Source organism: Rattus norvegicus, chromosome 1, assembly GCF_036323735.1.
Source record: "Rattus norvegicus strain BN/NHsdMcwi chromosome 1, GRCr8, whole genome shotgun sequence".
NCBI lineage: Eukaryota > Metazoa > Chordata > Mammalia > Rodentia > Muridae > Rattus > Rattus norvegicus.
In genome coordinates, this window is record NC_086019.1 from 217,524,320 (window position 1) to 217,596,408 (window position 72,089).

Genomic DNA, 72,089 nt, shown 5'->3' on the forward strand with positions numbered 1-72,089 from the left:
TTTCCATTCTTCTGTCATGGGACATCTGTGTTGTTTCCAACTTCTGGCTATCACAAATAAGGCTGCTTTGAACATGGTGGAACATGTGTCCCTGTGGCATGGTGGGGCATCTTTTGGGTATATTCCCAAGAATGGTATTGCTGGTTCTCTAGGTAGATCTATTTCCAATTTTCTGAGGAACCTCCAAATTGATTTCCAGAGTGGTTGTACCAGTTTGTAATCCCACCAGCAATGGAGGAGTGTTCCTCTTTCTCCACATCCTTGTCAACATGTGTTGTCACCTGAGGTTTTGATCTTAACCATTCTGACTGGTGTAAGGTGGAATCTCAGGGTCGTTTTGATTTGCATTTCTCTGATCACTAAGGACTTTGAACATTTCTTTAGGTGCTTATCAGCCATTCGAGATTCCTCTGTTGTGAATTTTCAGGTTAATTCTGTACCCCCTTTTTTGATTGGGTTGTTTGGTATTTTAGTGGCTAGCTTCTTGAGTTCGTTATATTAGCCCTCTACCGGATGTGGGGTTAGTGAAGATATTTTTTTCCCCAATCTATAGCTTTGTCTTAAGGACTTTACCTTTACCTTACAGAAACTTTTCTTTCCATGAGGTCCCATTTATCAATTCTTGATATTAGAACATGAGCTATTGGAGTTTCGTTTAGGAAATTTGGACCTGTACTATTGAGTTCAAGGCTCTTTTCCACTCTGTCTTCTATTAGATTGAATGTATCTAGTTTTATGTTGAGGTCTTTGATCCGCGTGACTTGAGGTTTGTGCAAGGTGACAAATATAGGTCTATTTTCATTTTCTTGTCAAGTGAGTGTAAGTGTACAGTTTTATTTTTGAGCCTTCAGTTCTATTACACTAATCTTTGTACAAATACCATGCAGTTTTTATCACTATTGTTCTGTAGTAGAGTTTGAGGTCCAGGATGGTGATTTACTCAGTGGTTCTTTTATTGTTAAGAATTGTTTTTTTGAGTCCAGAGTGCTCACCATTATACCACAGGAGCCTGATATAGCTGTCTCCTGAGAGGCTCTGCCAGAATATGACAAATACAGAGGTGGATGCTGTCAGTCAACCATTGAACCAAGAGCAGGGTCTCCATTGGAGAAATTAGAGAAAGAATTGAAGTAGCTGAAGCGGTTTTCAAACTCATAAGAAAAACAATACAATCTAATCAGAACTCCTAGGTACTAAACTACCATCCAAAGAGTACACATGGACAGAATCATGGCTCCAGCTACATATGTAGCTGAGGGTGGCCTTGTTGGGCACCAGTGGGAGGGGAAGCCCTTGGTCCTGCCAAGGCTGGACCTCCCTGTATAAGGGAATGTCAGGGTAGGGAGGTGGGAAGGGGTGGGTGGATGGGTTGGAGAACACCCTCATAGAAGAAGGGGAAGAAGGGATAGGATAGGGTGTTTATGGATAGGAAACAGGGAAAGGGGATAACATTTAAAATGTAAATAAAAAATAGCCAATTATAAAAAATAATTGTTTTTGCTATTTTTTTTTTTTTTGCCTTTCCAGATGAATTGGAGAATTGTTCTTTCCATATCTTTGAATTGTGTCGTGATTTTGGTGGGGATTTGTTTTTGTCACTGAGGCACATTTCTTGTATGCAGCAAAATACTGAATACTGTTTCCATATCTAATCTGTTAGTCTATGTCTCTTTATTGGGGAATTGAGTTTATTGATGTTGAGAAATATTGAGGAACAGTGATTGTTGCTTCCTGTTATTTTTGTTCTTAAAGGTGGAATTATGTTTGTGTGACTATCTTCTTTTGGGTTTGTTGAAATAAGATTAATTTCTTGTTTTTTGAAGGGTTTAGTTTCCTTCCTTGTGTTGGAGATTTCCATCTATTATCCTATGTAGGGTTGAACTTATGGAAAGATATTGTTTAAATTTGGTTTTGTCATGAGTGGTGTCTACCATAATTGAGAGTTTTGCTGGGTATAGTAGCCTGGGCTGTGTGTTCTCTTAGAGTCTGTATGACATCTGCTAAGGAACTTCTGGCTTTTAGAGTCTCTGTTGAGAAGTCTGGTGTAATTCTTATCAGTCTGCCTTCATATGCTATTTGACCTTTTTCCCTTACTGTTTTTAATATTCTTTGATTTGTTCATTTGGTGTTTTGATTAATATGTGATGGGAAGAATTTCTTTTCTGGTTCAAGCTATTTGGGGTTCTGTAGGCTTCTTGTATGTTTATGGGCATCTCTTTCTTTAGGTTAGGGAAGTTTTCTTCTATAATTTTGTTGAAGATATTTATTGGCCCTTTGAGTAGGGAATCTTTATTCCCTCTATGCCTTTACCCTTAGGTTTTGTCTTTTCATTGTGTACTAGATTTTCTGGATGTTTTGGGTTAGAAACTTTTTTGCATTTTGCATTCTCTTTTACTGCTGTGTCAATGTTTTCTATGGTATCTTCTACTACTGAGATTTTCTCTTCTGTCCCTTTTATTCTGTTGGTGATGCTTGCATGTATGACTCCTGATCTCTTTCCTAGGTTTTCTATCTCCAGGGTTGTCTTCCTTTGTGATTTCTTTGTTGTTTCTATCTCAATTTTTAGATCCTATCATTTTGTTCAAATATTTCACCTGTTTGGTTGTTTTTTTTTCCTATATTTCTTTAAGGGATTTATGTATTTCTTCTTTAAGGGCTTCAACCTGTTTTCCTTGTTCTCCTGTATTTCTTTCTTTTTTTTTTTTTTTTATTAACTTGAGTATTTCTTTTTTTTTTTTTTTTTTTTTATTAACTTGAGTATTTCTTATATACATTTCGAGTGTTATTCCCTTTCCCGGTTTCCGGGCAAACATCCCCCTCCCCCCTCCCCTTCCTTATGGGTGTTCCCCTCCCAACCCTCCCACCATTGCCGCCCTCCCCCCATAGACTAGTTCACTGGGGGTTCAGTCTTAGCAGGACCCAGGGCTTCCCCTTCCACTGGTGCTCTTACTAGTATATTCATTGCTACCTATGGGGTCAGAGTCCAGGGTCAGTCCATGTATAGTCTTTAGGTAGTGGCTTAGTCCCTGGAAGCTCTGGTTGCTTGGCATTGTTGTACTTTAGGGGTCTCGAGCCCCTTCAAGCTCTTCCAGTTCTTTCTCTGATTCCTTCAATAGGGGACCTATTCTCAGTTCAGTGGTTTGCTGCGGGCATTCGCCTCTGTATTTGCTGTATTCTGGCTGTGTCTCTCAGGAGCGATCTACATCCGGCTCCTGTCGGTCTGCACTTCTTTGCTTCATCCATCTAGTCCAATTGGGTGGCTGTATATGTATGGGCCAAATGTGGGACAGGCTCTGAATGGGTGTTCCTTCAGTCTCTGTTTTAATCTTTGCCTCTCCCTTCCCTGCCAAGGGTATTCTTTTTCCTCATTTAAAGAAGGAGTGAAGCATTCACATTTTGATCATCCGTCTTGAGTTTCGTTTGTTCTAGCGATCTAGGGTAATTCAAGCATTTGGGCTAATAGCCACTTATCAATGAGTGCATACCATGTATGTCTTTCTGTGATTGGGTTAGTTCACTCAGGATTATATTTTCCAGTTCCAACCATTTGCCTACGAATTTCATAAACTCATTGTTTTTGATAGCTGAGTAATATTCCATTGTGTAGATGTACCACATTTTCTGTGTCCATTCCTCTGTTGAAGGGCATCTGGGTTCTTTCCATTTTCTGGCTATTATAAATAAGGCTGCGATGAACATAGTGGAGCACGTGTCTCTTTTATATGTTGAGGCATCTTTTGGGTATATGCCCAAGAGAGGTATAGCTGGATCCTCAGGCAGTTCAATGTCCAATTTTCTGAGGAACCTCCAGACTGATTTCCAGAATGGTTTTACCAGTTTGCAATCCCACCAACAATGGAGGAGTGTTCCTCTTTCTCCACATCCTCGCCAGCATCTGCTGTCACCTGAGTTTTTGATCTTAGCCAATCGCACTGGTGTGAGGTGAAATCTCAGGGTTGTTTTGATTTGCATTTCCCTTATGACTAAAGATGTTGAACATTTCTTTAGGTGTTTCTCAGCCATTCGGCATTCCTCAGCTGTGAATTCTTTGTTTAGCTCTGAACCCCATTTTTTAATAGGGTTGTTTGTTTCCCTGCGGTCTAACTTCTTGAGTTCTTTGTATATTTTGGATATAAGGCCTCTATCTGTTGTAGGGTTGGTAAAGATCTTTTCCCAATCTGTTGGTTGCCGTTTTGTCCTAACCACAGTGTCCTTTGCCTTACAGAAGCTTTGCAGTTTTATGAGATCCCATTTGTCAATTCTTGATCTTAGAGCATAAGCCATTGGTGTTTTGTTCAGGAAATTTTTTCCAGTGCCCATGTGTTCCAGATGTTTCCCTAGTTTTTCTTCTATTAGTTTGAGTGTGTCTGGTTTGATGTGGAGGTCCTTGATCCACTTGGACTTAAGCTTTGTACAGGGTGATAAGCATGGATCGATCTGCATTCTTCTACATGTTGCCCTCCAGTTGAACCAGCACCATTTGCTGAAAATGCTATCTTTTTTCCAATGGATGGTTTTGGCTCCTTTGTCAAAAATCAAGTGACCATAGGTGTGTGGGTTCATTTCTGGGTCTTCAATTCTATTCCATTGGTCTATCTGTCTGTCTCTGTACCAATACCATGCAGTTTTTATCACTATTGCTCTGTAATACTGCTTGAGTTCAGGGATAGTGATTCCCCCTGAAGTCCTTTTATTGTTGAGGATAGCTTTAGCTATCCTGGGTTTTTTGTTATTCCAGATGAATTTGCAAATTGTTCTGTCTAACTCTTTGAAGAATTGGATTGGTATTTTGATGGGGATTGCATTGAATCTGTAGATTGCTTTTGGTAAAATGGCCATTTTTACTATATTAATCCTGCCAATCCATGAGCATGGGAGATCTTTCCATCTTCTGAGGTCTTCTTCAATTTCTTTCTTCAGTGTCTTGAAGTTCTTATTGTACAGATCTTTTACTTGCTTGGTTAAAGTCACACCGAGGTACTTTATATTATTTGGGTCTATTATGAAGGGTGTCGTTTCCCTAATTTCTTTCTCGGCTTGTTTCTCTTTTGTATAGAGGAAGGCAACTGATTTATTTGAGTTAATTTTATACCCAGCCACTTTGCTGAAGTTGTTTATCAGCTTTAGTAGTTCTCTGGTGGAACTTTTGGGATCACTTAAATATACTATCATATCATCTGCAAATAGTGATATTTTGACCTCTTCTTTTCCGATCTGTATCCCTTTGATCTCCTTTTGTTGTCTGATTGCTCTGGCTAGAACTTCAAGAACTATATTGAATAAGTAGGGAGAGAGTGGGCAGCCTTGTCTAGTCCCTGATTTTAGTGGGATTGCTTCAAGTTTCTCTCCATTTAGTTTAATGTTAGCAACTGGTTTGCTGTATATGGCTTTTACTATGTTTAGGTATGGGCCTTGAATTCCTATTCTTTCCAGGACTTTTATCATGAAGGGGTGTTGAATTTTGTCAAATGTTTCTCAGCATCTAATGAAATGATCATGTGGTTCTGTTCTTTCAGTTTGTTTATATAATGGATCACGTTGATGGTTTTCCGTATATTAAACCATCCCTGCATGCCTGGGATGAAGCCTACTTGATCATGGTGGATGATTGTTTTGATGTGCTCTTGAATTCGGTTTGCCAGAATTTTATTGAGTATTTTTGCGTCGATATTCATAAGGGAAATTGGTCTGAAGTTCTCTTTCTTTGTTGTGTCTTTGTGTGGTTTAGGTATAAGAGTAATTGTAGCTTCGTAGAAGGAATTCGGTAGGGCTCCATCTGTTTCAATTTTGTGGAATAGTTTGGATAATATTGGTATGAGGTCTTCTATGAAGGTTTGATAGAATTCTGCACTAAACCCGTCTGGACCTGGGCTCTTTTTGGTTGGGAGACCTTTAATGACTGCTTCTATTTCCTTAGGAGTTATGGGATTGTTTAACTGGTTTATCTGTTCCTGATTTAACTTTGATACCTGGTATCTGTCTAGGAAATTGTCCATTTCCTGAAGATTTTCAAATTTTGTTGAATATAGGTTTTTATAGTAAGATCTGATGATTTTTTGAATTTCCTCTGAATCTGTAGGTATGTCTCCCTTTTCAGTTCTGATTTTGTTAATTTGGACGCAGTCTCTGTGTCCTCTCGTTAGTCTGGCTAAGGGTTTATCTATCTTGTTGATTTTCTCAAAGAACCAACTTTTGGTCCTGTTGATTCTTTCTATGGTCCTTTTTGTTTCTACTTGGTTGATTTCAGCTCTGAGTTTGATTATTTCCTGCCTTCTACTCCTCCTGGGTGTATTTGCTTCTTTTTGTTCTAGAGCTTTTAGGTGTGCTGTCAAGCTGCTGACATATGCTCTTTCCTGTTTCTTTCTGCAGGCACTCAGCGCTATGAGTTTTCCTCTTAGCACAGCTTTCATTGTGTCCCATAAGTTTGAGTATGTTGTATCTTCATTTTCATTAAATTCTAAAAAGTTTTTAATTTCTTTCTTTATTTCTTCCTTGACCAGGTTATCATTGAGTAGAGCATTGTTCAATTTCCAAGTATATGTGGGCATTCTTCCTTGATTGTTATTGAAGACCAGTTTTAGGCCGTGGTGGTCCGATAGCACGCATGGGATTATTTCTATCTTTTTGTACCTGTTGAGGCCCGTTTTTTGACCAATTATATGGTCAATTTTGGAGAAAGTACCATGAGGAGCTGAGAAGAAGGTATATCCTTTTGCTTTAGGATAGAATGTTCTATAAATATCCGTTAAGTCCATTTGGCTCATGACTTCTCTTAGTCTGTCGACATCACTGTTTAATTTCTGTTTCCATGATCTGTCCATTGATGAGAGTGGGGTGTTAAAATCTCCCACTATTATTGTGTGAGGTGCAATGTGTGTTTTGAGCTTTAGTAAGGTTTCTTTTACGTATGTAGGTGCCCTTGTATTTGGGGCATAGATATTTAGGATTGAGAGTTCATCTTGGTGGATTTTTCCTTTGATGAATATGAAGTGTCCTTCCTTATCTTTTTTGATGACTTTTAGTTGGAAATTGATTTTATTTGATATTAGAATGGCTACTCCAGCTTGCTTCTTCTGACCATTTGCTTGGAAAGTTGTTTTCCAGCCTTTCACTCTGAGGTAGTGTCTGTCTTTGTCTCTGAGGTGTGTTTCCTGTAGGCAGCAGAATGCAGGGTCCTCGTTGCGTATCCAGTTTGTTAATCTATGTCTTTTTATTGGGGAGTTGAGGCCATTGATATTGAGAGATATTAAGGAATAGTGATTATTGTTTCCCTTTATATTCATATTTGGATGTGAGGTTATGTTTGTGTGCTTTCATTCTCTTTGTTTTGTTGCCAAGACGATTAGTTTCTTGCTTCTTCTAGGGTATAGCTTGCCTCCTTATGTTGGGCTTTACCATTTATTATCCTTTGTAGTGCTGGATTTGTAGAAAGATATTGTGTAAATTTGGTTTTGTCATGGAATATCTTGGTTTCTCCATCAATGTTAATTGAGAGTTTTGCTGGATACAGTAACCTGGGCTGGCATTTGTGTTCTCTTAGGGTCTGTATGACATCAGTCCAGGATCTTCTGGCCTTCATAGTTTCTGGCGAGAAGTCTGGTGTGATTCTGATAGGTCTCCCTTTATATGTTACTTGACCTTTTTCCCTTACTGCTTTTAATATTCTTTCTTTATTTTGTGCGTTTGGTGTTTTGACAATTATGTGACGGGAGGTGTTTCTTTTCTGGTCCAATCTATTTGGAGTTCTGTAGGCTTCTTGTATGCCTATGGGTATCTCTTTTTTTAGGTTAGGGAAGTTTTCTTCTATGATTTTGTTGAAAATATTTACTGGTCCTTTGAGCTGGGAGTCTTCACTCTCTTCTATACCTATTATCCTTAGGTTTGATCTTCTCATTGAGTCCTGGATTTCCTGTATGTTTTGGACCAGTAGCTTTTTCCGCTTTACATTATCTTTGACAGTTGAGTCAATGATTTCTATGGAATCTTCTGCTCCTGAGATTCTCTCTTCCATCTCTTGTATTCTGTTGGTGAAGCTTGTATCTACAGCTCCTTGTCTCTTCTTTTGGTTTTCTATATCCAGGGTTGTTTCCATGTGTTCTTTCTTGATTGCTTCTATTTCCATTTTTAATTCCTTCATCTGTTTGATTGTGTTTTCCTGGAATTCTTTCAGGGATTTTTGCCATTCCTCTCTGTAGGCTTCAACTTGTTTATTAATGATTTCCTGTGTTTCCCTAAGTGTGTTCATGTCTTTCTTGAAGTCCTCCAGCATCATGATCAAATATGATTTTGAAACTAGATCTTGCTTTTCTGGTGTGTTTGGATATTCCATGTTTGTTTTGGTGGGAGAATTGGGCTCCGATGATGGCATGCAGTCTTGGTTTCTGTTGCTTGGGTTCCTGCGCTTGCCTCTCGCCATCAGATTATCTCTAGTGTTACTTTGTTCTGCTATTTCTGACAGTGGGTAGACTGACCTATAAGCCTGTGTGTCAGGAGTGCTGTAGACCTGTTTTCCTCTCTTTCAGTCAGTTATGGGGACAGTGTGTTCTGCTTTCGGGCGTGTAGTTTTTCCTCTCTACAGGTCTTCAGCTGTTCCTGTGGGCCTGTGTCTTGAGTTCACCAGGCAGCTTTCTTGCAGCAGAAAATTTGGTCTTACCTGTGGTCCCGAGGCTCAGGTTCGCTCGTGGGGTGCTGCCCAGGGGCTCTCTGCAGCGGCAGCAACCAGGAAGACCTGTGCCGCCCCTTCCGGGAGCTTCAGTGCACCAGGGTTCCAGATGGTCTTTGGCTTTTTCCTCTGGCGTCCGAGATGTGTGTGCAGGGAGCAGTCTCTTCTGGTTTCCCAGGCTTGTCTGCCTCTCTGAAGGTTTAGCTCTCCCTCCCACGGGATTTGGGTGCAGAGAACTGTTTATCCGGTCTGTTTCTTTCAGGATCCGGCGGTGTCTCAGGCGCAGAAGTCCTGCCGCTCCTGGGCCCTCCCCCACGGGAGCCCAGAGGCCTTATACAGTTTCCTCTTGGGCCAGGGATGTGGGCAGGGGTGAGCAGTGTTGGTGGTCTCTTCCGCTCTGCAGCCTCAGGAGTGCCCACCTGACCAGGCGGTTGGGTCTCTCTCTCACCGGGTCTGGGAGCAGAGAGCTGCTGCAACTTGAGTATTTCTTATATACATTTCGAGTGTTATTCCCTTTCCCGGTTTCCGGGCAAACATCCCCCTCCCCCCTCCCCTTCCTTATGGGTGTTCCCCTCCCAACCCTCCCCCCATTGCCGCCCTCCCCCCAACAGTCTAGTTCACTGGGGGTTCAGTCTTAGCAGGACCCAGGGCTTCCCCTTCCACTGGTGCTCTTACTAGGATATTCATTGCTACCTATGAGGTTAGAGTCCAGGGTCAGTCCATGTATAGTCTTTAGGTAGTGGCTTAGTCCCTGGAAGCTCTGGTTGCTTGGCATTGTTGTACATATGGGGTCTCGAGCCCCTTCAAGCTCTTCCAGTTCTTTCTCTGATTCCTTCAACGGGGGTTCTATTCTCAGTTCAGTGGTTTGCTGCTGGCATTCGCCTCTGTATTTGCTGTATTCTGGCTGTGTCTCTCAGGAGCGATCTACATCCGGCTCCTGTCGGTCTGCACTTCTTTGCTTCATCCATCTTGTCTAATTGGGTGGCTGTATATGTATGGGCCACATGTGGGGCAGGCTCTGAATGGGTGTTCCTTCAGTCTCTGTTTTAATCTTTGCCTCTCTCTTCCCTGCCAAGGGTATTCTTGTTCCCCTTTTAAAGAAGGAGTGAAGCATTCACGTTTTGATCATCCCTCTTGAGTTTCATTTGTTCTAGGCATCTAGGGTAATAGAAGCATTTGGGCTAATAGCCACTTATCAATGAGTGCATACCATGTATGTCTTTCTGTGATTGGGTTAGCTCACTCAGGATGATGTTTTCCAGTTCCAACCATTTGCCTACGAATTTCATAAAGCCGTTGTTTTTGATAGCTGAGTAATATTCCATTGTGTAGATGTACCACATTTTCTGTATCCATTCCTCTGTTGAAGGGCATCTGGGTTCTTTCCAGCTTCTGGCTATTATAAATAAGGCTGCAATGAACATAGTGGAGCACGTGTCTTTTTTATATGTTGGGGCATCTTTTGGGTATATGCCCAAGAGAGGTATAGCTGGATCTTCAGGCAGTTCAATGTCCAATTTTCTGAGGATCCTCCAGACTGATTTCCAGAATGGTTGTACCAGTTTGCAATCCCACCAACAATGGAGGAGTGTTCCTCTTTCTCCACATCCTCGCCAGCATCTGCTGTCCCCTGAGTTTTTGATCTTAGCCATTCTCACTGGTGTGAGGTGAAATCTCAGGGTTGTTTTGATTTGCATTTCCCTTATGACTAAAGATGTTGAACATTTCTTTAGGTGTTTCTGAGCCATTCGGCATTCCTCAGCTGTGAATTCTTTGTTTAGCTCTGAACCCCATTTTTTAATAGGGTTATTTGTTTCCCTGTGGTCTAACTTCTTGAGTTCTTTGTATATTTTGGATATAAGGCCTCTATCTGTTGTAGGATTGGTAAAGATCTTTTCCCAATCTGTTGGTTGCCGTTTTGTCCTAACCACAGTGTCCTTTGCCTTACAGAAGCTTTGTAATTTTATGAGATCCCATTTGTCGATTCTTGATCTTAGAGCGTAAGCCATTAGTGTTTTGTTCAGGAAATTTTTTCCAGTGCCCATGTGTTCCAGATGCTTCCCTAGTTTTTCTTCTATTAGTTTGAGTGTATCTGGTTTGATGTGGAGGTCCTTGATCCACTTGGACTTAAGCTTTGTACAGGGTGATAAGCATGGATCAATCTGCATTCTTCTACATGTTGCCCTCCAGTTGAACCAGCACCATTTGCTGAAAATGCTATCTTTTTTCCATTGGATGGTTTTGGCTCCTTTGTCAAAAATCAAGTGACCATAGGTGTGTGGGTTCATTTCTGGGTCTTCAATTCTATTCCATTGGTCTATCTGTCTGTCTCTGTACCAATACCATGCAGTTTTTATCACTATTGCTCTGTAATACTGCTTGAGTTCAGGGATAGTGATTCCCCCTGAAGTCCTTTTATTGTTGAGGATAGCTTTAGCTATCCTGGGTTTTTTGTTATTCCAGATGAATTTGCAAATTGTTCTGTCTAACTCTTTGAAGAATTGGATTGGTATTTTGATGGGGATTGCATTGAATCTGTAGATCGCTTTTGGTAAAATGGCCATTTTTACTATATTAATCCTGCCAATCCATGAGCATGGGAGATCTTTCCATCTTCTGAGGTCTTCTTCAATTTCCTTCTTCAGTGTCTTGAAGTTCTTATTGTACAGATCTTTTACTTGCTTGGTTATAGTCACACCGAGGTACTTTATATTATTTGGGTCTATTATGAAGGGTGTCGTTTCCCTAATTTCTTTCTCGGCTTGTTTCTCTTTTGTATAGAGGAAGGCAACTGATTTATTTGAGTTAATTTTATACCCAGCCACTTTGCTGAAGTTGTTTATCAGCTTTAGTAGTTCTCTGGTGGAACTTTTGGGATCACTTAAATATACTATCATATCATCTGCAAATAGTGATATTTTGACTTCTTCTTTTCCGATCTGTATCCCCTTGACCTCCTTTTGTTGTCTGATTGCTCTGGCTAGAACTTCAAGAACTATATTGAATAAGTAGGGAGAGAGTGGGCAGCCTTGTCTAGTCCCTGATTTTAGTGGGATTGCTTCAAGTTTCTCTCCATTTAGTTTAATGTTAGTAACTGGTTTGCTGTATATGGCTTTTACTATGTTCAGGTATGGGCCTTGAATTCCTATTCTTTCCAGGACTATTATCATGAAGGGGTGTTTAATTTTGTCAAATGCTTTCTCAGCATCTAATGAAATGATCATGTCGTTTTGTTCTTTCAGTTTGTTTATATAATGGATCACGTTGATGGTTTTCCGTATATTAAACCATCCCTGCATGCCTGGGATGAAGCCTACTTGGTCATGGTGGATGATTGTTTTGATGTGCTCTTGGATTCGGTTTGCCAGAATTTTGTTGAGTATTTTTGCGTCGATATTCATAAGGGAAATTGGTCTGAAGTTCTCTTTCTTTGTTGTGTCTTTGTGTGGTTTAGGTATAAGAGTAATTGTGGCTTCGTAGAAGGTATTCGGTAATTCTCCATCTGTTTCAATTTTGTGGAATAGTTTGGATAATATTGGTATGAGGTCTTCTATGAAGGTTTGATAGAATTCTGCACTAAACCCGTCTGGACCTGGGCTCTTTTTGGTTGGGAGACCTTTAATGACTGCTTCTATTTCCTTAGGAGTTATGGGGTTGTTTAACTGGTTTATCTGTTCCTGATTTAACTTCGGTACCTGGTATCTGTCTAGGAAATTGTCCATTTCCTGAAGATTTTCAAGTTTTGTTGAATATAGGTTTTTATAGTAAGATCTGATGAGTTTTTGAATTTCCTCTGAATCTGTTGTTATGTCTCCCTTTTCATTTCTGATTTTGTTCATTTGGACGCACTCTCTGTGTCCTCTCGTTAGTCTGGCTAAGGGCTTATCTATCTTGTTGATTTTCTCAAAGAACCAACTTTTGGTTCTGTTGATTCTTTCTATGGTCCTTTTTGTTTCTACTTGGTTGATTTCCGCTCTGAGTTTGATTATTTCCTGCCTTTTACTCCTCCTGGGTGTATTTGCTTCTTTTTGTTCTAGAGCTTTTAGGTGTGCTGTCAAGCTGCTGACATATGCTCTTTCCTGTTTCTTTCTGCAGGCACTCAGCGCTATGAGTTTTCCTCTTAGCACAGCTTTCATTGTGTCCCATAAGTTTGGGTATGTTGTACCTTCAGTTTCATTAAATTCTAAAAAGTTTTTAATTTTTTTCTTTATTTCTTCCTTGACCAGGTTATCATTGAGTAGAGCATTGTTCAATTTCCAAGTATATGTGGGCATTCTTCCTTGATTGTTATTGAAGACCAGTTTTAGGCCGTGGTGGTCCGATAGCACGCATGGGATTATTCCTATCTTTCTGTACCTGTTGAGGCCCGTTTTTTGACCAATTATATGGTCAATTTTGGAGAAAGTACCATGAGGAGCTGAGAAGAAGGTATATCCTTTTGCTTTAGGATAGAATGTTCTATAAATATCCGTTAAGTCCATTTGGCTCATGACTTCTCTTAGTCTGTCTACATCTCTGTTTAATTTCTGTTTCCATGATCTGTCCATTGATGAGAGTGGGGTGTTGAAATCTCCCACTATTATTGTGTGAGGTGCAATGTGTGTTTTGAGCTTTAGTAAGGTTTCTTTTACATATGTAGGTGCCCTTGTATTTGGGGCATAGATATTTAGGATTGAGAGTTCATCTTGGTGGATTTTTCCTTTGATGAATATAAAGTGTCCTTCCTTATCTTTTTTGATGACTTTTAGTTGAAAATTGATTTTATTTGATATTAGAATGGCTACTCCAGCTTGCTTCTTCTGACCATTTGCTTGGAAAATTGTTTTCGAGCCTTTCACTCTGAGGTAATGTCTGTCTTTGTCTCTGAGGTGTGTTTCCTGAAGGCAGCAGAATGCAGGGTCCTCGTTGCGTATCCAGTTTGTTAATCTATGTCTTTTTATTGGGGAGTTGAGGCCATTGATGTTGAGAGATATTAAGGAATAGTGATTATTGCTTCCCGTTATGTTCATAGTTGGATGTGAGGTTATGTTTGTGTGTTTTTCTTCTCTTTGTTTTGTTGCCAAGACGATTAGTTTCTTGCTTCTTCTAGGGTATAGCTTGCCTCCTTATGTTGGGCTTTACCATTTATTATCCTTTGTAGTGCTGGATTTGTAGAAAGATATTGTGTAAATTTGGTTTTGTCATAGAATATCTTGGTTTCTCCATCTATGTTAATTGAGAGTTTTGCAGGATACAGTAACCTGGGCTGGCATTTGTGTTCTCTTAGGGTCTGTATGACATCAGTCCAGGATCTTCTGGCCTTCATAGTTTCTGGCGAGAAGTCTGGTGTGATTCTGATAGGTCTGCCTTTATATGTTACTTGACCTTTTTCCCTTACTGCTTTTAATATTCTTTCTTTATTTTGTGCGTTTGGTGTTTTGACTATTATGTGACGGGAGGTGTTTCTTTTCTGGTCCAATCTATTTGGAGTTCTGTAGGCTTCTTGTATGCCTATGGGTATCTCTTTTTTTAGGTTAGGGAAGTTTTCTTCTATGATTTTGTTGAAGATATTTACTGGTCCTTTGAGCTGGGAGTCTTCACTCTCTTCTATACTTATTATCCTTAGGTTTGATCTTCTCATTGAGTCCTGGATTTCCTGTATGTTTTGGACCAGTAGCTTTTTCCGCTTTACATTATCTTTGACAGTTGAGTCAATGATTTCTATGGAATCTTCTGCTCCTGAGATTCTCTCTTCCATCTCTTGTATTCTGTTGGTGAGGCTTCTATCTACAACTCCTTGTCTCTTCTTTTGGTTTTCTATATCCAGGGTTGTTTCCATGTGTTCTTTCTTGATTGCTTCTATTTGCATTTTTAGTTCCTTCAACTGTTTGATTGTGTTTTCCTGGAATTCTTTCAGGGATTTTTGCGATTCTTTCAGGGATTTTTGTGACTCCTCTCTATGGGCTTCTACTTGTTTATTTATGATTTCCTGGAATTCTTTCAGGGATTTTTGTGACTCCTCTCTATGGGCTTCTACTTGTTTATGTATGATTTCCTGGAATTCTTTCAGGGATTTTTGCGATTCCTCTCTGTAGGCTTCTACTTGTTCTCTAAGGGAGTTCTTCATGTCTTTCTTGAAGTCCTCCAGCATCATGATCAAATATGATTTTGAAACTAGATCTTGCTTTTCTGGTGTGTTTGGATATTCCATGTTTGTTTTGGTGGGAGAATTGGGCTCTGATGATGCCATGTAGTCTTGGTTTCTGTTGCTTGGGTTCCTGCGCTTGCCTCTCGCCATCAGATTATCTCTAGTGTTACTTTGTTCTGCTATTTCTGACAGTGGCTAGACTGTCCTATAAGCCTGTGTGTCAGGAGTGCTGTACACCTGTTTTCCTCTCTTTCAGTCAGTTATGGGGACAGAGTGTTCTGCTTTCGGGTGTGTAGTTTTTCCTCTCTACAGGTCTTCAGCTGTTCCTGTGGGCCTGTGTCTTGAGTTCACCAGGCAGCTTTCTTGCAGCAGAAAGGTTGGTCTTACCTGTGGTCCCGAGGCTCAAGTTCGCTCGTGGGGTGCTGCCCACGGGCTCTCTGCAGTGGCAGCAACCAGGAAGATATGCGCCGCCCCTTCCGGGATTTTCAGTGCACCAGGGTTCCAGATGGCCTTTGGTGTTTTCCTCTGGCGTCCGAGATGTGTATGCAGAGTGCAGTCTCTTCTGGTTTCCCAGGCGTGTCTGCCTCTCTGAGGGTTTAGCTCTCCCTCCCATGGGATTTGGGTGCAGAGAACTGTTTATCCAGTCTGTTTCCTTCAGGTTCCGGCGGTGTCTCAGGCAGGGGTCCTGCCGCTCCTGGGCCCTCCCCCACGGGAGCCCAGAGGCCTTATACAGTTTCCTCTTGGGCCAGGGATGTGGGCAGGGGTGGGCAGTGTTGGTGGTCTCTTCCGCTCTGCAGCCTTAGGAGTGCCCACCTGACCGGGCGGTGAGGTCTCTTTCCCACAGGGTCTGGGAGCAGAGAGCTGCTGCGGGCCGGGATCCTCTCCTGTATTTCTTTAAGAGTTATTTATGTCCTTTGTAAAGTCCTCTATCATCATCATGAGATGTGGTTTTAAATCAGAATCTTCTTTCCGTGTATGTTTGGGCTTGCTGTGGTGGGAGAACTTGGTTCTTATGTTATTTTCTGTTGCTTATGTTCTTGTGCTTGCCTCTAACCATCTGACTTTATCTGGTGTTTTCTGGTCTTGCTGTCTCTGACTGTAGCTTTTCCTTTCTGTGAGCCTGTGAGCCTGTAGACCTGTGAGCCTGTCATCTTAGGTTTATCAGCCTTCCTTGGAGACCAGCACTCTCAGGGTGGGATTTGGGTATGGAACTGTGGGACAGGGTGTTCTCTGGGGTGCAGATGATAACTGGAAGGATCCTGTCCCAGGCTGCTCCACAGTTACTATTGTCTGTTGACTCTGGGCGAATCCTACTTGTGCCAGGTATTGGAGCAATAGTGGTGGTATCACCTGTGATATTAGGTGTGTCAGCACTCCTGTGAGACCAGCTCTCTCTGGGCAAGATTTGGATATGGAGAGCTGTGGCACAGGATTAGCTCCAGAGCACAGATGGGAACTGGTGTCAATACACTTTTATCACTATTGCTCTGTAGTACAGCTTGATGTAGTATAGCAATCGGGGATGGTGATTGCTTCTAAAGTTTTATTGTTCAAGAGTCCTTTGACAAAAATCTAACACCCCTTCCTGTTAAAAGTATTAGAGAGATCATAGGTACAAGGGACATTCCTAAACACAATCAAAGCAATACTCAGCAAGCCAATAGCCAACATCTAACTAAATAGAGAAAAACTTAAAGCAATTCCACTAAAATCAGGGATATGATAAGACTTCCCACTCTCTCCATATCTATTCAATATAGTACTTGAATTTCTAGCCAGAGCAATAAGACAACTAAAGAAAATAAAAGAGATATAAATTGGAAAAGAAGAAGGCAAAGTATTGCTATTTGTGGATGATATGATAATATACTTAAGTCACCCCAAAAATTCTACTGCAGAACCCCTATAGCTGATATACACCTTTACCAAAGTGACTGGATACAAAATTAAGTCAAAGAGTATCCCACATTTATATAAATGATAAACAGGCTGAGAAAAGAAATTAGGAAACAACACCTTTTAAGAATAATATAAAAATATCTTAGTGTAACTCTAACCAAGCAAGTGAAAGATCTGTATGACAAGAACTTCAAGTCTCTGAAGAAAGAAACAAAGGAAGACATCAGAAGATGAAAAGAGCTCCCATGTTCATGGATAGGTAGGATTAAAATACTGAATGTGGCCATTCCATCAAAAGCAATCTACTGATTTAATGCAATCCCCATCAAAATTCCAACAGTTTTTTACATAGACCTTGAAAGAGAAATTCTCATTAAACCACTGAACTGAGAACGGGACCCCGTGGAAAGAATCAGAGAAAGGACTGAAAGAGCTTGAAGGGGCTTGAGACCCCATATGAACAACAGTGCCAACCAACCAGAGCTTCCAGGGACTAAGCCGCTACCCAAAGACTATACATGGACTGACCCTGGGCTCCAACCTCATAGGTAGCAGTGAATAGCCTAGTAAGAGCACCAGTGGAAGCCCTTGGTCCTGCCAAGACTGAACCCCCAGTGAACGTGATTGTTGGGGGGAGGGCGGTAATGGGAGGAGGATGGGAAGGGAAATACCCATAGAAAAAGAGAAGGGTAGGGTTTAGGGGGATGTTGGCCAGGAAACTGGGAAAGGGAATAACAATCAAAATGTAAATAAGAAATACCCAAGTTAAGAAAGAAAGAAAAAAGGAAAACAAAACAAAACAAAACAAAAACAAAAACAAAACAAAACAAAAAACCAAAAACCAAAAAAAACCAAAAACCCAAGATAGCAAAAACAATCCTGAGCAATGTAAGATGAAATCTTAATGTTGCTTTGATTTACATTTCCCTAATTGCTGGGAACAATGGACATTTTTTTTTTGAAATTATATATATTTCTTTTTTTTAAAATTTATTTAATACTTAATAATAATTCTTTGGTTTCCGGGCAAACATCCCCCTCCCCCCTCCCCTTCCTTATGGGTGTTCCCCTCCCAACCCTCCCCCCATTGCTGCCCTCCCCCCAACAGTCTAGTTCACTGGGGGTTCAGTCTTAGCAGGACCCAGGGCTTCCCCTTCCACTGGTGCTCTTACTAGGATATTCATTGCTACCTATGAGGTTAGAGTCCAGGGTCAGTCCATGTATAGTCTTTAGGTAGTGGCTTAGTCCCTGGAAGCTCTGGTTGCTTGGCATTGTTGTACATATGGGGTCTCGAGCCCCTTCAAGCTCTTCCAGTTCTTTCTCTGATTCCTTCAACGGGGGTTCTATTCTCAGTTCAGTGGTTTGCTGCTGGCATTCGCCTCTGTATTTGCTGTATTCTGGCTGTGTCTCTCAGGAGCGATCTACATCCGGCTCCTGTCAGCCTGCACTTCTTTGCTTCATCCATCTTGTCTAATTGGGTGGCTGTATATGTATGGGCCACATGTGGGGCAGGCTCTGAATGGTTGTTCCTTCAGTCTCTGTTTTAATCTTTGCTTCTCTCTTCCCTACCAAGGGTATTCTTGTTTCCCTTTTAGAGAAGGAGTGAAGCATTCACATTTTGATCATCCGTCTTGAGTTTCATTTGTTCTAGGCATCTAGGGTAATTCAAGCATTTGGGCTAATAGCCACTTATCAATGAGTGCATACCATGTATGTCTTTCTGTGATTGGGTTACCTCACTCAGGATGATATTTTCCAGTTCCAACCATTTGCCTACGAATTTCATAAAGCCGTTGTTTTTGATAGCTGAGTAATATTCCATTGTGTAGATGTACCACATTTTCTGTATCCATTCCTCTGTTGAAGGGCATCTGGGTTCTTTCCAGTTTCTGGCTATTATAAATAAGGCTGCGATGAACATAGTGGAGCACGTGTCTTTTTTATATGTTGGGGCATCTTTTGGGTATATGCCCAAGAGAGGTATAGCTGGATCCTCAGGCAGTTCAATGTCCAATTTTCTGAGGAACCTCCAGACTGATTTCCAGAATGGTTGTACCAGTTTGCAATCCCACCAACAATGGAGGAGTGTTCCTCTTTCTCCGCATCTTGGCCAGCATCTGCTGTCACCTGAGTTTTTGATCTTAGCCATTCTCACTGGTGTGAGGTAAAATCTCAGGGTTGTTTTGATTTGCATTTCCCTTATGACTAAAGATGTTGAACATTTCTTTAGGTGTTTCTCAGCCATTCGGCATTCCTCAGCTGTGAATTCTTTGTTTAGCTCTGAACCCCATTGTTTAATAGGGTTATTTGTCTCCCTGCGGTCTAACTTCTTGAGTTCTTTGTATATTTTGGATATAAGGCCTCTATCTGTTGTAGGATTGGTAAAGATCTTTTCCCAATCTGTTGGTTGCCGATTTGTCCTAACCACAGTGTCCTTTGCCTTACAGAAGCTTTGCAGTTTTATGAGATCCCATTTGTCGATTCTTGATCTTAGAGCATAAGCCATTGGTGTTTTGCTCACGAAATTTTTTCCAGTGCCCATGTGTTCCAGATGCTTCCCTAGTTTTTCTTCTATTAGTTTGAGTGTGTCTGGTTTGATGTGGAGGTCCTTGATCCACTTGGACTTAAGCTTTGTACAGGGTGATAAGCATGGATCGATCTGCATTCTTCTACATGTTGACCTCCAGTTGAACCAGCACCATTTGCTGAAAATGCTGTCTTTTTTCCATTGGATGGTTTTGGCTCCTTTGTCAAAAATCAAGTGACCATAGGTGTGTGGGTTCATTTCTGGGTCTTCAATTCTATTCCATTGTTCTATCTGTCTGTCTCTGTACCAATACCATGCAGTTTTTATCACTATTGCTCTGTAATACTGCTTGAGTTCAGGGATAGTGATTCCCCCTGAAGTCCTTTTATTGTTGAGGATAGTTTTAGCTATCCTGGGTTTTTTGTTATTCCAGATGAATTTGCAAATTGTTCTAACTCTTTGAAGAATTGGATTGGTATTTTGATGGGGATTGCATTGAATCTGTAGATCGCTTTTGGTAAAATGGCCATTTTTACTATATTAATCCTGCCAATCCATGAGCATGGGAGATCTTTCCATCTTCTGAGGTCTTCTTCAATTTCTTTCTTCAGTGTCTTGAAGTTCTTATTGTACAGACCTTTTACTTGCTTGGTTAAAGTCACACCGAGGTATTTATATTATTTGGGTCTATTATGAAGGGTGTCGTTTCCCTAATTTCTTTCTCGGCTTGTTTCTCTTTTGTGTAGAGGAAGGCTACTGATTTATTTGAGTTAATTTTATACCCAGCCACTTTGCTGAAGTTGTTTATCAGCTTTAGTAGTTCTCTGGTGGAACTTATGTGATCGCTTAAATATACTATCATATCATCTGCAAATAGTGATATTTTGACTTCTTCTTTTCCGATCTGTATCCCCTTGACCTCCTTTTGTTGTCTGATTGCTCTGGCTAGAACTTCAAGAACCATATTGAATAAGTAGGGAGAGAGCGGGCAGCCTTGTCTAGTCCCTGATTTTAGTGGGATTGCTTCAAGTTTCTCTCCATTTAGTTTAATGTTAGCAACTGGTTTGCTGTATATGGCTTTTACTATGTTTAGGTATGGGCCTGAATTCCTATTCTTTCCAGGACTTTTATCATGAAGGGGTGTTGAATTTTGTCAAATGCTTTCTCAGCATCTAATGAAATGATCATGTGGTTCTGTTCTTTCAGTTTGTTTATATAATGGATCACGTTGATGGTTTTCCGTATATTAAACCATCCCTGCATGCCTGGGATGAAGCCTACTTGATCATGGTGGATGATTGTTTTGATGTGCTCTTGGATTCGGTTTGCCAGAATTTTATTGAGTATTTTTGCGTCGATATTCATAAGGGAAATTGGTCTGAAGTTCTCTTTCTTTGTTGTGTCTTTGTGTGGTTTAGGTATAAGAGTAATTGTGACTTCATAGAAGGAATTCGGGAGTGATCCATCTGTTTCAATTTTGTGGAATAGTTTGGATAATATTGGTATGAGGTTTTCTATGAAGGTTTGATAGAATTCTGCACTAAACCCGTCTGGACCTGGGCTCTTTTGGGTTGGGAGACCTTTAATGACTGCTTCTATTTCCTTAGGAGTTATGGGGTTGTTTAACTGGTTTATCTGTTCCTGATTTAACTTCGGTACCTGGTATTTGTCTAGGAAATTGTCCATTTCCTGTAGATTTTCAAGTTTTGTTGAATATAGGCTTTTATAGTAAGATCTGATTATTTTTTAATTTCCTCTGAATCTGTAGTTATGTCTCCCTTTTCATTTCTGATTTTGTTAATTTGGACACACTCTCTGTGTCCTCTCGTTAGTCTGGCTAAGGGCTTATCTATCTTGTTGATTTTCTCAAAGAATCAACTTTTGGTTCTGTTGATTCTTTCTATGGTCCTTTTTGTTTCTACTTGGTTGATTTTAGCTCTGAGTTTGATTATTTCCTGCCTTCTACTCCTCCTGGGTGTATTTGCTTCTTTTTGCTCTAGAGTTTTTAGGTGTGCTGTCAAGCTGCTGACATATGTATGCTCTTTCCTGTTTCTTTCTGCAGGCACTCAGCGCTATGAGTTTTCCTCTTAGCACAGCTTTCATTGTGTCCCATAAGTTTGGGTATGTTATACCTTCATTTTCATTAAATTCTAAAAAGTTTTTAATTTCTTTCTTTATTTCTTCCTTGACCAGGTTATCATTGAGTAGAGCATTGTTCAATTTCCACGTATATGTGGGCATTCTTCCCTTAACAATGGACATTTTTGAGATATTTCTTAGTCTTTTTTGTTTTTGTTTTTGTTTTTTGTTTTTTGTTTTTTTGAGAACTCAATTAGTCTCATAGACTCATATTAGGTCTCAGGCTCGTTGGTTTAATAGATCATTTTTTGTTTGTTTCTGTGATATCATATATATATTATGATTTAAATTTTCTATCAGATATATAGTTGGCAATGTTCTTTTTTTTAATGTTGTTGTCTTTTAATAAAATAAAGAAACTTTACAACTACACAGATGCATATATCTCTCCACTGTTATTTTATGGAAATATAAAACTACATGATATATTTAATTTATGTACACACAAATATACAGCCTTGTATTAATGTGTTATACACAATATATCTACAGCTGTTTTCAAATGTAATATAAAATGCCATTTATTTCCTCTGGCTATCATCTTTATTATAAATAAATGAAAGGAAAGATATATTTTCATATTTAAGTAGTCAGTTACTATGACACATGTCTCCATTCACTACAGATGATCCACTTTGCATTTCCTTTTCTACAGTATATAAAGCATTTTTGTGGGTTTCATACAGTCATGGCTTTTTGAAAATTTATCTGTTGTTTCCCCATTGAGATAGGCTTTGTGTAGTACAGATTGTCTTAAACTAATTATAGTGTCAACAACTACCATGACATTCAGATATGTCTGACTCAACATCTAGAAACATGGTTGGCAATGTTCTTGCCCATTATATGAGCTTCCTACTCATCTGATTGACTGTTTCCTTACCTATGCAGAAGCTTTCTAGTTTTATGAAGATCTGTATGTCAGTTGCTAGTCTTAAATCTTGGAAATATGGAGACCTACTCAGAAAGTCCTTTCTTACACCTATATTATCTAGGTTACTGACTTCTTTCCCTAGAAGTTTCAGTGTTTTAGATTCCAAGTTTAGCTCTTTGATCCATTTGCAGTTAGTTTCTGTGTAACGTGATATGGCTCTATTTTCATTCTCCTGCATTTCTCCAGTTTATGTTTTTGTCATCTTTGTCAAATATTAATTGGCTAAAATTATGTGTATTCATATTTGAGTCTGCTTTTATTCCATTGGTCTACACATCTGTTTTTGTGCCAGTTCCATTCAGTTTCTATTGCCATGGTTCTGTAATATATCTTAAGATCTAAAATGGTAATCTTACAGCATTGTTCTTTTTGTTCTGGATTGTTTTGCCTATCTGGGTTCTTTTGTAGTTCTACATAGATTTTAGAATAGTTTTCCATTTCCGTGAAGAATGACATAGGGGTTTAGATTGAGATTGCTTTGAATCTATAAATATATTTTGGTTAAATGATCGTTTTCACAAAGTTATTCAACCAATCCATCAGTAAGGGCTGTTTTTACATTTTCTATTATCTTTCTTCAGAACTTTAAAGTTTTCATCTCATAGGTTCTTCTCTTCTTTGGTTAGGTCTTCCCCGAATATTTTACTTTCTTTGAGGATTTTATGAATGGGAATGTATTAATGATCTCCTTCTATGTATGTTTGCTGTGTAGAAAAGCTACTGATTTGTGCACAATAGTTCCATATCTTGCTATGTTCCTGAGTTTGTTTTTCATTTTGAGAAGCTTTCTGTTAGAATTTTTGGGGTCTCTAATATATGGTATCATGTCATCTGAGAATAGCAATAGTTTGTTGTCTTCTTTACCTGTATGTACCCATTTCAATTTCCTTCTCTTGCTTTATTGTTCAAACTAGTATTCAAAACACAGTATTGAAAAGGAGTAAGAATAGAGTTCCTGTCTCTTGACTTCAGTGGGATTTCTTCAAGCTTTTCTTTATTTACAATGATGTTGGTTATGAGTTTCTAATATATAGCTTTTATTATATTGAGGTGTATTCCTCTAGCCCTACATTCTGTAGAAATGTTATCAGGAAAGCCTGTTGAACTTTCTCAAAGGGCCTTTTCACATCTCTGGATATGATCATATCACCTTTTTCCTTTAAGTTCATTTACATGATTTATTATATTAGCCAACTTGTCAAGATTGAGCCATTCCATGTGTTATGTATATAGCTAATGTGGTCATGATAGATAATCTTCTTATATTATGTTTGTATTCTTTTTGTCAGTATTCTAGTGAGCATTTTTAGATCTATGTTCATCAGAAAAAAAATGACATGTAGTTTTCAATTCTCTCTGTCTCTGTCTCTGTCTCTGTCTCTGTCTCTGTCTCTGTCTCTCTCTCTCTCTCTCTCTCTCTGTGTGTGTGTGTGTGTGTGCGTGTGCATGTCTGCCTGCTTGTCTTGAAAGACCCCCGGAGTGGGGAGACCCTCACTCAAGTCTCAGGATGACACAACCCCCCAAGAACTCCCACAAGACCGTCCTTGTTGTAATCACATGAGGTTTATCGATAGCAACCAGTGCACTGGGGTCGAGACTCGTATCCCACGCAGGGGCAGTGGAGTTTGACCGCGAGAGGCTGGGAGAAGAGGTATTTAAAGGGAGAAACCACAACCGGAGGGGGCAGGGATGGCATCATTGGAAAGTGTGTAGAATAACAGTGAAAAATCACAAGGAAGAACTCTCTGTCCCCCAAGATTGTTTCCTAGGAGAAGTTGTCTCCTACTTCTCAGATTGTTTAACTTCATGGTCTGCTAGTTCCTAGGAGAAGTTGTTTCCTGCTTCTCAAGATTGTTCTCTAAGATTTATGGTCAGCTAGTTTCTGGGAGAAAGCTGTTGAGCTGGCCAATGTAATTATCCATTCTATAGCCCTAGGAGAGGCTTCTTGGAACATAAAATTCTGGGGTCTAACCTGTTTTTGTTTTTTTTTTTCTGTTCTAAACTTTGTGTCTAGGGGGGTAACTTTAAAACTTTTATCTTTTAGTCTGTCTGTCTGTCTGTCTTTACCTGGTTTTGGAATTAGAGTGACATTGGCTTCATAGAGGGGATGGGTTGGAATGCTCCTTCTGTTTTGGCAAAGACCAGCTTTGGCATCTAGGGTAAACTGGGTGGGACATAGAGTAAGCAGTTGGTCATTCAGCAGATATTTCTCTACAGGAACAAAGCCTGATTATCTGGGGCTGGTGGAAGACTTCCTGGGGCTGCAAGAAAGATTCTGATCCAGAGAAACATTCTGGGGCCACCAAGAAAAAAAATGGGAAAGAATCAAACACAGACACAGACACAGACACAGACACAGACACACACACACACTCACACACACACACACACACACACACACACGGTGAATGAAGCATACCTCAACAAGCTCCAACAACGTCACCCATTACATACATACAAACAAACATACATACATACATACATACATACATACATACATACATACAAACATACATACATACATTTGGTGGATGAAGCAAAGTTACAGCCAACTTCACATATATGCATATAATCATATACATATACACATTTTTGGGGTGGGGCCAAGCTCCAACAACTTTAGTTTTTCTCCCACATCTTATATATCCCAGCAAAACCTTTCAAACTCTATAAAATTTACAATATGATTACATTCTATTTTTCTTTCAGTAAACAATTACAGTGAATATACATAGGAAAAAACCACGTTTCCTAATACCCTCACTTTCAAATGTTCTACATATCATGGGTGAAAAACAAATTATGCCCAAGGACCCACATTCATTTTTTTCTTTTTTTTTTTCGGAGCTGGGGACTGAACCCAGGACCTTGTGCTTCCTAGGCAAGCGCTCTACCACTGAGCTAAATCCCCAACACTAAGGACCCACATTCATTTGCATCTAAGTAACTTGTTTTATATTAACAGAGTATAAATAGACGCAGTAATTATGGTAATTTTCTCAGTCAGTTTTTCTTACTACAGGGTTGCAAAGTGCATTTACAAGGGAAGAATCAACTATTTTATTATTTATCTTAAAAAGTAATCCTATAAAAATGTAAAAGAATCATAAATCTAAACTATATGAAAACAGTAATTTCTACTTTGAATCTTCAGAGTAAACATCCACTCATGTATGATGGCTGAGGTGGGTGGGGAGGAAATGACAGAAGCAAAAGTTTCTGCCTCTTAGTCAGTGGGGGTAAGTCCGGGCACAATCGACTTATCTGACATCTACAAAGGTGGATCAGCATCCTGTGAAAACACACAAGCAAAGCTTCTCCTGGGATAAATCATCTGACATCAGATCCTTTCCATTGTCTGGTTAGTAGATCTTTTTATTTTATTAGAGGTGAGGAGTAAATTTTATTTAAAACAAGTTTTTAACGAAAAAACTTATGTTTTCTTCTGTAATATTTTATGATTAATAACATATAAAGCATCGTTTAAAATATGACGAGATGAATATTCATAATCCTTATTTTTAACTTAAATATTTGCATCTTTAAAGTTTGATGTGCTTTCTCTACCATGGCCTGTCCTTGGTGAATATAGGAAATGCCAATGGAGTGTGAGATATGAAATCCAAATACCATTTTTACAAAACCTTACAGATATAAACAGAAGCATTATCTGTGTTTTTTTTTTCCTAAGCTATTGGCATTCCTAAGGTACAAATGTTGTACCTCATCTTTGAAAACTTCTCCAGATCTAACAGAAGCACAGATAAAATGGGAATAATAATAAGTCACAGGGGCGCCAGACCAGCAGACAACTAAGACAGCTTCACCTATTGCTAACACTATCATGGCTGAAGAAGCTTCACAATTCCGGCAAAGTCACATCACTGCATTGTGCACAACCCACAGCCCTGTCCGTGAATATTTTTCACAAATCAAATTGTGGATGAGATTACTACTTGCTTAGATGTGCAGGTTTCCCTCCATCATCTCACTCCCCTCCACTGTGATGTCTTTTGCTCACCTCATCAGCTCTCCTTCCAGATGCTCCCATCTCCATTAAGCTCCTGTCCATTCCATGTTTGTCTTCACTGGTGACCTCTGAGCTCTCAGGAGGCTCTGATTTACCAGACAGAGAACAGATGACCCAAGATTCTGATGGCAAGCTTCCTTATTAGCTCACTGAATCTCCTAGGATTTCCCTAAATTTGTTCCTAATTTCTGAGTTTATCAAGCTTCTAGGGGAGGACAGATAATGAATAATTTTTCATCATCTTATCTATGACCTATATTATGATTCATTAATGTAAACTTCACCTAAGAAACGTTTATTGAGTAATGCGAATGAAGTTTGATCCCCAAGGAATCATGTGATAGAGGCATTGATACCAATATAAAAATGCTGAAGTGACAGTACTCCTAAGACAGCAGTTCTCAACCTGTCAAGGGAGACTCTCTTAGGCATCGAATGACCTTATCATAGGAGTCAGCTAAGACTATTTGAAAATACAGTTATTTACATCATGACTTGCAACAATAGCAAAATTGCATTTATGAAAAAGAAAGAAATAAACTTTATGTTTGGGGGTGTTCAGCACAACGTGAGGACCTCTATAAAGTTTTGCGGCATTAGGAAGGTTGAGAATCATGACTCGAAGCAGGGGGTTAGGTCATGAAAGCCTTGCTCTTAGAAGGGATTCATGTAGTGTTATGTGACCCTGGTTAGTTCATATAAGGATGAATTGTGAAATCAAGATCATCTGGGGCCTTGTCCATGCAACAGTAACCTCTCTCATTTCCAGTATTACCTGTGTTATGGTGTGACTTAGCTGAATAACCTTAACCAGAGCTGTCAATTTCTATGGTCATGCTTTCTGTTGTACCACCCAATAATGGGTTAAATAAATGTCGCTTCTTCATAATCACACAACATCAAATATTTTATGAAAATAATGTGAAGGTGATTTTGATTTTCTGTGGGGAATCTTAGGTTCAGTAGACTAATGAGATCATGCAGAAATGACTGTGGTTAAGTTTGTCTTAGAGAATAAGCTTTTTCTATGAAACTGGATGCTTCTTAGACCCAGAAAAGCACTGTATTCATTGATGCTGGGTAGTAATTATGAATTCAGGACAAGTCTCTGACAGTAGAGTTTCCTGTGCTCACAATACATCCAAAATCTCCATACACAGTTCTCTAGAAAAACATGTCTCTGGGAACACACATGTAACTACAATGTGTGATTTTTGTTAACAGGTTGGGAAAGGCCATCTAAATGACATATAGTCTAAATATATTAATCTTTAATCTTGTACATTTTTATATTTTTTATGTCTACTCTGGTTTTAAGTTTTGCTTTTTATTAATACTTAATAAAATTGATCATACAACATTTTAAAGTATATAGTATTTTGTTATATTCCTTTGATGGAGTTTTACAAAAAGGAAATTTCCAAACATACCTTTGCAGTAAGTGATATTATTTTCTTGTGGAATAAAAACTCTGTTAATGGGAGCCACTCCTTTTGAATATGTTTTACAATAAATATACATGCCTTGGTGGAGAAATCGAAAGTCAGTTAATGGTTTTCATAAAAAAGTAGGAAGTGGTTATGTGTCTTCAGAGATTTGTATCACAGCGCTCTGAACAAAGAGTCTGGGGGGCCTTCCCAGAGCTTGAGCCTCTTCAGACACAAACGACAGGCATTGTGGAAGTAGATAGGTTCTGGATTTGGCTTCTTAGGCTTCAACATGATGACTTTTACTTTACTGGATGAATATAAGACATCTAGGTAAAAATGAGAAAAATGAGATCAGCTTTCAAACATACATTAGTTTTTCGACCTGGGATTGAGTACACATTTAACTGTACCTTGGAGGCAGTTTTTGGGGCATAGAATAAGGACAGGGAAAAGATAAAGGCTTGTTAAAGTAGCAGCAACAGTTTCTCCTCTAGGGTTTATGACCTCAGCAGTCACAGCTAGGTGGCCAAGTTTATTGTACCATGCATGGATTTTCGCCTATTGTGTCTTTAAGACCATTTAGACATCTCTGGACTACCCTCAAGATAATAAGTGCTACTGTTGTACCCTTGAGAATATCTTGTGTGTTTACCCTTTGATGAAAACTATAGACAATTCCTAGCTTCTACAGCAAGGAGCTCCCTGATGGGTTATCTAGTCCTATGTACTCATTCCTAGACACATTTACATACAAGCAACATTAAATGGACCCAAAATTATGTGTGTGTATAAAATAATATGCATATTTATCAATATGCATATTTAATAATTTAATAATTAAAGGGAAAGTGGTCATGAATATGAAAGGAAGTAGGAGATCATGGGAAAAGTTGGAGAAAAGATAGGGTAGGATGGAAGTGATGTAAGCACATTATCCAAATATAATATTCTCAAAAGTGAAATAAATAATCCTATTTTTTTAAAATTAAGTAAAAGAAAAGATAAAGGCTTTAACAAGGCCTCAATTAACCAAATGGATTTAACAGATATTTATAGAACATTCCATCCTAAAACAAAAGGATATACATTCTTCTCAGCACCTCATGGTACTTTCTCCAAAATTGACCATATAATTGGTCAAAAAACAGGCCTCAATAGATACAGAAAGATAGAAATAATTCTATGCGTCCTATCATACCACCACAGGCTAAAGCATGTCTTTAATAACAATAAGGAAAGAATGCCCACATATACGTGGAAGTTGAACAATGCTCTACTCAATGATAACCTGGTCAAGGAAGAAATAAAGAAAGACATTAAAGACTTCTGAGAATTTTGGTTGGGAGACCTTTAATGACTGCTTCTATTTCCTTAGGAGTTATGGGGTTGTTTAACTGGTTTATCTGTTCCTGATTTAACTTCGATACCTGGTATCTGTCTAGGAAATTGTCCATTTCCTGAAGATTTTCAAATTTTGTTGAATATAGGTTTTTATAGTAAGATCTGATGATTTTTTGAATTTCCTCTGAATCTGTAGTTATGTCTCCCTTTTCATTTCTGATTTTGTTAATTTGGACACACTCTCTGTGTCCTCTCGTTAGTCTGGCTAAGGGTTTATCTATCTTGTTGATTTTCTCAAAGAACCAACTTTTGGTTCTGTTGATCCTTTCTAATGAAAATGAAGGTACAACATACCCAAACTTATGGGACACAATGAAAGCTGTGCTAAGAGGAAAACTCATAGCTCTGAGTGCATGCAGAAAGAAACAGGAGAGAGCATATATCAGCAGCTTGACAGCACACCTAAAAGCTCTAGAACAAAAAGAAGCAAATACACCCAGGAGGAGTAGAAGGCAGGAAATAAACTCAGAGCTAAAATCAACCAAGCAGAAACGAAAAGGACCATAAAAAGAATCAACAGAACCAAAAGTTGGTTCTTTGAGAAAATCAACAAGATGGATAAACCCTTAGCCAGACTAACCAGAGGTCACAGAGAGCGCTTCAAAATTAACAAAGTCAGAATGAAAAGGGAGACATAATAACAGAATCAGAGGAAATTAAAAAAATCATCAGATCCTACTACAAAAGCCTATATTCAACAAAACTGGAAAATCTGGAGGAAATGGACAATTTTCTAGACAGATACCAGGTACCAAAGTTAAATCAAGAACAAATAAACCATCTAAACAACCCAGCAACTCCTCAAGAAATAGAAGCAGTTATTAAAAGTCTCCCAACCAAAAAGAGCCCAGGTCCTGACACAAAAATACTCAATAAAAATCTTGCAAACCGAATCCAAGAACACATCAAAACGATCATCCATCATGATCAAGTAGGCTTCATTCCAGGGATGCAGGGATGGTTTAATATATGAAAATCCATCAATGTAATCCACTATATAAACAAACTCAAAGATAAGAACCACATGATCGTTTCAGTAGATGCTGAGAAAGCATGTGATGAAATTCTACACCCCTTCATAATAAAAGTCCTGGAAAGATCAGGAATTCAAGGCCCATCTCTAAACATAGTAAAAGCAATATACAGCAAACTAGTAGCTAACATCAAACTAATGGAGAGAAACTAATTGAAGCAATCCCACTGAAATCAGAGACTAGACAAGGGTGCCCACTCTCTCCCTACTTATTCAATATAGTACTTGATATCTTAGCCAGAGCAGTGAGACAGCAAAAGGTCAAAGGGATACAAATTGGAAGGGAAGAAATCAAAATATCACTATTTGCAGATGATATAGTAGTGTATTTAAGTGACCCCAAAAGTTCCACCTGAGAACTACTTAACCTGATAAACAACTTCAGCAAAGTGTCCGGGTATAAAATTAGCTCAAACAAGTCAGGAGCTTTCCTCTACTCAAAGGATAAACAGGCTGAGAAAGAAATTAAGTAAATGACACCCTTCATAATAATCCCAAATAATATAAAATATCTTGGTGTGACTTTATCCAAGCAAGTGAAAGATCTGTATGACAAGAACTTCAAGTCTCTGAAGAAAGAAATCGAAGATCTCAGAAGATGGAAAGATCTCCCATGCTCATGGATTGGTAGGATTAATATAGTAAATATGGTCATTTTGCCAAAAGTGATCTACAGATTCAATGCAATCCCCAACAAAATTCCTACTCAATTCTTTATAGAGATAAAAAGAGCAATTTGCAAATACATTTGTAATAACAAAAATCCCAGGATAGTGAAAACTATACTCAACAATAAAAGAACTTCTGGGGTAATCACCATCTCTGATTTCAAGCAGTATTACAGAGCAATAGTCATAGAAACTGTATGGTATTGTTACAGAGACAGGCAGGTAGATCAGTGGAATAGAATTGAAGACCCAGAAATGAACCCACACATATATTGTCACTTGATCTTTGACAAAGGAGCTAAAACCATCAATGGAAGAATGATAGCATTTTCAACAAATGGTGCTGGTTCAACTTGAAGTCAGCATGTAGAAGAATGCAGATCGATCCATTCTTATAACCATGTATAAAGCTTAAGTCCAAGTGGATCAAGAACCTCCACATCAAACCAGATACACTCAAAGTAAAAGAAGAAAAAGTGGGGAAGGGTCTTGAACACATGAGCACTGGGGAAAATTTCTTGAATGAAACACCAATGACTCATACTCTAAGATCAAGAATTGACAAATGGGACCTCATAAAACTGCAAAGGTTTTGTAAAGCAAAAGATGCTGTCATTAGCACAAAATGGCAACCAACTGATTGGGAAAAGATCTCTACCAATCCTACATCTGATAGAGGGCTAATATCCAAATTATACAAAGAACTGCAGAGAGCCAAATAGCCCTATTAAAATGGGGTAGAGAGCTAAACAAAACAATCTTAGCTGAGGATTATCGAATGGCTGAGAAGCACCTAAAGAAATGTTCAACATCTTTGGTCATCAGGGAAATGCAAATCAAAACAACCCCGAGATTTCACCTCACACCAGTGAGAATGGCTAAGATCAAAAACCCAGGTGACAGCAGATGCTGGTGAGGATGTGGAGAAAGAAGAACACTCCTCCATTGTTGGTGGGATTGCAGACTGGTACAACCATTCTGGAAATCAGTCTGGAGGTTCCTCAGAAAAATGGACATTGAACTGCCTGAGGATCCAGCTATACCTCTCTTGGGCATATACCCAAAGATGCTCCAACATATAACAAAGACACATGCTCCACTATGTTCATAGCAGCCTTATTTATAATAGCCAGAAGCTGGAAAGAGCCCAGATGCCCTTCAACAGAGGAATGTATTTAAAAAAATGTGGTACATCTACACAATGGAATATTACTCAGCTATCAAAAACAATGACTTTATGAAATTCATAGGCAAATGGAGGGAACTGGAAAATATCATCCTGAGTGAGGTAACCCAATCACAGAAAAATACACTTGGTATGCCCTCATTGATAAATGGATATTAGCCAAAGAGCTCGAATTACCCCAGATCCAATCCACAGACCACAGGAAGCTCAAGAAGAAGGATGACCATAAAGCGGATATTCCTACTCCTTCTTAAACGGGGAAAAAATACCCATAGGAGGGGATATGGAAGCAAAGTTTAGAGCAGTGACTCAAGGAATTGCCATTCAGAGCCTGACCTAGATAAGATTGATGGATTGATGGAGGTAGAAAATGCATGCTAAAAGGGACTGGATATAGATCTCTCCTGAATGATACATCCGGAACATGTCCAATACAGAGGTCAATGCTATCAGCAAACCACCGAACTGAGAATAGGACCCCCTTGGGGGGAATCAGAGGAAGTATTGAAAGAGTTAAAGGAGCTTGCAACCCCATAAAAAAACCAATGCCATCCAACCAGAGCTTCCAGGGACTAAACCACTACTGAAAGACTATACATGGACTGACCCAGGTCTCCAAATGCATCTGTAGCAGAGAATAGCCTTGTTGGGGCACAAGGGGAAGGGGAAGCCCTTGGTCCTGCCAATGTTGTACCCCCAGTGCAGGGGAACATGGGGGGGCAATAAGGTGAATATATAGGGGGAATACTAGTATGGGGGAGGGGAGGGAATGGGGGCTTATGGACAGAAAACTGGGAAGGGGAATAACATTTGAAATGTAAGTAAAGAAATATATCTAATAAAAAATAAAAAAAATTAATTTTTAATAAGAAAAATAACACCCCTCCTACATCACTAAGCCATCCTAGTTAGCAGCTGTGGCCAATCTGAGCAGGCCCGTATCTCACACCTGGAATTAAAAAAAAATTAAAAACTTAAAATAAAAGAAGGCCTCAATTGAGCACTCTATAAGGTTGTTATAATTTTTCTATACTCAGGGTATCAAAAACCAGAAGGTAATATTTAAATTATTGAGTGGTCATTTCACATACTCTTAATAACCTTCCATGATATTTATCTGTCACCTACATATTATTTTGATAATCCATGAGTTAAGCCAACATCTGCTCCATGCAGAATTTGGTGGAAATACAGACGATGAAGGCTCAGCACCCAGCCTAATATTAGTCTGCACTTGAGCGGAAGCCTCTGATACAGATGTTCATCAATGGAAGACACCGAGAAAACTCTTAGCAGTGTGCAGATCAGAAAGAAGATTGGTAGCAACTGTGCCCAGTGCACCCTTCACAGATGAAGTCAAATGCTCCAACGAATGTTAATAACCAGGAATTCCCATGTTAATGAAAGCTAGGAGAAAACTCCAGATTATTCGACCTTTTATGTGCATAGGTGTTTTGTCTGCATGTATATCTGTATGCCACATGCATGTCTGGTGCTCAAAGAGACCAGAGAAAGTGTTTATACCCTAGAATTATAGTTATAGATGGGTACAAGCTGCCATGTAGGAGGGAGGAATTGAACCTGGGTCCTCTGGAAGAGCATCAAGTACTCTGAAACACTGAGCCATCTTCCCATCCCTCAGATTATTGGATCTTAGGCCCAGGCTTTTCTCTGCTCAGGTGTCATTTTTTTTATCACTGACAATTGCCACAAACTGTTGAAATTTAAGCTTATTTCTTTTTGTTTGTTTTTATTTTCAGTTTGACCAAAGAGAGACATACCATTTAGATTCCCTTCTTTATGCTTTCTCTTTAGTAAGTGTGACCCAAGAGGGGAATGAATAGGCAAGCGAGGATGTCAGCACAGCCCAGAGCTCTGAAGGTATTTCTGAGAGGCATGGCAGAGGTTCTTTATAACAAAAGGAAAGCTGTGCATTTGAGTGGACTAGACCTTCACCTTGGGTTCCCTTAAGAACACCTTTGCCTTCTGAAACATGAAATGGAAGTGTAGGCATTTTTTCTACTTTATTGGGTTCAAAAGTCTACCACCCTTCTCTGCCCCAATTCCTCCCCAATGCATTGCAGCCCCACAGGAGGAGAGAGGAGAGAAAGACTGGGAAAGGGAGTCTACATCTTTTTAGGCTATTTCTTGCTGATTAGAGACATGAATCTCCTTAGAGCAAATCCAATCTCCTTCACCAGAATATCTCTAACCAGCAATCCAGCAATCCAGCAACCCAGCAACTCAGCAATCCAGCAATACAGCAATACAGCAATACAGCAACCCAGCAATAGCAAAAGCAGCAAAGGCAATAGCAGGAGCTGGCAGTAGCAGGGACGTTGTGGGGTGTGGTGGTGGTGGGAAGAGAAGCCACCACCAGCTTGCTCAGGGTTCCGGATTCTCACATTTATACTCTCTCATGAGTCCCCAGAATTCCAAACATTTGCAGTTGCCAAAATCACGCCCCTCCTACAGCACTAGACCTTCCTAGTTAGCAGCTGTGGCCAATCTGAGCAGGTCCATACCTCACACCTGGGATTAAAGCAAAAACCAATTCAGATAACGTAACTACCTGGGTTATTAAAGAAACCACAATCCTCACCAAGAATTGCTTAAGTTCTCCCTTGCACTGCAGGTTGGTTGAGGAGTTCACAGACAGAGGGGAGTTGTATCTGCTGGAACCCAGAGACTCTGGTTAGGAGAATGCACAGGTGTGATGGGTTTCTTTGTTATGGGACCAGATGGTGAAGTGGGGTGCATCTCCTGAAGATGATGTCAACATGCACAAATGCTTCAACTAAGAATTTGAAAAGTGAAGTCCAAAGTATTTGTGAGTAAATAAAGAAAAAGCAGGAGCATTCAAAATAAAATTGGAAATAGAATTGGGCTCCTCTTACCAAGAGAAAATATTGTTTTCAATTAGAGCGATGATGATGATGATGATGATGATGATGATGATGATGACAACGACGACGATGATGACGATGATGACGACGACGACGATAACAACATAGGAGGATTTTGTTTGGAATTTACCCTTAAGTGGGATCCTGGCACTGCTTCATTTCCAGAAATTCATCTGAAATTTCATTCTTATTTCAGTACTGTGTCTGCTGCCCTGGAAACCATGCAAGGACTGGCACAGAGCACCACAGCAGTGGTTCCTGGAGGAACTCAGCCCTCGGAGCCATCTGTTATAAAATCACAAAGGTGGAACGAGAACAAAGAGAAGTTCTTGAAGGGGGAACCCAAAGTCTTAGGGGTAAGACATCTTTGGATCTCAGGGGAGAGTGATTTTATAAATATATAAATTATTTAAATAAAAAGCAGACACCCATGCTCTCTTTCAGTAGCTTCATGGTACATCAGCACAACCTGGAGGTAATAGCATTTGATTCAAATGCATCTGTTAAAAATATCAATAAAATATTTTAAATTGAGAGCAGTTTTACTTTTACAGTAAAATTAAGGGGGAGACAGAGGTATATACACTCCCAGTGATGGGAACTCTGAGTTTAGTGCTTTGTGTTCTATTAGTTTATTGATATTTTTAATAATGCAAAATAAATAATAATATCATGTAGTAGTAAATCTTTTCAAATTATTCTATTTTTTAATGTTCATTTGTTTGTTTTTGTTTTGAGGGTAATTTTTTGTTTTGTTTTGTTTTTAGTCTTTTGAGACACTGTTTCTCTGTGTGGCCCTTGTTGTCCTGGAACACAGGCTGTAGACCAGGCTGGCCTTGAATATCACAGGGGTCTGCCTGCCTCTGCCTCCTAAGTTCTGGGATTAAAGGCCTGCACCTGTCCAGCTCAAATTATTCTGTCTCCTGACATTTGTGGCTACTTCTTTTCCGAGGTTTGGTGCATGGTATTTTTAAGGAACTCTGTTTCCTCTACGTTATTGAGTCAGATGGCCTCTTCTCTTGTGTTTCCCACATATCCTATCCCCTGAATGGTTCCTGGGAGTGTTAACCACGTCTCTTCTCAGCTTGGCTAACAAGGAATTGATTTTATTTGTATTTTAAGACAAATGACTTTTGGTTTTGTAAATTTTTGTACATTGATTCCCTGTTTCGAACCCTAGTGATTTTTACTCTAGTTTTATTTTTCCTTTGGATTAAGTTCTGACCTTGTTGGGTGGGTTCCCACAAATCAAAGTGTAGTTGAGTAACTCATTAAATATGTCCTTTTCCATTTTAAAGAGTTAATTAAAATATAACACACTTTCCATTCTCTGTTTCATCCACCAAGCCTCCCAAGCTCTCTCCTTCCTTTCAAATTTTATGAGCAGTGACTTCTTTTTATGTATTATTGTTACATATATACATACATGTGATAATAAATTCATAAGTTTTTTTCAATCTTTCCTTATAGTCCCATTCATCCTTCTCTACATTTCCTCCTCTTCTTTCCTCTCACTCATCTTCATACGTTGCTTTCATTTTCCGTGAGTCTTTTTTTATGGATGGGGGCAGTTATATGTAAATTCCTCCATCATTGGTTCACTGTATTCACATTCCTTCCTCAAACTCCAAGCTCCCAAAGAAGATCACATGCACTCTTCATATTTCCCTCATTCTGCATCTTGCTGATATAATTTCTTCCTAATTTTTGAGTCTTTCTTATGTGATCATGTGACAAAGGACAGCAACAGAGGTAGAGGTGCATCATGGGAATCATCAAAGCATCTCTGGAAAGAACTTCCCAAATTCTCACTAAGACTGAAATTACTGAAATGTGTGTGTGTGTGTGTGTGTGTGTGTGTGTGTGTGTGTGTGTGAGAGAGAGAGAGAGAGACAGAGAGAGAGAGAGACAGAGAGAGAGAGAGACAGAGAGAGTGTGTCCAAGGGATGATTTATAAGTTAGTATCTCATCCTTATATGAAGACAATGGACAAAAGAATAATATTTAAAATTTATCCATGAATTATGAAAGGACTTGGTGGAGGTAACTTAGTGGCTTGATAGTACTCAGCATGGGCATCATTTTTTGTGGTGATGATGGTTTTTTTATTTTTGTTTCTAGGTGGTACAAGTTATGATTGCTCTCATAAACCTCAGCTTAGGAGTAATAGTAATGAAAACTATGGGTTTTGGATCACTCATTTCAGTTGCCTTACAAGCCCCAATTTGGGGACCAGTAATGGTGAGTACACGCAGTCTTTTGTAACTGGAGGTAATATCACCCTATTGTGTCTACGCTAACTTTGGGCGAGTTCTTCTCTCAACTCTTTCAAGTAGTCTACATGTTTGAAAACAGCGTATTTAAACCTGATTCAGTATTTCCTTGTTCACATGGCAATTTCCACATGCCATTCATAAAGATAGGTGGACTGTTTATTTAATAAGTCATTTAAGATATATTGTGACAGCATGTAGTCTTATACTCCCACAAGAGTTACTTAAACATTGACACACTGATTTCCTCAGAAGTTCATGGTTAATCAATTCTAGGGTTGGTTAGAAAGAGCAGTATGACTTCCGATCTACCTGTTTTAATGCTCATAAAATTTTTATAAGTATATCCTCAAACCGAGGATGACTGGCTTGCTGTTGTTAACCTGGAGAAATTGAGATCTGCTTTTCTAGCTAGCAAGGGATCACAAAATTCTGACATCATGAAAGAATGAATGAAATAGGGTGTTGCTGGCAAAGAAGACGGGACAAAGCTGAGCAGGCGATTAAGGCATCTGACTAATCAAATCTCAAAAAACGCTTAAGAGAATAGGAGAACTGTAGATACATTTAGTTTCCTTTTTTATTATTAGCAATTCCATTCCTTTACATCTGAAATGATATTCCACTTTCCAGTTACCCTTCCACTAGCCCTCCAGCCCAAATCCGGCCTCCTCACTTTCTGTATGTGTTTCTGCACACACACTCCACTGCTCCAGCATCTCCCTATGATGGGGCATTAAACCTCCATAGGACCAAGGGCCTCTCCTCCCACTGCTGGCAGGCAAGGCCATCCTCTGCTACATATGTAACTGGAGCCATGGATCCCTCCAGGTACACTCCTTGGTTGGTGGTCTAGTTTCTGGGAGCACTGGGTGGTCAGGCCAGCCTATAGTAAAATAACTAATCAAAAATTTGAATGAGAATTTTCTAAGTTAAAAACTTTATAATAAAACTAGAGAGAATTTTTTTTAGAGTTCAGAGTGTCAGTTAGGTATAAAAACCAAACATTTTCTTACCTATATGGTATGAACTTACAAGTAGAGAACAAAATGCATAACCTTGGTTATTTGTTATTTTATAACTTAGAGTCTTATTCAAGCATTGCAAGGCTTCTATTTATTATGAACTGGAGAATGAGAACATTTGGTCATTTGGTAGACCTGGTACTTTAATTTTTCCTTCTTATTTTACCACAGATGTTTAAGATTTGAAGAATCCCACAGACTGCCATATTTTTCAAATTTCATGGTACTTTATATATCAATAATAGTATCAATGGTATTAATAATGATGATGGTGATAATCCCACCAATAATACCACTAATATCTTACGTTGCACTGTAATCTGGGCCATTACTAAATTTTTTATGTAATGTTTCACCTCAATCAGGCACTACTTGTTTTGAGAAATTGCCTTTTCTCTTCACTGTACAAATGAAAAATAAAATGAGACAAAAGAAGGTTAATTTTTTTAGTCCATGAACAAGATTTATCTCATTTATCTCTTCACTGTGGATGTCTGCTTCAATCCTTATTTCTTACCCAATACCATCTTGGAAACCAACTCCCATAGTTCATGATGGAAGATCCAATTCAAGGTTTCAGGCCTGCATGGGGTGAAATCAACTCCCCAGCCTCTCATCTATATCTTAATTTTAGTTTCAATGATGTGGTCCTAGTGAACACTCCATTAACTTTAAATCTTTTTTTGATCAAATTGCATTATATATATGCATGAAAATATCATAATGAAACCCATCACCTTATATAATTAATACATACTAATAAAATATTCAAAAAGAAATACCTATTCTTTTCTTATGACAAATCCAATAAATATTCCATTAGATCTTCTAAACTAAAATTTGGAAAGCAAATCTAGTCATCTGTATATTTAGCTGAACAGTCTAAAAAGGTCAGTTCAATAAATTGAAAGCAGTCATTTCAATTAATTGAAAATAATGGCCAAATCGGCAGGCTCAAATGAACTACATATTCTAGTAATCATCTAATATACAATTTAATTTGTTGATATTATTTTATTTACAGCTTTCAATCTGCATTTTCATCAAGGATAATTTCTTTTCTATTTTAGATGGACTAATTTCTTTAGTTTGGTTGTCATGTTGGCAAAAATCTTGTTATAAGAAAGATATTTAGTTTGTGCTGCTCTTAAAATTTTTGATAACATGAGACTTAAATAGGGTTTTAAAAACCTTAATACGAAGTATGTGAAAGGACCCGATGATTTTAAATTTTAAAAAGTTCTCAGTTTCTTTTCAAGTCTATAAAATATAATCTCAAAATGTCATAAATATTAAGTAAACATCTCCAGAGTAAGAAACTGCAGACAGCTTTGTCAGTGTAATTAGAAAAATGATCATTCCAGTCACAGATCTTTAAGTGGAGAAAGACAGCAAAGAGGGACCATGGCTTATTCCTCCGTACTGGAAGCATAGAGAAAACATTACTACAATTTTGAGACACTTTGATGGCTCCTGCCTGTAATCCTTTCACCCAGGAAGCATAAACAGGAGAGCCACTCTGAACACAAGCCTGGCCTGGTTTATGTAGCAAGCTCTAGGTCAACCAGAACTACATAACAAGACCTTACTCAAACATGCAAAATAAACAAATGAAATAATCTAATAAAAAACCTTGATGTTTCTTCCATTATCTCATTTTACTTTTCCTCTTTGCTCTTGTGAGTATGGGGAAGGTGGGTGACTTAGAAAACTGCTGCTTTCCCAGCAACCAACAGATTGCAAAAAGATCTTTATCAATACTACATCAGATAGAGGGCTAATATCCAATATATAAAAGGGACTCAAGAAGCTAGACTCCAGAGAATCAAATAACCGTATTAAAAATGGGAACTCAGAGCTGAACAAAGAATTCTCAACAGAAGAATATCACATGACGAAGTAGCACCTAAAGAAATGTTCACCATTCTTAGTCATCAGGGAAATGCTAATCAAAACAACCCTGAAATTCCACCTCACACCAGTCAGAATGGCAATGATCAAAAAGTCAGGTGACAGCAGATGCTGGCGAGGATGTGAAAAAAGAGGAACACTCCTCCATTGTTGGTGGGATTACAAGCTGGTACAACTACTCTGGAAATCAGTATGGAGGTTCCTCAGAAAATTGGACATGGTACTACCTGAGGACCCAGCTACACCATTCCTGGGCATATACCCAAAAGATGCTCCAAAATACAACAAATTTAGTTTAAAAATTTAAAAAAAAACTGCTGCTTTTCAGAAATTGGTCAGTTTTCTAGACTCAGTTACTTCAGAAGTAAGGGTCAGTATGCTACAATTTATAACAACTGTTTAAAGATTTTTTAACCTGGATATTTCCCCTCCTGAACAGTTCATTGTCTCCGGATCCCTGTCAATTGCAGCAGGAGTGAAAACGACAAAGAGCCTGGTATGTATTTTAGTTTATTTGGCTATCAAAAGGGAGCAATTTCATCAACTGTGCATTCTGCTAAGATGTAAAGGGGTTGACTCTATCTTCCTAAAGCCATGGCTATGAGTTTAGAAGGACCTGACTTTCAAAAGTGTAGCTGAGCTACTGGTTCATAATAAGTCGGATCATGTTTGATAGATATCATATCAGGGCAGTTGCTGGGAGAAACCTGGTGCTGGTACAGTGAATTCAGGGAGGAAATGTCAGGTGGGGTTTACACAGATGTGCCATGATACCCAAATATTTGCAGTGGCATTAATAAGTGAAGTATTGATTGACATATTAAAATGCCTTCTTCAAATGTATCCAAAATAAAAGGTTTAAAACAAATTTAGAGACCAGAGAGATGGTCAGAAGTTAAGAACACTTGCTGTTCTTACAGAGGACCCAGATTTTTTTCCATGCACCCACATGGTGTCTAACAGACATGCATAACTACAATTCCATGGGATCTCAAGCCCTCATCTGGCTTATGTGGGTACCAGGGCCATGTGCATGCTGAATGTACATATAGGCAGAAAAACCATTTGTAAACAAAAAATAATACATGGCTTAAAAAGACATTTACAATGATATGTCTATCATAAAGCTGATAAGGGCAAAAGCCAAGAGTTCAACCATTATTTCATCCTGTAAAAGCTGCATTTGAATTTCACTTCCTGCAACACGTAGACATCAACTTGTGTAGCATGATCAAGGTGACTTTTTGAAACCCAGGCTAAATCCTGTCTGTCTCCTTAGCATCTTTCACCAACTTTGACCACTAACCTGTAGCTCATGTTCTAGATGCAGCAGACATTCAGTTTGCTGAGTCGTTTTACTTCTCACAATAAGGTTTATTTAAATGAACCATGTGTACATGATTGTGGGGCTATGTCTACAGCATAGGAGGAAATATGCAAGAGGGACATGGCTATCAGCATCTGCACAAGGGCAGTTAGGCATTTGCAGCACAGTGTGGTGGTAAATGATGGACAAGCTCTCCAGATAACGTGTCAAAGACTTTGAAAATTTTGCTTGTAAATTTGGAGAGCATCTCGTGTCCTTGAGAATCATCTGGAGGATTTAGTCTTAGGAGTTACAGTTATTTTGCTTTTATTTTGGCAAGGGATTGGAAGTTAAGCTACTATAAGAGAAGACACAGTCTAGTTTTGGCAAGAAGATGATGAAATGGTGTATTTCAAATACTGATGGAGTTATACATCCACTGATAACTATTCTCATTCCTTTCTAGGTCATCAGCAGTCTAAGTCTGAACACTATCAGCTCTGTGTTGGCTGCAGCTGCAAGCATAATGGGTGTTGTCAGTGTGGTTTTGAGTACATATTCTTTCTTATATGGTAGCGATCCAATCACCAGGGTAAGTATTGACTCTGCTGGTAGGATGCCATGGGGGAGGTAAGGGCTCACTGACTCTTGCAGAAGCAACAGTTAACATTCTGATCATAAAATCAAATTTGGAGGTGGTACCTAAAGGGGTTCCTCTCCCCTAAGGAGAAGGGGAGGGGGGATGGGAAGAAGGTTTTGTAGAGCTGGGACTGGGAAAAGAGGAAGGGGGCTGTGATTGGGATGTAAAACTGAATAAAAAAATTATTGGGAAAAAAGAAAAGAGAGTAAGAAAACAAATCAATTTGGGTTGCTGAAATAATAGTGAAGTAGGATAATATTTTAGAGATCAGGTGAAACCTCATTATTTCTCTTCTATCTATGACTAAGTACAAAGAAAATCACTGAAGTCGCTACTTCTCCACCATAGGGACCCATGTGTCATGTCTAATCTTCAGTTAGTGCCCCAGAGAGATCCAAAATAAATCCAAGTTCCTAATGGTTGGAGGTGCCAATACTCTAGGGAGAAAAAGATTGTATAGCTTATAATCTTTGCAAAACAGGTTTAAAGGTGTAAGCTATTTATAAGAAAGACCAGATATATTGCATGCTACCTTGAATGCCAAGAATTAGCCACATGGAATTGCCAATGATCAGTCAAGCTATCAAGAAAAAGATAGTTCTTATATCTTATAATAGTGTATTATAAACACATATATATCTGCTACTTATGTTGAAATCTATCTTTGCTTTGTTGTGTCTTAATTGATGTTTTCAGTATGTGTGATTGATATTGCTGGAGAATGGAGTCTTATTATGTAGCCCAAGTTACCCTTGGGTTAAAAACCACCCTCTCTTCTTAATGGTGGGATTATACTTGCGAGCCACAAGCCCTACCCTGCACTCGTTTATGTAAATTAAACTATATGTAATGTAAGATTGCTATCTCTCCTACTTTGCTGTCCTCCACTCATGCCTGTCACAAGGTCTGCACACAGAGACTAAGTGATCTGGTGACACACGAGCAAGGATGAAAACAACCAATGCAAATATTCTCATGGCCACTGAATCAGTATCTGTCGTGTGCCAAGCTCCTGATCAATGGAGTAATGCACAGGAGGGGGACCATCTCTGATCACTGAAAATATTCAAATCTGCCAACTTTAGATCAAACCAGGTCAAGGCAGGATAATTCACAACAAATGTGCCACCATTGGTCTTCCATTTTCATCCTGTGGCTTGGGGAAGATCCAGACAAAGCCAAATGCTTTGTACGCTAAGGAGTGTGGTGCACAACCCTCCAGTGATTTACCACAGTTGTGACAATCACTACCAAAATAGTGCATAATCCAAATATATCTTATTACATGATGACGGAAGTTCAAAATGAGTCTCACTGTATAAAATCAACTGTTGGCAGGGCTGTTGTCTTTCTGTGAGTAGGGAAAATCAACATCCTTGGCTTTTGTGTTTCCGCCTTCTGTCCACATTTCTTGGCTCCTCATTCTGCCTTCTATTTTCTAGGCAGACATTGAAGCATTCCCAGGCTCTTAGACTAGAATTCTTCAGATTTTACTTCTATGAGTAAAGATGTCATAATAACTTGGACAGCCTGTCCAGGCCAGGATAGTCTTCCTATAAGTGAGAAAATTAGTGACAATCAGGAGACCAAGAACTTGTCTTAGTTTTGGGTTATATCAAAAGCTTCATTTCCAAACACCTGGACAGGCCCTTCCCTCTTTTGGCATAGTAGTTGGAGTAGGAGGACATATGTCAAACTTGTAATCTCTATTCCTCACATTCCTTGGTATGAATCTGGTTTTAGGCTTTGGATGTTTTGATGCTAATTTTAAATATACTAGAATTCTGCATTGCTGTGTCCATCTCTGCATTTGGATGTAAAGCTTCCTGTTGTAACTCTAGTGAGGTGAGTATCAGTCTTTGTTGGGTGATGCTTAGTAGGTCTCTATTGCTCTGTAATCAGTCACACAAATCTATCATCCATCATGATCCAGTAGGCTTCATCCCAGGGATGAAGGGTTGGTTTAATATATGAAAATCCACCAATGTAATCCACTATATAAACAAACTCAAAGGTAAGAACCACATGATCATTAGGTACTGAGAAAGCATTTGACAAAATTCAACACCCCTTCATGATAAAAGTCCTGGAAATATCAGGAATTCAAGGCCCATATCTAAACACAGTAAAAGCAATATACAGCAAACCCATAGCTAACATCAAACTAAATGAAGAGAAACTTGAAACAATTCCACTAAAATCAGGGATTAGACAAGGCTGCCCAGTGTCTCCCTACTTATTCAATATAGTACTCAAAGTCCAAGCCAGAACAATCAGACAGTGAAAGGAGGTCAAAGGGATACAAATTGGAAGAGAAGAAATCAAAATATTCCTATTTGCAGATGATATGATAGTGTACTTAAGTGACCACAAAAGTTCCACCAGAGAACTACTTAGCCTGATAAACAACTTAAGCAAAGTGACTGCATCTAAAATTAGCTCAAACAAATCAGTAGCCTTCCTCTACTCAAAGAATAAACAGGCTGAGAAGGAAATTAGGGAAATGACACCTTTCACAATAGTTCGAGATAGCAGAGAATAGCCTCGTTGGGGCACCAGTGGAAGGGGAAGCCCTTGGTCCTGCCAAGGTTGGACTCCCAGTGCAGGGGAATGGGGAGGGCAGTAAGGGGGGTGTATGGGGGGGGAATACCCGCATGAGTTATGGGGAGGGGATGGGGGCTTATGGACAGGAAAGTGGGAAAGGAAATAACATTTGAAATGTAAGTAAAGAAATATATCTAATTAAAAAAAAACTTTGTCATGTCCACTGCTCTGTCTTAAAAGGTTTTTTTTTGTGCAGAAAAGCTGAGGTTCCTTCTGGATTTCCTAGTTTCATTAATAACAGAGTTTAAAGCAAGACTAGGAAGGAAGGGCAAGGACACTTTTAGGAAAGTTTGAAAGAGGTAAACCAAAACAAACAGAACAAAACTGGACAGACAGCTGAAAATCCCTTCATTCTCCAGGCCCAAGGAAGATAGAAAGACTTCAAAGACCAGAAAGTCTGGGAAAACATATTTAGAAGTGCCAAGCCACCCCTCTGTGTTCAGAGGTCACCCACTTCCAGACACTAGTGTTCCACAGCTATGCATTGTACCAGGGACTCCTGTTAGAAATAGCAACAGTTTATCAAGGAAATAAAAGCGTTCCTGAGAATGGAAGTGGACTGCTTAGGCATAGAAAGAGCCTAAGGAGCATCCGGCCTCAGAATGAAGCACATTTTTAGGACCATTACTGACTCAGTCATTTTGTTTGTATGGGGGACTCACTGCCCCACAACCCCACTCAATGTGCTGTCTTCCTTAGCTAAATCCCAGGTAAAGAAGAGCTTAAAGTCTTCTTTTGTGTACTGGTTTCTTTTACATTGTATATGCCCTACTTGCATATGGTGTCTTTTAATCAAATCCAGCTCTATTCCCTCTACTCCAATTCTTTTTTTCTAGTCCCTATTCTCCTGTCTAAATGGTGTTCCTCAGAAACTTTCATTTTTTTGCACACATGGCCACTGTCTCAACTCAAGGACTGCTGCAGATGCTCTTGAACAAGGATGAGGAAGAAAGTCTCATAGACATAAGAAAGTGACATATATAGGAGGAGAAAAAACTGTATTAGGAGAAAAATAACCAGGAAATAGACACTGAATACGTTATGCCAGATAAGCTGCTTCAGAGCTCATATAGGAAGCTAGTGTAACGCAGCAACTGCTCCCTGGGGCTGAGGAATGCTGTCCCTGCTGCCCTCTTGTGTGTTAACCCACAAAAGCAGTGACCTAGGCACATGCACATCTTAAGTATGTACATCTTCTTCATTCTACTGCTGCCTTATGGCCCTTGATTGAGAAAGACAGAATATATTTCCATGTGTCATGATGCTTCTGCCATTCTGGGTCCCTGACAATTGTGCAGAACTTCATTCAAGGCCACCATGTTAAGTTGTATGTGCTGTGTCAGCAGGAGCAGACTAATTTGGAAGAATGCCACTGTCATTCTCTGTGACACTTTGGTTCAAGAAAATCATTCACACAGAAGACTGATGCTCCAAGATGCAGCTGCAGATACCAACTACTCAGTTGCCACAGAAAGAGTGTCTCAGGTCTGCAGCACCTTATGATCCAAAAAGTGACCCAGACACCATTCAATGTGATGTTTGATTTAACTTAGTAGCCACAGTATAGATATTAGTAAAAGTGACTCCATAGGGTAAGGAAATGGAAGTGCTGGCTATACTGGGTGACTCAATAACATTTTGATTCATTTCACAGGTTCTTGTAGTGCTACCATCAAATCCTCCTGTGACAGTGATGGCGCCCTCCATACCACTTCAACCATTGCTACCACCAGAGTGCCAAGGAAAAAATGTTCCAGAAAATGTATACCCAGGAGAAATAGTCTAATTTTGATGTGTGTGTGTGTGTGTGTGTGTGTGTGTGTGTGTGTGTGCGCATGTGTGTGTGTATGCATTTCTCTAGGAAATTAACACTTCATTGTACTGAATTTTGGAGGAATATCAGACATGGTATAAACATGAAAGTCAAACATTATTATGTCAACAAAACTTTAACATCCTCTATTCATTGTAGGTACAAGGGGCAATGCATTGGCAAAGAAGTTTTGAAAGCAAAACTGAAAAAACAAAGACCTGTGTTAGTCAAATGAGATACCTTTGCAAAGAATAAAGACTGGAGTTTACTTTTTGGGGGGCTTTTTCTACATAAGTAGTTTTAGCTGCTTATGATCGTGTATAAACACATAAAGTATGTAAGGCAACAGATATATTAAATTACTAATGATAGCAACCAATTTTAGTCTTTATGTACATATTCATCATATAATAACATAGTGTATACTTTAATTGATTTGGTGAAAAATTATAGTAAAAAGAAGTGACTGAAATCAGAATACCTGATCCTTAAATACACACACACAAACAACATTCACATATAAACACGTCTATATACACGTGGAAGTCTCTCTTAAAGGCATCTCTCTGTATACATACATATGGAGAGAGAGAGAGAGGGAGAGAGAGAAAGAGGAGAGAGAATGCATACACATATGTGTATATATTACATATGACTTAAAAATCACTTATCACTGTGGTTTGAAGCTGTAATCTCATCTACAGGTTCATGTCTCTGGACGCTCGGTTCCAAGGAGAGTCATGCTCTTTTGAGAGATTGCTGAATCTTTCAGATAAGAGGCCTAACTTGTGAAACTAAGTCCCTAAAGGTTGGCTTTGAAGGTTACACTGCCTTGCAGTTGAATGTTCACATTACCTTTCTGGTTAAAAGCAATATCCAAAGACTGCTATCAGCCTAAATTACCCAAAGAGAAATCATTGTCAGTAGATTCTTAAATAATTTGATTATAAGTATTGTCAATGTTAATTATTCATTATAGAATAAATCTAGAGCTTGCATTAATTTGGCATAGCATGGTTTAAATTATTTGCATAATCCGAAGCTTCAGGTATTGATGTGATCAAGGAACCAAAAACTTACCAATATCATCCTGCTATTTCCTTAGATTTAAGTTATTACCTTAAATTATCTTTTACTATAGCTATAACAAGACAGTTCTCAGAAATGAAATGTTAAAAACATAACAAATGGGATTGAAGAGATGGCTCAGCAGTTCAGAGTACTTGTTGCTCTTGGACAGGACCTGGTTTCAGTTCCCAGCACCCACATTGTAACTCACATTCCTAACTCAGATTCCAGGGGATCAAATGCCCTCTTCTGACAGGCACAGGCCAACAAGTTTTGTACACATCATAGGAAAAAGACATAAACTGCAATAAATACATATAAAAACATAAAGAATACATAAGATAAAATGCAAAACAATTTGCTCAAGATGAATACCAATAAGAAAATGATTGATCTGAAGCTGTTTCAAATAAAATAAAAACCAAACCAAACCAAGAAACATTTTTCTTCATTGGGGTTACTGAAATACCTATCCATAGAGTGAGACAAGCCCACAGAAGTGCTTCCTGTTGGTATTGGGTCACACTCATGAAGATTGTAATAATTCATTCAGTTCTTGGTTTCCTTCCGTGTGGTCCATTCTTTGTACTTTGTGTTCTGTTGTTTCCTTGTTCTCATGATAGGAAGTGAGTTCTCATGATAGGATGGGATTCCCAGTCAGGTAATGAAAGTGCTTATGCTAGGCTCTCAACCCTTTGTTCTCTGAATCTGGTCACAGCACACAGTAGTGGCCAGGCTGTAACCCCAGCTGCATCTTTTCTATTGCCCAATAAACCACAGACATTATCAGCAAGACTAATGTTATTGTGAAATAATACAGTTTTTTCTTCTCCATTTGAAGCATTTGGGATTTTTCTTCTTTCCTTATCAAGAGGATAGAATAGTAGAAACAGTAAGCAGAGGAAAAAGAAAGAGAAGCTTTTTTTTTAATTAACTTGAGTATTTCTTTTTTTTTTTTTTTTTTTTTTGTTCTTTTTTTCGGAGCTGGGGACCGAACCCAGGGCCTTGCGCTTCCTAGGTAAGTGCTCTACCACTGAGCTAAATCCCCAGCCCCAACTTGAGTATTTCTTATATACATTTCGAGTGTTATTCCCTTTCCAGGTTTCCTGGCAAACATCCCCCTCCCCCCTCCCCTTCCTTATGGGTGTTCCCCTCCCCATCCTCCCCCCATTGCCGCCCTTCCCCCAACAATCACGTTCACTGGGGGTTCAGTCTTAGCAGGACCCAGGGCTTCCCCTTCCACTGGTGCTCTTACTAGGATATTCATTGCTACCTATGAGGTCAGAGTCCAGGGTCAGTCCATGTATAGTCTTTAGGTAGTGGCTTAGTCCCTGGAAGCTCTGGTTGGTTGGTATTGTTGTACATATGGGGTCTCGAGCCCCTTCAAGCTCTTCCAGTTCTTTCTCTGATTCCTTCAACGGGGGTCCTATTCTCAGTTCAGTGGTTTGCTGCTGGCATTCGCCTATGTATTTGCTGTATTCTGGCTGTGTCTCTCAGGAGAGATCTACATCCGGCTCCTGTCACCTGCACTTCTTTGCTTCATCCATCTTGTCTAATTGGGTGGCTGTATATGTATGGGCCACATGTGGGGCAGGCTCTGAATGGGTGTTCCTTCTGCCTCTGTTTTAATCTTTGCCTCCCTATTCCCTGCCAAGGGTATTCTTGTTCCCCTTTTAAAGAAGGAGTGAAGCATTCACATTTTGATCATCCATCTTGAGTTTCATTTGTTCTAGGCATCTAGGGTAATTCAAGCATTTGGGCTAATAGCCACTTATCAATGAGTGCATACCATGTGTGTTTTTCTGTGATTGGGTTACCTCACTCAGGATGATATTTTCCAGTTCCAACCATTTGCCTACGAATTTCATAAAGTCATTGTTTTTGATAGCTGAGTAATATTCCATTGTGTAGATGTACCACATTTTCTGTATCCATTCCTCTGTTGAAGGGCATCTGGGTTCTTTCCAGCTTCTGGCTATTATAAATAAGGCTGCGATGAACATAGTGGAGCACGTGTCTTTTTTATATGTTGGGGCATCTTTTGGGTATATGCCCAAGAGAGGTATAGCTGGATCCTCAGGCAGTTCAATGTCCAATTTTCTGAGGAACCTCCAGACTGATTTCCAGAATGGTTGTATCCGTCTGCAACCCCACCAACAATGGAGGAGTGTTCCTCTGAGAAGCATTTTTCCTACAGCTGCAAGGTTGCATTTCCTAAAACCGTAAAGAATTTATTCAATTTTCTTATCCTCTCTGCACTCTTACTCTGGAAGCATGCTTGAGGGAAACATAATTCTGATCATTTCTCTAGAGGACAATATGCTTAGCCCATAGCAAGGCAGGCTAGAAGACTGTTTCTGTCTCATGTAACACAGAAATATGATAGGAGATAACGCAGCGTTTATATCTTGTTGGAACCAGCTGTCTCCCTACAGGGGTGACTGTGGTTCTACAGTGGACAGGAATCACTGTGGATGCTGAATTCTAGAGGATAAACAGTGGGCTGGTTTAATTGGGAAATTTCACACATAAGCCAGAGAAGATACAACTCAAAATTTTTTTCTGAGTAGTTCCAGAATCTACTCCTGTTTTTTTGTTTTGTGTCACACTCTTACACTCATCCTTTCTAAAAAGTCATGGAAATATAAGTGAGATTTTATTGAATGTAAACCACAACACACACAAAACTAAAACAAAATAAAAAGGAGGAAGTATACCAAGGATTTAACCAAATTTAGATAATCTGGTAATATTTGGCTCTTGGTTCTTTTTTGAATCCTAAATAGCTATAGTCATACATGAAATATGGCCATATGGCCAATATTCTCTCTCTCTCTCTCTCTCTCTGTCCCTCTCTCTCTCTCTCTCTCTCTCTCTCTCTCTCTGTCCCTGTCTCTCTCTCTCTCTCTCTCTCTCTCTGTCCCTCTCTCTCTCTCTCTCTCTCTCTCTCTCTCTCTCTGTGTGTGTGTCTGTCTGTCTGTCTCTCCTGTAGATAAATATCTGCCAAAAGTTGGTAGAGATCACCACGTATGCCTAGAATCTCAGTACAAGGCCAGGCTCTGTTACACAGTGAGTTAAAGTCCAGCCTGGTCTACACCTCATACTACATCAAAGGACCAAAGAAGGAATTGGTTCAAACTGTTGATACCTTAAAGGACAATTAAATAAACAGCAGTTTGATATAGTGATTGCTTGATAAAAGTTTAATAAAAGTGAATGAATAACATTGTGGGGGAAGGAAGTGGTAATGTAGAACTCTGGATGATGGAAGACTAGTAGAGATAGGTTAAAACTACTTTTAGACTTTTGTTCTGAGATAGTTGTAAGAGTGGCCTTCATTAAATGAAGAGGGTTAAGACACTAGACTTATTTTGAGATAGAATTAAGGCAGTTAAATTCCACATGCCTATACATAGAAAAGGAAAGTAAGGATCAAAACTAGAAAGCCTTAGAATTAGTCAGAAAAGCGTATTATATTAGGCATCAGATGCCTATATTAGAGAAAAGTTACTGTACATGTTGGCTTGGGAAAGAGAAGAGAAAATGGTAATTCTAAATGAATGCAAATTATGAAGAGGCATTTCCCAGAATGTGGGCAGAAGACCAGAACATGTGCAATGGTGGTGAGAGATTAAAAACGAAGGTCCTAGAAGACTAATCATAGTGTATTGTTAATTAGTCTTTTATCTTCATGTTAAGGAGCTGGGCTCAGACTCTGGAGACCACTGAGAATGTTAGGGCAGTATGGAACTAAGCTCAAACTGGGAGAGCAGCTTTTTGCTCAGACTGCTGAAGTCTCCTTTCCAAATAAAGCTTAAAATTCCTAGTTTTGGAGAAGAGGAGGGATTGATCCTGAGACTATGGGCAGGGAAGGTATAGGGTAACTTGACAAAAACACCACTATGATGTCCACTGTGTAGGACTTTGTGATAGTCGTCTTACATGCATTGTCTTGTGTACCTATTCAATGTCTTTACATACACTCAAATTGTGTCAAACAAAGAACAGACTGGTGAGGGGATGTCAGGTAGACAGATTTACTAGCAAATTTAACTAATTTACTAGCAAATTCTCCTGTAGACAAAAGTGGGCATGCTTGTCCTCAAGAGGCTACTCTTCACCATGGTAAAAGCTCAGGAGAGCAGCTGCACCTCACTAATACAATAGGTTCTGGGACAGTGGTGAGGGCACAGGGCATGATAGGAAAAGAACGGGGACAATAGGCTTCCTGGGAAAGGAGTAGAAACAGCAGATTTTTTTTTTACTTATCCACTTTACATCATTCTCACTGCCCTCCTCAGTCACTCCCCCTCCACAACCCTTCCTCCTTCTCCTCTCCCCTTCTCTTCTGAGTGGGTGGGGCCACTTTGCCTATTCTCTGACCCTGGCACTTTAACTCTCTGTGAGGCTTCCTCATCCACCGAGGCCACAAAAGTCAACCCAGCTAAAAGAACATATCTCAGGTACAGGCAACAGCTTTTAGCTTGGCCCTTGCTTTAGAAATTCAGGATGGACTTCGAAGAGAAGTCTGTCTTCTCCAGAATTGAAGAAGGCCTTTCTCTTTGTGCTCTTCTGGCCTTGAGGACAAAATAACTCCCAGATGATAAAACAACGTGTCTTAGCTGCGTTTTAAGCAGAAGAGTTCATGCAGGAACTGTAGAATTCACAACTGTAAAGGACAGAAAGTCGTTGTGCACACTGATGAGCATTGGAGAAGCCAGGATAGTGAAACAGGAGGCCTACATCCTCACTCTAATGGATGAGTACCTGTTCTTCAGGGAATGCCAGGAGTGATGTAGGTTTACAACCTGGTATCCTTTGTTCTTTGATGAGACAGGCTCTGCTCATAGCTCCTAAAATTTGTTTTTACTTCTCCTCCCAGACCACTTTTAGACCATAATACCCACCCTCATCAGTGATACTACTTGTGCTTTACATAGCCTAAGGGATGTCTATGCTATCTTAGGGCCAGGCCAATGCTGACACCCACAGGCATTGTGTTTACTTCAGTCAAACTCCCTAGAGCCTAAATCTTGGGCAGTATCTCTGATCAACAGTATTCATTCTTGTGAAAATTAGCCTCGTGTACTTTGTAAAGGCTCTCAATGTAACATTAAATTGTGAGCTTCAGACTGAATTCACTGCTTCGTGAGTTCCTTTTTTCCAAAATTGTGCTGTGCTTAAATATGGCTAAAGGGCCAGAAACTAGAAAACTTGGTCCAGTGTCAGTTACAAAAAAATGGGGCTGAGCTGAGTTTCAGTCTCATCCCTTCCTGAATCGCGTTGTTGTTGTTTTGTTTTGTTTTTTCCTGCCTGCTACGAAGCCTGCAGGGAATCACCACACTACAACCCTCTGATGTGACAGTGTCTCACACTGGCTCTGTAGGTTCCTACTGGCTGACTCCTAGGGAAGAAGGAAGGAAGTTTACAGAGTGTGGCTGTCCAGTTGCTGCAGCTGGCTCTGGTTCCCCTGTGGAATTAATTATGTCAAAGTCAGCTTCTGGACAGTGCCTACCCAAGGTCCTGAAAACCACAGGGGCACCTGTCTTCATGACAGTATCCCAGTGTAGGATGGTGGACGTCATTCCCTGTGTGTTGAAAGTTCTCCATTCGTTCCTCTCTTGATCTATTCATTTTCTAGAAATGTCCAGTAATTCCCTAGACACATCAGTAACTAATGGACAACAGTCCAGATTACCTAGAGCCCATTAGCAGGACAGAGCCTGTAAGCACACATCCACTGTTAGAGAAGTCCAATGGTCTAGAAGGTTCGGAGAGATGAGGAAGGATCTAAAGTGAGTAGCAATTAACCATTAAGTTCTGCAATACTGGGTACGAGATTTTTTTTTTTTCAGAAGCTGAGGAATTACTAAAAAAATATGAATAACAAAGTACCAAGAATACTGTAAAATGTTCAGTTGTTACAATTGATTATATATTACTGTGTGTTCAGTTGTATATTACTCTATAATAAATTAACATATTAAAGCCCAAAGTCATGATACTTTATTATATATTGTGAAATGTTTTATTCATCAATATTGCTACAACTTGTAATAGTTGTATTAATCATTAATAATCAGGACAGTTTTTTAAATACTACTTAGAAGGAAGACAGGCCTTTCAGAGAAACTTTCTCTCATCTCAATGGGGTTTCCCAGCTTGTTGCTGTTTTCTGTTTAACAAGTAAATAACTGAAGTTCAAGAAAGCAAACTTGGGCATTATGTGGAGCTGGTGGGTGTTGGAACTTACTACCCCCTCCCTCCCTCCCTCAGCACTGGTCCTATTAGTGATCTTTCAGATGTTACTGGGAGTTTCTGACATAAGTGCAGTCATAGTCATAGTCACATGTCCACAGACTGAAAACACCACTTCCTGTGCAGTGAGCACAGAAGGAAGAGCTGGGGACAGTTAGAAGTTCACAAGCAGGAAACAAAGATCAGACTGAGAGAACCCAGAGTTAAGCTGTTAGGGTTCCTGAAAACTCAGCTGGAAGTGACTGGGTGACAAGACACACAAATTCAGGTAGGCAACCCTGAAGAGGCTTCCCTTTGTATATCTCATTATGTTTCTGGGACTGAGTTATAAGAGCTTGCTGATGCTCATGAAAGCAATGGAGACACTGGGGCACCTCAGAACTAAATGGGCAAAGGGACAGGGCATCTGACTTACCTCTGTCCTGGCTGTTTCTAGCTGCATGATCTTCGTGATCACTGACATAAGGAGCAGAGCTCTCAAGTCATTCACTGATTGGGAAGCATAAAGGCTGAGAATAGAACAAAGAACAGAAGGGAGCCAAGCCGAGCTCAGGAACCCATTCCCCAGGGAACATGGTCCTTCCATATTTAGAAACATGAGTGCCAAGATCCTGAGAAAACTTGAACCACAGCTTAGGAATCCAGGACTTCTCACACTGCTGTATTCAGCTGCTTCTCCACACTGAAAAGACTTAGACAAAGGCTGCTGCTGGCAGGTGGGAAAATATGGAGAACAACCAGAGTCAGAGACAGCTGGGGTCCCACACCCAAATGTGTGTAACCAATGGGGCAATAATGAGAACTTTGTCTATTTAACATTTATTCGATGTTGCTGTACAATGCATGAATTACTTCCCCGTGCACATCTAAATTTGATTCTGAATTTGTTACTGATTATGATTTGATTAGTTAACATAAAAGATTTGTTTGAGGAATAAAAACAGTAGATTATGTCTACTAAAATAAGATAAAATGTGAAAATTGGCACTATTAGGCAAACAAAGCAGACAAATGGGGTTACATATTTTGAGTGGTATGTAGCATGGATTGGAACGTACTGAAGCTGATTTGCAGCACCTCGTGGGTAGCACAGTAACTGGATGGTGGAAGTCATTGAAGAAAGACAACGCGCTTCTTCTAGGTGAGATTGGGTAGAGCCAGAGCTACATTTACAAATTTCGTGTGATCATTTGGGCATGGACACAGGAACTTACAGGAATTCCCTTCCTATGAGGTGTTTATTATCTAAAGTCATTGGGGTGTGTTTAACGTTCTGAGGGAAGAACACATAATTCCTAAAGGTCGTGGTTTTACATTTCCCTGGACCACCAGGTTCTCCTTCCAAAGGTCAAGTCAGGATGCCTAAAGGTTCACAGTCTGGGAAGTGGGGGCAGAACCAGGAAGTATAGTTTGTTTTGTTTGTTAGCATTTAATATTCAAAGTCCAAGCACTTAATGACTTACTGAAAATTCATGGGATGTTTTCCGATCATGACCGTCCTCCCATCTCTTAGATCCTCTCCACGCATCCAACTTTTCTCAGCCAAATAGGCAAAAACCCAAACAAAAAGAGAATAAAAAATAAATCAACAAGCCAAGCAGACCTGAAAACAAACGAAAACAAACCAATCCAATTGGCACAATGTATCATAAGAGCTGAGTCCATTTTCTCTTCCAGCCCAGGGAACTCCATCATGATTCCACAAGTAGTGACTAATGAGACCATCACACTGATTTCACCAAATGGAACCAACTTTCCCCAAACAGACAAACTCCAGCCTACCGTGAAGAGGCAAGTCAGCCTGAAGAAACATCTAAAGGCAGAGATCAAAGTGATGGCGGTAAATCCCCCTCAGAACACCATGAAGTTGGAGGAGGGCAGAGAGTGAGGGTTTATATACTAGAAACAGAGATAGATTTATGGGGTGGGAGGCCTTCAGTTTTGACAGAGTGGTCACTGTGTGACCTGTACACTGGTGGACACCTCTTGGCAACCTTCTCACATCACTAAAACCTTCTAAAATTGGCAAATATTTCCCTTTATTGCAAGGAACTTGGACTGCATGCACTCCAATGACCTTATTCTAGGAGTCATTGAGATTTTGTTGTTTACTTATTTTTTTGTTTTTTTCTTTTTTAAAGAGTAATTACTAATTATTTATGAAAATATTTGTAGCTACATTCTAGGAGCTCTCTGAGTATAGCACACCCTTCTGCAACTTAATGAAAAGAGATGATACAAAAACCCATGGCTTTTCTACTCTGTGCTCATCCTAGCCTCACTAATGGGACTTTTTTTTGTGTAAGGGAGAAGAAAAAGTTTGCTCTGACAAAGGATGTAGTGGGTTTTCAGTGTTGTTTATACTAACATTATCTGCTTGAGCCAGATTTTAATGGAACTGATGGCCTTGTTTGGGCATACATACATTCTACTGGATTGCTTTGAAGTATATGTAACCAAAAGTATATAAAACTGCTTAATCAAAATTACGAGTGCTGTGAGTCTATGAGGAGAAAGAGGGTGTCAGGAAGACAAAAATTTCCGGTTAATATAGAGGCAAGGGATTCTCATAATGAAAAATTGGACTGAAATTTTGTGGGCTCTGCATGATGTGTGGAGGGTTTTCACATTCTAGTGCTCCGAGAGGGCTTTCAGATGCCTCTTTGTCCCACAAGAGGGCACAGGAAACTTGTTATCCATGCACTCATAAGAAATGTTTATTTGAACTAGATAGAAAACTCTTCAGGATGACATACGTGCTGCCCTTCTACACTAAGACCTTCTCTGATGACAGACAGGAGAACAATGTCTACCATTGTCAAACTCCTGCCAGCCAAGAGACACCAGGATGGGTCATGAACATGCAATGGGTTCAAGGACAGAAGTGCCTAAATGTGACCCAAGGCTCTGGTAGAACCACATTCCTACCCGAATGAACTTTCCTCTCTCAATGGGGAACTTATACACTGTCTGTGTGCTCACTGGGATGTTGTAGAAGATGGCAAAACATGGAAACCATGGGAAAAGTGGAGAGGTTCTTGTCATTGCTGGTTTAATTCTCCTTCTTGCTTCTTCCTTTTTCAACAGGCAATCCAGATCATGAGTGCTGTGATGGTGTTGGGTCTGGGAATCATTTTGGCATCTGTTCCTCCTGTCCTACATTTTACCTCAGTGTTTTCTGTCCTGTTAAAATCTGGATACCCATTTATAGGACCTTTGTTTGTAAGTAGACTTCTGTGGGGATTAAGATGGGGAGGACAGAGAATGGAGTTGTCCCTAGCTACATTTCTGTCTAACTGTGAAAAATAGGTCAGTGGTAGACCTTGTTCTCCTGTCTGTCATTAGAGAAGGTCTTAGTGTAGAAGGGCAGCACTTATGTCATCCTGAAGATTTTTCCATCTAGTTAAAATAAACATTTTTTATGAATGTCACATTTTCATGACATCTTTTGAACTATGATGAGTTTGGTGGCCTTGGGTATTGAGAAAAGTCTATGAAGAAGGATCCAAATGATCTAGAGCTTTCTGTATAGTGAAAAGTCATCCTGTGGGCCACCCTGCAGGAAGGAACATTTCCATTTTTTGAATCTGGCCTTGTTGCAGGCACTCATGGAGATAGACTGGATATTCCCCTGAGGCTGATCCATGTCTGCAGTCAGGAGATCACGAAGGTCTTTTTCTCAGAGGGTAGCTTTCCTCTAGACCGATGTGGATGAGTCTTACTCAGAAGGGAGGTTTTCTGTCACTGGGGCTTCCTATCTACTTCCTGCAGCTCAGTAACAGTTTTTTCCCTTTCTATATTTCTTCCTTTGATTCATCCACAGCTCAATCATTATTAATAGAACAGAAAGAAGTGACACCACTTGTATCTCCAGAGTGTCCACTAGATATCCTTATTTGGACCTTTTCAGACTCCCCTTGTCATTGGCGATTTTGATTGTTTCTGAGTTATGCTGGCCTAGATTTTTGTAAATATTTCTAAGTTTGAGTTTAGAGTGCTGACTGTGTAGGTGATTATGACAGCAGAGGCTTGCCATACGGTAGGTACCATGAAAGGTGCATATTATTTCAAACATTTCACTGCTCACTTAACCCTGATCATGGGGCTGATGTGATGTCTAGGTCAGTGTTGTAACTTTATTTTTCTTTCCTCACCTTTGTTTGCTCTTAACACAAAGCATCTCTTGCATAAGAAGAAACACTCAGTTGTTTTTTTTTCTTTTAACTTTATCAAGACTCTATTTCCAAAACTATGAGCATAGATCAGCAACAGAACACATACATGGACTTCACTGACCCTGAGTTCAATCCCTAGCATCGCAGAGATGAAGACCCAGTATTTATTTATATGGACAGGCTGCTTGACTTTGGAGAATTGAAATCACAAATATTCAACTTTAAAAATTTCCTAAACTGTTTGTTGTTTAGCTTTACTTAATTTATTGAGTGATAGAAAAAAAAATCTATCATGATAAAATCATGATTTAAAAAGTCACAACTAAAGGCTTCTGGGAATGCAACCTTATGGTTTCTTTTGTTCTCATGTATCTTGATCTCTAGAACCAGTTACTTAAAGTCCTGTTTCTTTTCTGTGTTTGTTAATATCATCCCATATTTCCTTAAAAATCAAAACAACAACAACAACAAAAGAAACCTAGTGCAGATCGCTCTCAAACTATTACCAAAATCTGAAGCAGGTACTCTTCTAAACTCATTTTTTTGAATGCCAGCATTATCTTGATGCAAAGATAATATTGAAATGGCATCCAGGAGCATGACAAGAAGTGCAAAGTATAGGCCAACATCTTAGAGAATGCAGCTCCCAAATTCCTCTCTAAAATTGTAGCATGCTGAAAATTGCACATTAACAATTACTTCAGCATGTTCAAGTGAGATTTACTGAAGGACATTTGCATGGTTTTTATGTGCAAATCAAAATGCCATAACTTTATTGATGAAAGGAGGGACAACAAGTTAAGCCCTCCATTATTACTTTCCACTTTCTCTCCTTATGCATCAATGCCTTAGACTCTGAAGTCATCTAAATCCATATTTTCCTTTCTATGTAATAAAACATTTTTTGCTATCTCTTAAAGATTTGACGAATTTTAATGAGATAGATTTCTGCACTTATCTACCTTTTCTTGGGTTTTTGAATAATACACGGACAAAGAGACACCCCTATGAGCCTAGGCTTGTGTGTCATTGGTCATTTGGCCCATGAAAGTTTGTCATAAACACCAGAGTAACACCATAATTACTTTGTACATAGAAATTGACCTGACAATGTTTTCTTCTTGTCTGAACAGTTTATTATCTCTGGAATTTTGTCCATCATTACAGAGAGAAAGTCAACAAATCCTTTGGTGAGTACAAGTGTTATAACACAGAACTAATGAGCATGAAACCCAGAGAGGAAACTTCAGGACCAGGCTTTTCCTGTTGAAAGTTACAAGCTAAGCTCTACAGTGATTACTTGTTAATTTGTGAGCTGTTTCTGGGTTCCCCATATTCCTATATGGAGCACAATCTTTCTATCATGGTAAGCAAAATCATAGTGTACCTGATCTCTGAGAACAGTGCCAAGGAATCCCATGTATAAAATTCTGCTTTCTTACAATGCCATTGCGTAGGCAGCAGGCAATGATGGTGAATCTTGGTCATCAACTTGACTGGATAGAGAAGCACCTAAGAGACTAATAAAGCATCCATCTGGGGGTGTTCTAGCTCCAAAATGTGATGGTTCCATTCTCTAAGATAAAGACCCAGATGAAGTAAAAGGGAGAAATTGAACTGTGATTAGAAGAGATCTCCTCTCACTAGGCTTCCTGACCAGCATGTGAGCTGTTCTGCTCTGCCGACCGAGTTCCACATTAGTCACCTGAGACTCTGAAGCTGAGCCAAACATATTTTTGTCCTGAGTTGTTCATATGCGGCATTTTTTCATGGCAACGAAAAGCCTAGCAACACAAAAGTTTTCAAATTTTACTCTTCAGTACTGAAGTTAATGTCCTTATTTTCAAAGAGTTATATTTGTCATGCATATATAGTTCAATGTCATCACTTAAAATCCATAAGAATCCCTAGAGAAAATGTTCAAGTGACAAAAATATTTTTTATATCTTCATAAAGGAAATCTTTTCACTGGAACTGAAAATACAATTTGAACTGAGAAGCAGAATGTTGGAACTCTAAAAGTCTTCATAGTTACTTGTTTTAGCTAAGAATTCAGCTTTTCCTAATTGAACTTCTTCAAGGAAAAATCTAGTCCTGGGAAGAAGAAACCTGGACTATAGGAAGAAATTTTTGAATGATATAAAGATTAGCCTAGTGATCAGCCATTGAATGTTCCTCAAGAAGTTGATTAAGGAAGTCATGGGAGAGAATGACATGTAATGCAATAGCTTAGGGATTTAGTTAGGAAGATCTGACGATACCAGTCTCCCAAATGTACAGAATAAAAATTACTTTTCTGTTGCTCTGGTAAAATACCATGACTAAAATCAACTGAGAATATAGGTAGTATTTAAGTAGACTGAGGCTTATGAAAGATGCTTAACCAATGCTGAAGAATGTTCTTTTCATTCAGTGAATGCAGACTAAAGAAGAATGTCAGTTAGTATAAACCTAGTATATTCCAAGAACATACATATTGGTCAAGGTGTCCAAGAGTTTGATTTAAGTCACTATTTGTGAAGGGAAGCTCCTAAAAGCACCAAGTTCTGAGTGATTTATACAATCTCTCTAAAACATGTGACCTGAAATTAAATCCTACTTCAGGGCCATACAGTTGGATTTGCCTTAGAATACCTACATGTAACTGTAGCTTTCAGACTGATCTTAGTTCAATTTTCATTTTGTATACATTGAAAAAGAAAAAAAGGCACTATCAAGAAAATTTATTTATTTAACTGACACCATAAAGGTTATGGATATGAGACCCAAAGTGAGCCTTGGGACTGAGTAATGCAAATCAGGGAGAATCCAAGGACCTCAGGCACTGTGGCTTCAATTTGCCAATATCTAGTCCCATTCTGTCTCTTTCTCCCTTACACTGTTGGCACAAATGACAACATCCTCAGTCACACGATTACATCACTTTCTATATCCCTAGTTATAGGCAATTACTAGGCTTTCCAGAACCTGAAACCTACCTGACACTGAGAACAAAGTCCCCACACTTACCTTTGGGTATATGAGCTTCTGAGATAGGTAATATGTAAGGAATACTGCCTCACCTGCCTTTTCTGTATGATTGATGCTTCTATGGGTGAGATATGAGAAGGATGTGTCATTCTGAATACATTTGCCAGTATTAAGTGTGTCCGAATTCAACTGTTGAGATAATTGAACTCACAAGGAGGAATGGTTCCTTTTGGCTCACATTTCAGAGGTTTAGCGGTGTGTAGTTCTGGTGACTTTATGTGTTCTGAGGCAATGAGTGTCTCATGCTAAAAGAGCAAAGACATGTGTCATGTGGCATCAAGGGAGAACAAAGAGAGTAAGGTGAAAGTCCTGTGCTCTGATATACCCCCTTTATGGGCTCTTCTCTTCTTTAAGGGTAGACAAACCTTAGCTCAAGAGACATTTCCTGAAGGTTCTTATATATCCCTCTATAGAAAATCTTTCAAATCAAAACAGAATGTCGAAGGACAGGAACATGGCTTGTGTCTGCACCTCCTCCTGTTTTTACACTACCTTGAGAATTTTCCAGTTTTACATTGCATGATTCCATTAAAAGTCATGGGTAAAGATATTGCAAGGAAAATATTTTCTTTTTCACCATTGAAATCCTGTTTATCCATCCAACTGCCATTTAGGTTTGGGTTTATTTGATCCTAGACATTCATAAGGCCCAATAGATGTGGTGGTCATGGTTGGGTAAAGTGACCTAGCAAATATCATCTGGGAAATGAAGCATAGAAAATAATCGGGAGGGAAAACCAGGGCCTCTGCACTTTCTACTACTAGCAATTTTACATTAGGAAGAATAAAGAAATAAATTATTAATCTTTCAGCTTCTAAAGGAACCAAATAAAGAGAATTGGTGCACCATTTTGGAAGAGATATAAGTAAAACCTGCTGCTTCTTCCAGGTAGATGGCAGCCTGACTCTGAACATCCTGAGTGTTTCATTTGCTTTCATGGGCATCATTATCATCTCTGTCAGCCTGGCTGGTTTGCATCCTGCCTCAGAGCAGTGCAAGCTGAGCAAGGACCCTAGACCAACTGAACATCATTACTACCACATTTCCTATGACTCTGACAGGAATGAGTGCTCTGTCACCAACTCTGTTCTGGCTGTAAGTATTTCTAAAGACTATTGGACAATTTTAGTTATGATCTTTTCCCTCTTTTGATGATCTTTCAGTGTCTGGTTTGAGGTCTTAGGTAATGGTCAAGGCTGAATAAAGCAAGGGTAAACAGTGCTAAAGCTTTTACCCCCAAGTCATCTTTAACTCCAGTGATTCTGGGTTAAAAGCATGAACACATCTCCAAAGAGCTGTGTTTAGCATGATAAGATGCATACCAAAAAGACTCAGGTGATCTGGACTTGCCAACAAGGAAACCAGGCACATGTGTGGTAGAGGGAGCGAAGCGAGCTGAGCTAAAGTCAGCTAAGCACTGGGAAATGGACTGTGGGAAGGACAGGATTGGGGTAGAGGTGTCAGATGTCTGTTACCTCCAGTGCTCCTAGTAGCCAGCCAGCACTGGGCTTTTGTGGGGGCAAGCTCACTGTTTCTTTCATCATTCTGAAAGAGATGAGCTTGTTAAATGGAAAAAGAAATATATAGAAGTGGAGAAGAGTAGCCAGCAGTCATGTGAGGGCTCTCTGTTGTGTTGGAAGAAAGTAATGCAATTTGACTAACAGGAATAACATGCCTTCAATTAAAACATCCAAGAACATACACTTGGTCTCTATCACATGGGGAGAACATTGGGTAAGATAACAATGGAGTTCCTGCATAATATTCATTTTCTTATGACAATAAAAGTAAAGAAAGAAAGAAAAAAGAAGGAAGGAAGGAAATAAAGAAAGAGAAAGACAGACAGACAGACAGATCCAAGGTAGCCAGATTGTTAGGTCTGCTCAACTTCAGGCTTTCTGATTCGTTGTGGATCTGAGTTCAGTGTTTCTTTCTTAGTTAAGAAAACCATAAGAAGAAAAAGTATGTAAATTAGATGCATAGTAATGTGAGTAAATTAACATCTGGAATAACTAAGCCTCACTTTAGAGGCCTGAAACCTTGGGGAGGAGTTTTCACAGATCACAAAGTATGATATCATCATGGGATGGTTTCACATTGTATGTAGTTTCACACTGCTTTTTCTGTGTGCAAGTAAATGAAGGGTGTACAATGTAACATTCATTGTTTTTCCTATCAAGTGGTCTTTATGAAGGACATCTTGGGACAAAGGTCATGGGCTGTGTGTTCTTTACTTAGATCCTTCTTTGAGTTTATTTAGGTTGTCAAAGACCATAGAAACTGGATTGCTTTTCTGCCTTATTACCATCACACACACATACACACACACACAAACACACACACACAAACACACACACACACACACACACACACACACACACACACACACACACACACACACACCAAGACAAAACAGAAACACATCCCAAGGAAGAAGGTTCTATCAACACTGACTTTTACAAAGAGTTTGCATGATCAGAACCTCACTAACCCTCACAAGTCTCCGTAGAGGAAGTACTAACGTGGGTGGTAAGTGAGCAGAAAGAAGACAGAAGCTAGAGAAGCAGAGACGTGCCCAGCTTCACACGAAGCAGCAGAAGAGAGCCAAAAGCAGGAGCTGTTGACTGTCCTGGGCTCACTACTCTTCTCTGCTCCCTCATTGAATGAAGAGTGCAGGATCTGTGCACAAGGGGAATGAGAAGTAGAAGAAAACTTTGTTAATTTAGTTTGTCTTCTTCACCCACTTCCTCCAAAGAATGAAGGGAACAGGCATCGATTTTAGCCTATTTATAGGTTTGAAGATCCTTTCCCTTCTCTGAGTGGAGATGGTTTCATCTCTATAGTCACCTCCCACACAGGTATGAGGGCTTCAGCTGACTCAGTCACACCAACCTCTCTTCTCCTGAATTTAGGGAGCCCTTACAGTGATGCTGATCAACACCCTGTTGGAGCTTGTTCTGGCTGGGCTCTCCGTAATGCTGTGGTCAAAAGAAGGTGCTTTGACTTCCCTCAGGTGAGTATTCTATAGAATATTCCCTGGTATTCCTCTGGGATGTGTTAATCTATGCTGTCCTGAATGACCGATAGAATGATATCAGTCTCCATGACATAAATATCAGGTGATTTGGAAAGGGAGGTGGGACAACAGATGATGGGGTAGAAGGTAATTGTGTAGCTGATAAGGATTATCTAGACATGAAAACAGATAAGCCTAACAAATCCCCTGGTTCTTCCCTTCTATGCTGCAAATCAAGGAACTGAGGCTCTACGAAGTTAAATGTCTCTTCTGGCACTGCGATGAGTTTGCCTGTCTTCAGGATGCTGGAGCCTGGTTACCTCCCCTCTAAATAGGAATACTTTCTCCTATAATGACTAGTCTCTATCAGTCTTGACTTGATAAAGACCAATTGTACACTAGAATGTATTCAGAAAGTATCTTCGGATCTATTTCCCTTCCATCTCATCTTCCATTTTTTTCCTGCATTAAAGATACTAAGGAAATGATGTTTGGTGACTGCATGCAACCCTTCTCAGCCAACTCAGAGTGTATGGCTTCAATAACTGAACCAAAAAGCTTTACTCTGACCAGATCATTAATTAGAATGTAGACATGAAACTCAAGAAGGATGACCAAAATGCGGATGCTTCACTCCTTCTTTAAATGGGGAACAAGAATACCCTTAGGAGGGGATAGGGGGGCAAAATTTAGGACAGAGACTGAAGGAACACCCATTCAGAGCCTGCCCCACATGTGGCCCATACATATACATCCACCTAACTAGATAAGATGGATGAAGCAAAGAAGTGCAGGCAGACAGGAGCCGGATGTAGATCTCTCCTGAGAGACACAGCCAGAATACAGCAAATACATAGGCGAATGCCAGCAGCAAACCACTGAACTGAGAACAGGATTCCCTTTGAAGGGTTCAGAGAAAGAACTGGAAGAGCTTGAAGGGGCTCGAGACCCCTTATGAACAACAATGCCAACCAACCAGAGCTTCCAGGGACTAAGCCACTACCTAAAGACTATACATGGACTGACCCTGGACTCTGACCTCATAGGTAGCAATGAACGGCCTAGTAAGAGCACCAGTGGAAGGGGAAGCCCTGGGTCCTGCCAAGACTGAACCCCCAGTGAACAGGATTGTTGGGAGGAGGGCGGTAATGGGGGGAAGGATGGGGAGGGGAACATCCATATATAAGGGGAGAGGGAAGGGTCAGGGAGATGTTGGTCTGGAAACCAGGAAAGGGAATAACATTTGAAATGTAAATAAGAAATACCCAATTTAATAAAGATGGAAAAAATTAGAGTGTAGAATGAAGAGGAGATGATATACATCAAATACGTGCATCACTGAGGTGTGCCGTTCTCATTGTGTAGCAACTGCAACACTGAATGAAATTCTATCATGTACATGCATGTGTCTAAGTATCTATCTACCTTCCTATATGCAGACATATGTATGCATTAATATATACATATATACTCATTTGTAGTCTGAAACCACATATTTTCTTTATTGTAGAATGTGATTTTCCTGTCTCATAACTCAAATAATGAATCCAACATTGAATCAAAGGCACTTTGCCATCCTGCATATGATGAACAATTGGTTTGTTAAGAAAATAAAACAAAAACCACAAAGCAAGTAAATGTATAGAACAGAGAATATGTCCTCATGATAATGCAGAAAATCCAACCACCACAAGGCAGCAATGTTTGTTACTGAAAATGTAGACTGTTGATACAGTGAATACCAGTATGGGATGAATGGGTGTGTTATTGACCTATTGATTTTTGTGACCTTTGCTTCAACAAAAACCCAGATCTGCAAATAATAGTCAGAGTCTCAGATATTTTTCAGAAAACTACCAGAATGTTCCAGGAGATTGCGGTGGAGCAAGGAGGCAAAATTTTCTTGTCCCCTGCAATTAACAGCAACAGTTAAATATTAACAGTCTTTGTATTCAGAATCTCTGCTACAGTATGGGTTTTTCATCATTTCAATTTTATTGACTAGTGCATAGAGACCTGCAATGAAGTCTCAAGAAGTTTAGGTGTTGTTGGTTAAAAATAAAGTCTTTTGTGATTGTATGTTCTTTGTGTAAGCATTTTTGTTGTTGTTTTGGTTTTATGCACAGATCAAGTCCCTTGCGATACATAAACACATTTGTTTGATATTCTTTTGTCCTTTATCAACCAAAAAAAAAAACCATGGGAAAGAAAACCAGGACTATATCTGTCACTGTGTGTTTGTATTGAACTGAATCTAAATGAACACTTAAAGTTTATCAATGTATTGTGGAGGTACCAGATAACACACTTATTTGTAAAATTACCAGAGCAAATAAGAGACATTTCTTCACTTCTTATAGGAGGTTAGATATGTCTCAGCAGTTAAGAGCACTGTTTGGTCCTATGAGTACATGAGTTTATTACCAGCATCCACATGGCTTGTCACGAGCATGTTTAACTTCAGTTCCAGGTGATCTGACGTCCTTTTCTGGCCTTGGTGGGGAGTAGACACACATGTATGATTCACACAGACATACATCCTTGTGAAGTACCCATAAAACATAAAATATATTTAAAATGAAATTAATAATAAAATATGGAATGCGAGGAACGGCAATACAATTAGGAACATATTCTATAAGCCATTAAGGTCTATTTGAGTCCTCAATAAAGTATATTTCTCTTTCTTTTCCTTCTCCTTTCTCCTTCTCCTCCTTTTCATCCTCCTCCTTCTTTCGACTAAAGACAATTGTATGAGAGTCTTGCCTTAAGACTTGTCCCCAACCCTTACCTACTGTCAATCATGTAACTCTGCTCCTTGGGGGAAGGAAAGCCTAGCATCTAGAACTCTGTTGGTGTTTTCATCACTACATCCCCATTCTACCTCAGTCATCACTGTTGGCATCAAAATTTCCAAACCTCTTATGAAACAAGGAGACATCATTACCAACTCTACAGTAACTACTAGAATTTAAGGTCACAGAGTGAACCAAACAGTTTATACAATTAAAAGAAATGAGAACAAGTAGTAAAAAGATATAAATTGTGAAAAGCCACCCAAGAATAATTACTATAAAAGAATTTAAAATATGAATGGTTATTTAACAAGTGAAGGACCAGCTATATTCAATGTGAAGTAAAAAATATCCCAAGTCTTAACCAAAATACAGGCTTTGACTCAGAAATATGAGTTTAACTTTCTCTTGAAATAAGACAAATCAGGGAAGGGGATCAAGCTTGGAAAAACAATAACACTTATCTTGGCAAGATAGCAACCAAAACCTAAAATACAAGCTATTATATCCAAATTAAAAGGCATTAAAGAATAAACCATAATATTATGGAGGGGGAACACATCAAACACAAGGTACAGTATGTATAAACATCTTGAAATTATAATTTAAGAGTAAAGGTTGAAAAATTATGCTGTTTTAGGTTAAGTGCACCTTTTTTCCTGTTTCTCCCAAATAGAATCAGTTTATGATTTAATCACACCTCAAAGCTTTTCTCTCAGTACAAAGCAACCACTAAGTACACACAAAATACTTATTTGTTATTTCCCTGGCTTATCCAACGGGCAATGCACATGACTCAGTGGACTGCAATTTGGGGTGAGTGGACACAAATTGAAAAACCACAACTCCAAGTTTCAAAATTTGATCTTAAACCATAGGACACACGGGTCATTTTTACTTCTCATTAGGATGTCACACTGTCATTAAATCATCAAATTTCCTTAGAATGACAAGGATTGTCAGTTGCCAATCTGAATGGACTGGAGATACAATTTTCAAAGTATTTTCATTTCTTAATGGCTGAGTAAGGTCATTATAATTGTTTGCATTCTTCAAGTCTTCAGTACCTAACAATCTACCAAACTTAAGAAGCCTAAGAAGTTATTAAATGGTGTAACATCCTAAAAGTAGCCAATTACTTCAGTATAAGCCATTCATAGACTGAAGTCTGAAGAATGACCAAAAGCAAGTCTTTAGTTCTTATAACTGTATGAATGTGATCCAAATGTGTCCTCCATTAGTTTTTCCGAAAGAAACATGCCATAAATAAGCAAACTACAATTGCTTCCTGATATGTATGGACTCTCTAGATGTCTCATTGGGCTTAATTATAGACCACTCACCGTAATAGCTTTTTATATTTTTTCTAATAACTTGAGTATTTCTTATTTACATTTCGAGTGTAATGTAACCTTTCCCGGTTTATGGGCCAACATCCCCTAGCCCCTCCCCCTCCCCTTCTTTATGGGTGTTCCCCTCCACATCCTCCCCCCATGGCCGCCCTCCCCCCAACAATCACGTTCACTGGGGGTTCAGTCTTAGCAGGACCCAGGGCTTTCCCTTCCACTGGTGATCTTACTAGGATATTCAATGCTGCCTATGAGGTCAGAGTCCAGGGTCAGTCCATGTATAGTCTTTAGATAGTGGCTTAGTCCCTGGAAGCTCTGGTTGGTTGGCATTGTTGTTCATATGGGGTCTCGAGCCCCTTCAAGCTTTCCAGTTCTTTCTCTGATTCCTTCAACGGGGGTCCTGTTCTCAGTTCAGTGGTTTACTCTGGCATTTGCCTCTGTATTTGCTGTATTCTGGCTGTGTCTCTCAGGAAAGATCTACATCCGGTTCCTGTCTGCCTGCACTTCTTTGCTTCATCCATCTTGTCTAATTGGGTGGCTGTATATGTATGGGTCACATGTGGGGCAGGCTCTGAATGGTTTTCCTTCTGTCTCTGTTTTAATCTTTGCCTCTCTATTCCCTGCCAAGGGTATTCTTGTTCCCCTTTTAAAGAAGGAGTGAAGCATTCACATTTTGATCATCCGTCTTGAGTTTCATGTGTTCTAGGCATCTAGGGTAATTCAAGCATTTGGGCTAATAGCCACTTATCAATGAGTGCATACCATGTGTGTTTTTCTGTGATTGGGTTACCTCACTCAGGATGATATTTTCCAGTTCCATCCATTTGCCTACAAATTTCATAAAGTCATTGTTTTTGACAGCTGAGTAATATTCCATTGTGTAGATGTACCACATTTTCTGTATCCATTCTTCTGTTGAAGGGCATCTGGGTTCTTTCCAGCTTCTGGCTATTATAAATAAGGCTGCTATGAACATAGTGGAGCACGTGTCTTTTTTATATGTTGGGGCATCTTTTGGGTATGTGCCCAAGAGAGGTATAGCTGGATCCTCAGGTAGTTCAATGTCCAATTTTCTGAGGAACCTCCAGACTGATTTCCAGAATGGTTGTAAGTCTGCAATCCCACCAACAAAGGAGGAGTGTTCCTCTTTCTCCACATCCTTGCCAGCATTTGCTGTTACCTGAGTTTTTGATCTTAGCCATTCTCACTGGTGTGAGGTGAAATCTCAGGGTTGTTTTGATTTGCATTTCCCTTATGACTAAAGATGTTGCACATTTCTTTAGGTGTTTCTCAGCCAACCGTAATAGCTTTTTAGTATCAAGTATAGCATGATGTTAAGCCACTTTAGCTCTTGCACATACATGTTGCACTTTGACTGATAAAGAAGAAAATTTTGCAGCATTATACTGTTAAGCTAAGTTGCATCCATCCTTTTAAATGGCATCAATATCAGTGCCATCATCCCTGTTGTCAGACTTCACAGTTTCAACTTTTGGTACACTGGCAGTCTTCAAATATACCACCTCAATATTTTCATCTTCGTCTTTTTCTTCCCCACAAGAAGATTCTTCCTTCGCTTCCTTCAACCATTTAATAAATGGCTCTGTTTTGACATGAATCTCTTTTGTAAGTTCTTTTGAGACATATTTCTTAGAGGTATTTTCTGAGCAGCTGATAATGACCTACTAAAAGCATCACACATCTCCTTCAAGATATGTGAAGTCTTGGAGATCAGCTGAGTTTGATGCTTTGCTACCACACATTCCAAACCATGAAGAAGGTACCCCTGGGCCTTTTTGTTGTTACGGCAAAATCTTAAAAAAGACACCCATAAGGAAGGGGAGGGGGGAGGGGGATTTTGCCCGGAAACCGGGAAAGGGAATAACACTTGAAATGTATATAAGAAATACTCAAGTTAATAAAAAAAAATAAATAAATAAAAAAAAGGCGCCTGTATTCTTTGATTTACTCTCTTATCTTCTCATCAAAGAGAACTTCTGTCAAAACAAAGGGCCCATGACTCTTACATCCTGTCTTTCTGCCTCAGCCACAATTTCTTTATCAGATGAATCAACAATGCCCTCTTCTTTCTTTTTCTTAACAAAATCAAACAGGATGTTAACACGCTCTTCTACAGTTCTTTCCAAAGACCTTTTGTATGGTCACTGATTTTATCATTCTGCACCTTTGAGCTTCCTCAGTTGTATCCTCCCCCAATCATCATCTTCCTCTTCTTCCACACCATGTGCAGGACTAATTTCATAGCAATTACAAAGCAATTTTCCTTGTCCTTCCCCTTTCTGTTTTTTCCCTTCTCCTTTCTTTCCTGTACCAATGTCACTATTCTCAGGTGGGTTTTTGAGAATGAGTGTACAGAGTTTATGATGTGTGTCAAACATGCCTCGGTACTCACAGGCTTTTACAAGAATTATCTATTGTTTGCTTCTTTGGATTGACCTGCAGATCTATTTCAGGATTCTCACATTCAGGACAGAGAACATTTTTTCTTCCATTTTTATTAAATTGTGTATTTCTTATTTACATTTCAAATGTTATTCCCTTTCCCGGTTTCCTGTCCATCACCCCCCTAACCCCTTCCCCTCCCCTTTTATATCCAACATGTCTTGCAGCTTATTCGCCTCATGAGATCCATTGACAATGTAACAGTCATTCTTAACATCAAACTGGGTCTGTACTCCCAGTTCACAACCAAAATAATTGGTGGGATACATTGAAAGCCAATTAAGCGCCTTTGCAACGTCAACCAGTCAACCATGTTGACTAGAACTGTCTTGATTCCATTCCTTTGTCCTCAACCTTAGAAGCCAAACGGGGCATCTTGTAGTGATAGAACTTAACTGATATGCTGTGGTTGATGTTGACAGACATTGTGGCTTATTATTGCCTTTATCAATAAGATGAACAGATCTTTGTAACTTTTTTGGTATCTTCTGTCTGGAGAAGAAGGGATGACATAAACGACTGCAAGAGTTCTAGGTCTCTGACATGAGAAAATTTTCGCCACTGAGGCTGTAAGCTTCTTGCTTGTATGCTATGGTTCCCCAGTACAGGTACCAATGGCTGCGCAACAGCCAAATAAAGACATAAACCCAACGTGGCTCGCCCGGGACTGTGAGGAAGAGGAGTTGGAAACCGGGTCCGGAGCGGCGGGGGCAGGTGGCTAGCCAAGGGGTGGCTGGGCCGGTGCCACCGCCAAGCAGCGGGAGGGATTGTCCCAGCGACTTCTGCATCTACACCAGCAGCGCTGAACCTGGCGACCTGGCAGGGAAAAGGGGACAGGGCTGTGAACTGAGGGCAGAGCCTGCCCTAGCAGGTGGCCCACGGGGTGGAGGGGCCTATTTAATTCTTCAACACAGGGGCAGAGGGAACAGTGGGATTTCAGTCAGACTGGGAATGTGTCTGCCAGGAAGACTAGAGAGGCAATTCCTCAGGCAGAACAGGCTGATTATAATCTCAGAGTTCAGTGTCCTAAGTCTCTCCAGGGCCCTCCCACATATTTCTGCACCAATTTATAAATGCCACTCTTTTCCAAGCAGTGCCATCATCTTGATTACAGACCTCCTTCAGGTTTGAGCACAGCTAATAACATAATAAGGGTTTGTTAGGTCAGGATAGAATGTAGAGAACACACACAGACACAGACACAGACACAGACACAGACACACACACACACACACACACACACACACACACACACGCCAAGAATCACCCTTCTAACAATCTCATGCTCTAGTCTCATGCCCACTTACCCAACACTCGCTGTTACACCTTCACAAAGGCCAGCAGCTTCTTTTGCTGCTGGGAGGGCAAGAGTCAATCACCCAGTTGGCCTGGTTAGAAGTCCTCCTCACTCCTTGGGAAG

The 72,089-nt window shown here is 39.5% G+C and overlaps 2 protein-coding genes and 1 pseudogene across 9 annotated transcripts in view; 2 read left to right on the forward strand and 1 right to left on the reverse strand.

Moving 5' to 3' along the window:
* Positions 1-25,541: 25,541 nt before the first annotated feature.
* On the forward strand, positions 25,542-46,787 carry Ms4a4c (membrane-spanning 4-domains, subfamily A, member 4C). The gene is given in 7 exon segments (NM_001106339.2): positions 25,542-25,649; positions 35,139-35,298; positions 37,064-37,183; positions 40,591-40,647; positions 41,924-42,049; positions 43,841-43,942; positions 46,356-46,787. Coding segments are annotated over 6 exon segments (672 nt in total). The 5' UTR covers positions 25,542-25,649; positions 35,139-35,163; the 3' UTR covers positions 46,488-46,787.
* Positions 46,788-53,948: 7,161 nt separating this feature from the next.
* Ms4a6c (membrane-spanning 4-domains, subfamily A, member 6C) overlaps positions 53,949-72,089 on the forward strand; it is a 21,046-nt gene continuing 2,905 nt past the window's right edge. Inside the window, exons 1-7 of one of the 8 annotated variants that reach the window (XM_039101348.2) lie at positions 54,556-54,981; positions 55,518-55,680; positions 56,928-57,062; positions 59,149-59,205; positions 61,935-62,141; positions 63,959-64,059; positions 64,301-66,141. In XM_039101348.2, coding sequence (XP_038957276.1) covers positions 54,941-54,981; positions 55,518-55,680; positions 56,928-57,062; positions 59,149-59,205; positions 61,935-62,141; positions 63,959-64,059; positions 64,301-64,307 — 711 coding nt within the window. In that variant the 5' untranslated portion in view covers positions 54,556-54,940 and the 3' untranslated portion in view covers positions 64,308-66,141. Of the gene's footprint in view, positions 54,109-54,234; positions 54,982-55,514; positions 55,681-56,927; positions 57,063-59,148; positions 59,206-61,934; positions 62,142-63,958; positions 64,064-64,300; positions 66,142-72,089 lie in introns of those variants that run through there. The other 7 variants (XM_039101350.2, XM_039101347.2, XM_039101349.2 and 4 more) reach the window with 7 other exon arrangements.
* On the reverse strand, positions 69,529-71,095 carry Eif5-ps11 (eukaryotic translation initiation factor 5, pseudogene 11; annotated as a pseudogene).